This window comes from Rutidosis leptorrhynchoides, chromosome 3 (assembly GCF_046630445.1).
Source record: "Rutidosis leptorrhynchoides isolate AG116_Rl617_1_P2 chromosome 3, CSIRO_AGI_Rlap_v1, whole genome shotgun sequence".
NCBI lineage: Eukaryota > Viridiplantae > Streptophyta > Magnoliopsida > Asterales > Asteraceae > Rutidosis > Rutidosis leptorrhynchoides.
The window spans coordinates 448,836,062-448,908,150 of NC_092335.1; positions in this window are offsets into that span (position 1 = coordinate 448,836,062).

Here is a 72,089-nt window from a genome sequence, read left to right on the forward strand (position 1 = left end):
TCGAACGTCCTCGCGTACAATTTAATATCTTGTACTTTGCGTTTTGAATCTTGTACTCTTGTGATTTCGAGACGTTTCTTATCAATAATTGGAACCTTTTTGATTGTCTTTTGTTCTTTTGAGCTTTTTGGTCGTTTGCGTCTTCAGATCGTCGAATCTGTCTTTTGTCTTCACCTTTTATTATTTAAACGAATATCACTTGTAAATAGAACAATTGCAACTAAAAGCTTGTCTTTCTTGAGGAATAATGCTATGAAATATATGTTCGTTTTTAGCATTATCAGCGAACGTGGTGGCCGATGCTTTAAGCAGAAAGGAACGAGAACCAATTCGAGTACGAGCGATGAACATAAAAATTCGCATGAATCTCAACTCACAAATCAAAGAAGTTCAACGAGAAGCACTTACTAAAGAAAATATAGGAAATGAAATAATGAAGAAGTATGAGAAGCAACTCGTTATGCGGGAAGATGGAATTCGATATTTTGCAAATCGTATTTGGGTACCGAAGTTGGGTGGATTAAGGAAGCTGATATTAAATGAGGCACATAAGACAAGATACTCGATACATCCTGGAGTTGGAAAGATGTACCAAGATCTTAAGACACATTATTGGTGGCCTAATTTAAAGACAGACGTTGCAACATATGTTGGGGAATGTTTAACTTGTTCCAAAGTCAAAGTTGAACACCAGAAGCCGTCAGGGTTACTTCAACAACCAGAAATCCCAGAATGGAAATGGGATGGTATTACCATGGATTTCATCACGAAGTTACCAAAGACTGCCTGGGGATACGACACCATTTGGGTGATTGTTGATCGTCTCACCAAGTCTGCACACTTCTTGCCTATAAAGGAAACGGATAGAATGGAGAAACTATTACGATTGTATATAAAGGAAGTTGTTTCAAGGCATGGAATACCTATTTCCATTATATCCGATCGTGATAGTAGATTTACATCAAAGTTCTGGCAATCACTACAGGAGGCCCTAGGAACTCGTTTGGATATGAGTACCGCGTATCATCCGCAAACCGACGGGCAGAGTGAAAGAACGATTCAGACTCTTGAAGACATGCTCAGGGCATGTGTGATCGATTTTGGAAACGGATGGGATAAATATCTACCATTAGCAGAATTCTCGTATAATAATAGTTATCATGCGAGCATTAAAGCTGCGCCATTCGAAGCATTGTACGGAAGGAAGTGTAGATCTCCTATTTGTTGGAATGAAGTAGGAGATCGACAATTAACTGGTCCCGAGATCATACACGAAACGACTGAGAAGATAGTACAAATCAAGGAGAGATTGAAAACAGCCCGTAGTCGCCAAAAGAGCTACGCCGATGTTCGAAGGAAACCATTAGAGTTTCAGATCGGTGACATGGTTATGTTAAAGGTGTCACCTTGGAAAGGTGTAATACGTTTTGGAAAAAGGGGTAAACTAAACCCAAGGTATGTAGGCCCGTTCAAGATCATCGAACGCATTGGACCGGTAGCTTATCGACTCGAGTTACCGCAACAACTCGCCGGAGTACATAATACCTTTCACGTCTCAAACCTTAAGAAGTGTCTTGCAAAGGAAGACCTCACCATTCCTCTTGAAGAAATCCATGTCGACGAGAAACTACAATTCATCGAAGAACCAATCGAAATCATGGATCGTGAAGTTAAACGGCTCAAGCAGAGCAACATACCGATCGTTAAGGTTCGTTGGAATGCTCGAAGGGGTCCCGAGTTTACTTGGGAACGAGAGGATCAAATGAAACAAAAATATCCACACTTGTTTTCCGATGACGCAAAATAGGTACAATTTTAAAATTTCGGGACGAAATTTATTTAACGGGTAGGTACTGTAATGACCCGCACTTTTTTCGATCGTTCTATACTTATAAGATTAATATTTATATAAATTAAACCTTACCAACATGATAAGCAATCCAAATTGTTAAGATTTATGTTTTTGAAAAGAGTTTTACACAACGTTTGACCGTCTAGTTTGACCGATGATATCACGAACTATACAATATATGATAATTATACATACATATTTAACATGATCTAAGGATGTTTTAATATCTCATTTTGTATTAATAACAAAAAGTCATAAGTATATTTTGAAACTACTAACTTAAGTTTTCAAAACAATAACCATACGTAACGTTATTTGACATAAATACTGATGATTTATAATGTTTATACATATATCGTATAAGTAATGTATTTAATCATTTTTAAAGGGCTTTTATACATAAAACAATATAAGTATATTTACAAAAGATAGTTGTATTTGAATTCTCGTTCCGTTTCCTCAATAATCCTATACGTATATCTAGGGTACTATACACAGCTTCTAGAAGTATTTACTATTGGTATATACCAATAGAAATCTTCAATTATTGGAATAATATGTCATTCATGACATAATAAATTTTAACTTATCTTAGATATTTTCACTAAAAACCAAATTTTCAAGCCTATAAATAAGCACCATTTCTAACTCATTTTTACACATTCATTTTCCAAATTTTACTTCCAATTTTCACACACACTTGCAAGAACTCTCTCAACTTTTATTTTACTACTTCTTTCCAGCAACTTTACATTTTAAACTTGAGGTAAAAACTCTACTTCAACTCTTTTTCAATTCATATATTTATAGCTATATATATAAGAGTTTATAAACTAGAACATAGTTTGAATGATTTCAAACTTGTTCGCAAACTAAATAGATCCTTCTAACTTAACTTTTAAAATACTTCAAGACCCGTAATATAACTTAAAAATATGCTAATTTAACAAGGTATAACTTGGTTTTTCAAAGAACACCTTAAAAACTGTTTTTATGACGTCGGGGTGCAACCGGGGGCTGTTTTGGGTTGGATAATTAAAAACCATCTTAAACTTTGAATTGGAGGTTTATTTTCTGGAAAAATGATTTTTACTATGAATATGATAACACATAAAAATTTCATGATTTAATTCAAAGTATAAGTATTTTTAGAAAAATAATCATTTAAGGTTGCCTACATAAAGGAAAAGGTTTAACTTCATAAGTTTCACTAAAGTTTTACCTATGCCGTGTGATTTTGAATACAAACTAAGATATTTACAGTTCATAGTCTTAAAGAGGAACTCGATCCAAGGAGATGGCAAGTTGAATCAACGAAAACGGAGTTGTAACGAAGAAACTATGACCGAAACAAAATTGGCTATCCAAGACTAGTTTAACTTCGGGATTAATTGGAGAAAATTAAAATAAATCACATCTTTTTAAGATAACATGATATTTTATATATATGTACTCATAATTCAATTTTATATGGTTCAGGATCACCCGTAAACAACACGAGAAGATTAATCATAAGATCCCATGTTTGTACGCAACACGTCATTTGACAACACCGGTACTTTATGTACGCAACACGTCATTTGACAACACCGGTACCGTGGGTCAAGATTAATCTCGACCAATACATATACGTTGGGGGTTTTATTTATTTCGTTGGGGGTTTATTAAACATCTAAATATGAACCATTAAAATTGAATTACTAACAACGAACTGCTAACTACGGACTAAGGAATTATAAAAAGTATTAAAAGTATAACAAGTATATATATGTGACGTTGTTTAAAAAGAAAAGGTATTGATATATTATATATGGATAGGTTCGTGATATCAACCGGGAGACCAAGTCAAAATATATATATCTTCAAGACGAAAGTGAGTATATAGTCCCACTTTTAAACTCTAAATATTTCGGGATGAGAATACATGTATTTTATGTTTTACGATATGGACACAAGTAACTGAAAAATATATTCTACGTTGAGTTGTACCACTGGCATACTTCCCTGTAGCTTGGTAACTGTTATTTACAGCGGTATTGTAAACGCGAATCCTGTTGATAGATCTATCGGGCCTGACAACCCCAACCGGACTGGACGACCAGTATTCAACGGTTGCACAGTACTTCGTTTCGTGACTACACTTGGTACAGTGTAGTAAGATTTCATATTAAAGGGAATATGCGACGTGATTAATTGTTAAGTATGGTTACCAAGTGCTCAACCACTTAGAATATTTTTATTAAACTGTTTATATATGAAATCTTGTGGTCTATATATATATTGCTGCCGGCACTAAACCTATATCTCACCAACTTTATGTTGACGTTTTAAACATGTTTATTCTCAGGTGATAATTAGAAGTTTCCGCTGCATTATGTTGAATTTGAGCAGGATCTTGCGTACGCATATTTGTGTCAAAAATAAAACTGCATACCCGAGGATTTGTGTTGTAAAATATACTAGAAATCGTGTTGTTATCATTATTTGTAAAGTTTGTAAGTCGAAGATTATCGCTAAACGATAATCATCTTTCTATCGTCTAAAGCTTGTATCAAAAATAAGATTTGTGGTTTGTAATGTAAAATATATGCAGTTTTCTTTTAAAAATGTCTCATATAGAGGTCAATACCTCGCAATGAAATCATACGTTATCTAACTCGTTCTTAGGGTTAAGGACGGGTTATGACACATACGCACTCGCCAAGTGTACTTTCAGGGGGTATTTTTTAAACGTTAAGTTAGTTACCAAGTGCCCACGGTTAACATATACTTTATCATACTATTTTGAAACGCTCTTTGTAGCACTGAAATCTCGTGGCCTACCTTACATACTGTTATACTTAAACTATAGCTCACCAACTGTTGTGTTGACATTTTTAAGCATGTATTTCTCAGGTGCTTGAGGTTGCTTCTGCTGTGTACTAGTCGTGCTGTAGAACCCGCTGCTTAGAGTTGTCCACACATGAACTACTTTACTTTGCATTCAAACATTCGTACTTTTGAACTATGACTTGTAACGACCATTGTGGTCACGTACACTTATTATTTGCTTCTACTTAGTGAAGCATGCTTTTGAAATGTAAAACATTTGATGTCGGTTATAACATCACCTTTTTATCATGAATGCAATTTATTTAATTACAGCATATAGTACTTAACCTTGTAATGATCCTGTTGTTGATGATTCGTACACGATGGTTTTGTACGGGGCATCACAATTTGTAACGACCTATGGGTCACGTACTATTATTAATGCCTTCTATTCGTAGAAGCACACTTTCGTATGTTAAACATTTGACGTTGGTTAAGACGTCACCTATATTCATGAATGCAAACTTATTTTGAAACAACATATAGTATTTGACCTTGTGATGATCTTGTTGTTGATGATTCGTACATGATAGTTTTGTACGGGGCATCACATTTGGTATCCGAGCATTGGTTGTAGGGAATTAGGTTGCATTAGTGAGTCTGGACCGACCCGAATAGGATTCACTAATAGGACTAATCTACAACTTGCTAGTTTACTTGTTTATGCGGAACTTACTGCATGCTGCTGCTTACTTTTACTGCTATATGTCGTATAATGCTACTTGTTTTCACTACTACATGATATTATCTGCTTTCGATTGCATGCTACTTCTGTAGGATTCGTTATTATTGCCATGCTATTTATTTCTATACATGATCTAGACTGTCGTAGTTACTTTGCCTAATACGTGCTTGCTTTATGACTTACTAACATGGAAAAAGTTATTTTTCCTTGTTCAGATGTCGGATGTCCCGCCTGTTATCATTTTGGAGAGCGACCCAGACTCATCCGCCACCTCGTCTGCCATTGTTTCCGATTCTCAGATCCCGTCATCGACACCCTCCAGTGACTCTGGCGCTTCGTCCTCTAGAGCCAGTAGCCATGCACCCGACCCAGTGATCACCTCAGACGGAGCCGAGGACCTACAAGAGATTTTAGCTCCACTTGCCTTAGGACCCTCGAAGCCACATCACCATTCCGGTGGTGCTGTGATTCCCGGGGAAAATGGGGAGGGTCCGTTCCATAATGAGCATAACCATTGGTGCAGACGCCTTCATGATAGATGTGTCGTGCCGATCCCACCTTTCAGATACCGACTGATGATAGCTGGCCGAGCAGAGCCACCCGTGCAGCCACCCCCAGATGATTCCGACGACTCGTCATCTGAAGACTTATCCTTCGACGACTCCAGCGATGAGGATTTCGATGAGGACCCTGATGAGGCACCCGTGCAACCACCCTCCACCCCGCCGAAGAAGCGGTATTGTTTCGATGGTACCGTTATTCCAGGGATTAACGGATGTCGACCATTCGTTAACGCACATGGACTGAGGACTAGGGTCACCGCCTGTAAGCGGGTTGTGCCTTACCCTGCTGATCCTTTCGTGCATAAGGCTTACCGTTATGCACCATCTACTTCTAGTGCTGGACCATCTGCACCACCGGCACCACCTGCACCATCAGCACCGACCTGCTCCACCAGCACCGACCTGCTCCACCAGCCTCTCCCTCTGTCGAGGAACTGACGAGGGAGGTGGAGATCCTCCGTGCTCGGGTGACTGAGCTCGAGGACCAGATGTCCCACGTAATGGACATCCTACACCCACCGTCACCTTAGAGTTATTGTAGTAGATTTCATTATGTAATCTCGTTTGTACTTTCATGTATTACTTATGTACTATACGAACCTATGCGGATGTATGCAACTTATTATTAATGAATGGAACTTTGTGTTGTTTAATTCTTGCACGGTGTTCTATTTACGTTACTGTATGATGATTTCGTGGTATCTGTATCTAGTTGCATTACTTAATTAACATGTGTTGTGTTGATTCCATGTTGGTTACCGTATACTGTATTATTATTATTATTTGAATACTGTATTTTGACTTGAGTCAAAATTTTTGTTTAGAACATCAATGGCCAACGGAAGATCAATGCCCACAGCAGCACAGATCGAAGAAATGATCACTGAATAAGTAGCCGCAGCTTTAGCGGAAATGAACCCCCAAGCCCCACCAGTTAACCAGCCCATTCGTAATGGGTGTACTTATAAGGAATTCCAAAGCTGCAAGCCCCACAAATTTAGTGGTACTGAGGGACCAGTTGGTCTCACTAGGTGGTTTGAGAAATTAGAATAGGTGTTTCGTGTAAGCAACTGCTCAGAGACGAACAAAACCAAGTATGCCACATGTACGCTGTCAAACGGCGTACTAACCTGTTGGAACACACTTGCTCCAGCCAAGGGTATTGTTGAGGCATATGCTACCCCGTGGGAGGAATTTAAGGGGGCTATGATCGAAGAGTACTGCCCCAGAACGGAGATACAGAAGATGAAAACTGAGTTTTGGGGACTAAAAGTGGTAGGAAACGATCTTGATGGTTACAACCGTAGGTATCTGGAATTAGCTCTGATGTGTCCCACGATGGTTACCCCGGAGTTTAAGCGAATGGAAAGGTACTTGTGGGGACTTCCTAAGACCATTAAGGGAAATGTCACCTCTTCAAAGCTGGCTGATGTCCCGGAAGCAATGCGCATGGTGCACACCTTAATGAACCAAATTATCAGTGATGAACCGGAAAAGGAAAAATCCGAATCTGGGGTTAGCAGTGAGAAGCGTAAGTGGGACAACAACAAGGGAAGAGCCTATGATCAAACCCCCGCTAAGAGGCACAACGATGGGAGGAACCCCAACCCGAAAACTAGCTCGAACTCTAACTACAAGGGTAGTCTGCCCAGTGCAAGAGATGCTACAAGCATCACACCGGGTACTGCAACGTGGTCTGCGAAAAATGTAAAACGACTGGGCATATTGGCAAAGACTGCAAGATCACCACCCTGAATGTGAAGACAAACCCTACTGGACCGAGAAAGTGCTATGAATGCGGACAGACGGGCCACTTCAGAAATGAGTGTCCCAACAAGCGAAAGGACGACGGACCACCGCGTGTCAGAGCTTTCAACGTAAACGCAAGGGATGCCCGTGAGAACCCCGACTTGGTGACAGGTATATTCACTATCAACAATCTATTAGCTTCTGTCCTATTTGATACTGGTGCCGATAGAAGTTATGTATGTAGACACTTTTGCTCTAAGATAAATTGGTCGTTAGTTCCTTTAAAGGAGAGTATGCTTGTAGAGGTAGCCAATGGAAAACTTGAGAAAGTTGACCAAATTAGCCGAGGAGCTATTATCAACATAGCTGGTGTGGATTTTGAGATTGACTTGATACCCATTAAGTTGGGAAGCTTTGATGTTATTGTCGGTATGGACTGGTTGACCAAGATAAGGGCTGACATTATCTGTGGAGATAAAGCTCTTCGTATACCACACAGAGACGGTGAGCCACTGATTATTTACGGAGAGAGATGTAGCTCGAAACTAAATCTCATTAGTTACATGAAAGCGCAAAAGATCATGAAGAAAGGACGTCTTGCTGTTTTGGCACATGTGAAAACCTTAGAAACCGAAGTGAAGAGCGTGGATGACGTACGAATTGTGAACGAATTTTCCGATGTCTTTCCGGAAGAATTGCCTGGATTACCACCACCGAGAGCAGTGGAGTTTCAGATCGATTTAGTGCCAGGAGCTGCACCTGTAGCTCGCGCACCTTATCGACTCGCACCTTCCGAAATGCAAGAGTTGCAGAGCTAACTACAAGAACTGCTAGACCGTGGATTTATCCAACCAAGTTTCTCTCCTTAGGGCGCACCTGTTTTATTTGTGAAGAAGAAGGACGGATCATTCCGCATGTGTATCGACTACTGTGAACTCAACAAATTGACGATCAAGAATCGGTATCCTCTTCCCCGAATTGACGATCTTTTTGATCAACTACAAGGATCGAGCGTTTACTCTAAGATCGATTTGCGATCCAGTTATCACCAGTTGAGGGTGAAAGAGAGCGACGTGATGAAGACTGCATTTAGAACTCGTTATGGTCATTATGAGTTTCTCGTGATGCCATTCGGTTTAACCAACGCACCTGCTGTATTTATGGATCTCATGAATCGTGTCAGCAAGCCATACCTGGATAAGTTCATTATCGTCTTCATAGATGATATCCTCATCTACTCCAAAAGCGAAGAAGAACATGAATAACATCTTCGTCTAGTGTTGGAACTCTTGAGACAAGAGCAACTTTATGCCAAATTCTTCAAGTGTGAGTTTTGGTTGAAGAAAGTCCAATTTCTGGGTCATGTTGTGAGTGATCAAGGTATCAAAGTTGACACCGCAAAGATCGAAGCTATCAGCAAGTGGGAAATCCCCACTACTCCGACTCATATCCGCCAATTTTTAGGCCTCGCCGGTTACTACCGAAGGTTTATTGAAGGTTTTTCTCTGATTGCGCGCCCTTTGACCGCGCTGACTCACAAAGGGAAGAAGTTCATTTGGGAACCCGAACATGAATCAGCATTTCAAACCTTGAAAAAGAAGTTAACCACCCCACCTATCTTATCACTTCCTGAAGGCAGTGACGATTTCATCGTTTATTGCAATGCTTCGAAAAGTGGTTTTGGTTGTGTACTGATGCAACGAACAAAGGTTATCGCTTACGCCTCCCGACAACTGAAGATTCACGAGCGAAACTACACAACGCACGATCTCGAGCTTGGAGCCGTTGTCTTTGCATTAAAACTGTGGAGACATTATCTTTATGGAACTAAGAGCACTATTTTCACCGATCATAAAAGTCTCCAACACATCTTTAATCAGAAGCAACTGAATATGAGACAGCGTCGATGGATCGAGACGCTGAACGACTATGATTGTGAACTTCGTTATCACCCTGGCAAGGCAAATGTTGTAGCTGACGCTTTGAACCGAAAAGAGAGGATGGCACCTCTTCGTGTTCGGGCACTGAACATCACCATTCATTCGAACCTCAATAGCCAGATCCGAGCAGCCCAAGATGAGGCTCTCAAGGAGGAGAATATATCTCATGAATACTTGAACATTCTCGTTTCTCAATTCGAAGTTAAGGAGACTGAACTCCGATGCTATGCCAGAAGAATTTGGGTACCCCATTATGGAGATTTACAGAGCCTTATATTAGATGAAGCCCACAAGTCGAGATATTCGATTCACCCAGGAGCCGGTAAAATGTACCACGATCTTAAGGAACAGTATTGGTGGCCTAATCTTAAGAAGGATGTTGCAACTTATGTTGGGAAATGTTTGACTTGCTCGAAAGTTAAGGCCGAACATCAGAAGCCTTCTGGGTTACTTCAATAACCGGAAATCCCGCAATGGAAGTGGGAAAGGATAATAATGGATTTCATTACTAAGTTACTGAAGACGGTGGGCGGATACGATACCATCTGGGTTATCGTTGACCGTCTTACCAAATCTGCACACTTTTTAGCCATGAAGGAAACGGATACGATGGAAAGACTCGCTCAACTATACATAAAAGATGTTGTATCTCGTCATGGTGTGCCCTTATCGATCATCTCAGATCACGATCCCCGTTTTGCTTCCAGATTTTGGCGTTCTTTGCAAGAAGCCTTGGGGACTCGTCTCGACATGAGTACTGCGTATCACCCGCAGACCAACGGACAAAGCGAACGCACGATTCAGACTTTAGAAGACATGTTGCGTGCTTGTGTTATTGATTTTGGAAAGGCTTGGGAAAGGCATTTGCCGCTAGCCGAATTCTCTTACAACAACAGTTATCATTCGAGTATTAATGCCGCACCTTTTGAAGCATTGTATGGCCGCAAGTGCCGATCTCCTATCTGTTGGCCCGAGGTAGGCGAAACGCAAATCACCGAACCCGAGATAGTCCATGAAACAACTGAGAAGATTGTCCAAATTCAAGCGAGACTCAAGACTGCCCGTGATCGCCAAAAGAGTTATGCCGAACTTAAATGTAAGGACTTCGAATTCAACGTGGGTGACCGTGTAATGTTGAAGGTCGCGCCTTGGAAAGGTGTGATCCGTTTTGGAAAACGTGGGAAGCTCAACCCGCGATACATTGGTCCTTTTGAAATCTTGGAGCGTGTTGGACCCGTTGCTTACCGTTTGGATCTTCCAACTCAATTGAGCTCAGTTCATCCTACCTTTCATGTATCAAATTTGAAGAAGTGTCTTGCTCCACCAGAACTTGTCATACCATTGGAAGAACTTACGATTGATGACAAACTCCACTTCGTGGAAGAGCCTGTCAAAATTATGGACCGTGAGGTCAAAACTTTGAAACGCAACAAGATTCCGATCGTCCGAGTACGATGGAATGCCAAACGAGGACCCGAGTTTACCTGGGAGCGAGAGGATCAAATGATGCAAAAGTATCCTCACCTTTTCCCAACTCCTCCATCTACCTCAGCTTAAAATTTCGGGACGAAATTTTGTTTAACAGGTGGGTGATGTAACTACCCTGGATTTTCCAACTTTTAATTATTAATATTTATTATTAATACTTGCGTTTTAGTAAATGTATTGTTATACATTTACTTGTTACCGTATTTGACTTTCCAATGCCCGACTTGCTTTTGAGACACACGTACGTTTCACGAATAATATTTTCGAATATTATTTACCTTCATGATTAACTAATATTAATCATTTTTAATTAACTAATGTTAGTAGATAATTACTTGGGCCTTTTATTTATTTGTTGGTTACTTGGGCTTGGACTTTTATTTCATGGACTAGTAAGCCCACCCTACACACTTAATGGACTAGTGAGCCCATCTTTCATGCTAGTATTACATTAAGAATAATCATGGGTTAATTAGCTTAATGAGGAGACAAAGTTACTCAAGCATGCTAGCATCTTTATCCATACACTTTAACTTATACCTCATTCTAGCTAACACCATTATCCCACACTAGAAAGCAAGTTTTTGACTTCCTCTTTTGGTCCCAATACCGTCGGTATTAGGGAAGTCACAAGAGAGATCCATTTTCATTTTTTGTTACATATTTACAAGTATTACTTCCTCATTTCACACACACATTTACTTACTACTCTTTTTCTCTCTTTTTCTCTCAAAATATTGTAAGTAACAAACCTTGTTTCTCCTTCTTTTCTCCTCTAAAAAACCGAACCATATATCTATCATCATCATTACTTCTTGTTTAATTACTAGATTGTTGGTTGTTGATGTTGTTAAAGATCAAGTTTTCTAACTTGTTGATGTGGTAGCGTGGGGGTACGTGATAGTACTATATTTTACTACGAAATACGTTACAAATTACACAAGTTTTAATTATTTATTTACAAAATGGATATACCTAAACCTTGCTACAACACTATAGGCAGTGTACCTAATCGTAGAGTAGTATAGTTTTTAGTAAGTCCGGTTCGTTCCACAGGGAGCGGGCTTATTGCACAATATATTTTTAAACAACTATATTTGTACAAAATATATAAATATATATATATATAATAATATATAAAAGGGGGGTTTACCGTTTAATGACCGGTTTGTCGATTTTATATTTTAAGCGAAGCGTATAGTAAATGACGATATTTAAATAACGATAAAATAAATAACAATAATTAAAATGACAATAAATAAAAGTACGAGGAAATATGAAATAAAATATATTATGCTTATTTAAACTTCCGTAATCATGATGTTTGACGTGTTGATTTTAGTTTATTGCCCATGGGTTAATTGTCCTTTGTCCTGGATTATTTAATATGTCCGTCTGGTTTTTGTCCATAACAGTCCATCGGTCATAAATTTAAAGTGCGAGTGTCCTCGTCAAATTATCCTTATACCCGAAGTCAAATATTCCAACTAATTGGGGATTCGAATTGTAACAAGGTTTTAATACTTTGTTTAATGAATACACCAGGTTATCAACTGCGTGTAAATCAAGGTTTTACTACTTTGTTAGCAATTACACCAATTACCCTTGAATGTAATTTCACCCCTGTTTTAATTATTCTAGTGGCTATTAATCCATTCCCGTGTCCGGTTAAATGAACGATTATTCGTACATATAAATACTCCGCCCATCGTGTCCGATCGAGTGTATATGGTAATTTATAGGGACGCCCAATTGTAAATCTTTATATTAAAATTAACAAACTATCATTTAGTTAAACAAATATAAAGCCCATTAATAGCCCATAGTCTAATTTCCACAAGTGTCGTTCTTTTATCCAAACCCCAATTATGGTACAAAGCCCAATTACCTCGTCTTTAATATTTAGTCCAACATCATGATTACTTTGGCTCAAATAAGCATAATAATAACTTAAGTACGAGACATTAATTTAAAAAGGAGAACATAACTTACATTGAGTATTTATCGCGTAGTGTTACACGGACAGAGCTCCGACTTTAAAAACCCGTAAAAATAACTTTTACATAACCCAAACTAATCTAATATAACACTAATCTATACTATATATATATATATATATATATATATATATATATATATATATATATATATATTTATTTATATTATACGGAGTATTATTATTATTTTTATTATATATTTTACATGCAGAACTCGAGAGCTTTTATAGCCAGAACTGAAATTCACTGCTCCGCGAGTTGCGGCCATTTTGGCCTTCCAGCTCCGCAAGTCGCGGAGGTTCCAAAACCAGCCCACAAGTTCAAGATCCAAGGCTGCCGACGGTTTTTATTTAAATATATATAATATATAAATAATTTTTATAATTATTTATATATTATATTATATTTATATACATAGTAGACTCGTAATTTTTTTTTCCGTTGCGTCGAGCGTTGAGAGTTGGTTCATGTACCGGTTCCGGATTTTCGAACGTCCTTGCGTACGCTGAGATATTTTGTACTTTGCGTTTCGTAACTTGTACTCTTGTCATTTTTAGACGTTCCTTATCAATAAATTGAACCTTTTTAATTGTATCTTGTACTTTTGAGCTTTTTGGACCTTTGCGTCTTCAATTCGTTGTTTTCGCCTTTTGTCTTCACACTTATTTAATATAAATGAATATTACATGAAAATGGAGCAATTGCAACTGAAATCTTTACATATCGGAGGGATATTGATACTAAATATATGTTCATTTGGAGCACTATCACTTGTATCTTGTACATGAACTTAATACACTTGAACGTTGCTTGTCCTCAAGCAATACAGTCTTGAAATAAAACACACTAGAATCACTTCTTTATTCTTCACACTTTGTACATCAGTGATTTTGATACGGCGGTATAAACAATGATAGTAGCATTTGTGGTTTACAGTCCCACATGACTATGAAAATTTAGATCCGTTAGGAAATTGGATCTTTATAAAAACATTTGATCTTTTGAAAATTCATGCTAGATTTTACCCTAGACAGGTTTTCCGGAATAACCCTTCACCGGTGTTTGCAAAATATTTTTGTGGGTTGGTGGGTTTCAGATTTGAAAATTTTAGCTCAAAACTTATGGTTTTGTATCACCCACTTGCTAACCTTGTATTAGGAAAGCAACACGTCTAGTTTACTTGTCCCGTATATTACCTTTCGGTAAACTACCGTCCGGTTGTAAAGGAAAGCGATGAACAAGCAACTGTTAAGGCAATGTCCCGTGACATGCTTTTGATTATGGTCTTTAACGTGTCGGATGCAATACTATCCTTTGTAGGAGCAATAGTAAAGATCACCCTATAGTTTTTCGGTCTTGGCAAAAGGTCCTGTCTTCGACCAATATGCAACCACCGTTCTTACGGTTGACACCCGATTTGGTTCAGGTGACCTAATGAATTCCAGGTGAATTCCTAGGATTTTGCGTTCAATGAACGCATTGAAAATGGTTTTTCAGAAAACAAATCGGTTTGTATTTTTGATCAAAATATTTTCTCGTTCAAGCTCGAGTTTAGATATCATCGAATTCCATGAGTTTGTAATTCTCAATCTTTAAGGTCAATCTCAAGGATTGAGTAATATCAGGCTTAAAAGCTGATTTTTAATCTTTTAAGGAGATTATCCTTTCTGGGGATCTGATTCATTAGTCTTATCAAGCTAATTTGCACGGTGCCCCCCCATTGTGCGAGATAAATCCTTCTCATGGTTAGGATAAATCTGACCACATGGCGACCCTGTTTGATGCTGAGGTCCGTGGATTTCCTGCTGATTTTAGTGATGACTTTTCTAGATTTTTCGTCAACCTACAGCTGGTCTGGACGACAACTTCTCGACCTAAATCAAGAAGCGCGTGTCTTTTTCGGAAGACTTTACTTCCTTTTAATGATGGAATTGATTCATCGTGTAGATCCATCTTTCTTTCATCTTTATTACAATTTACCGGGTAAAATAGTTAATTTAGTCCAAAACAAAAGCACCTGCAATAACTTTACAGAAACATGTGATAGACAGTTTTTAATTGAATAACTTGGTATATTCTCCCCACACTTAGTTTTTTTCTTTGCCTTTTTATTCTCTTCTATTCCATTTTAAATGAATTCAAGCGTTTTAAGTTGTTTCTCAATTTATGTCCTTTTCGAGGTAACGATAATTTCGGTATTAACACCTAGTTTTCACTGTTCATAAATATGTATAAACATGATTTTGACTTCATTTAATTGAAAATTTTTCAAATTTTCACAAAATTTGGCAAATAAACTAAGTGTAAACCCGAGAGAATTTATAACCCTTCCCCACACTTGAGATCATGCAATGCCCTCATTTGCATGAAATCAGACTATAATTATAAATTCATGAGGGTGATTAGTGTAGAAAAGTGATTAAGAATACCTAGTTTGTACTTACAAAGCTCGTCGAATGATAGATGGCGCGCCTCATCGTTCATTTCTTAATGTTGTTTTATCACACATATTTTTTTTCAAAAAAGGTTGCTTTTCTGAACTGTTTGCTAATTTTGAAAATGCGTCTTTTACCCTAACTTATCATGCATTTTTGTTAACGAGTTATGCACTAACCCGAACCCCTAATTTAACGTTAAGTGGGGTTAGACTTCCCTACACTTTAGCTGACGATATGTGAAGTCGGTGGAATAAGTTCCTCGAATTAAAATAGTGAGCCAGTTATTTATATCTCGGGTGGTGTATAATATATCAATGGGTTTAAAGTTTAGACTCACCCGTTGATCGTCACTACTTAATTCTTTTTTAAGTGTAGCTTTTAGTAAATGGATATGTCTCTTTTCTGGTTCTTGGTCAAATGGATCGATATACACCGACATACTTATTTCTATAGGGTGGACAATTCCTAATATTTCCTTCCTTTTATTCTCAGGATCAAAGTTTTCACCTCTATTACCCAATTGGGTGAAATTCGAGGTGTCATTATCTATTACAGCTCGTAGTTCATTTCCGATGGATGACTCGTCTATTGAGAATATTGGGTTGGAAGGTTGTGGAATGGTGAAGTTCTGTTTGGCCTCGGGGGTAAAATTTTTAACGTTATCGTATTCCCAAGAGTACCAATTTGTCACCCTTACTTCTTCTTTATCCATTGATGGATCGATGATTTCGTCGGTAGAGGCTAATGTGTCGATATGTTGTGAAATTGGTAAGACTGAATAAAAAGTATCATCGGGATAATTGGTGATTTCGGAGCTCTCGAATTCATCAAAATTCGATGATATGAGATTTTCTTGCACAATACTCCTCAGATCAACAGGTGTGTAGTCTGATAGAGTTTCAGCTTGCCGGTTTACAAACTCTCTCATTTGTTCATTTTGAGCATTGAGTTCTTCGAGTTTGATTTTTATATAATCTAAAGAATTTTCAGGCACATAATTTTCCTCGTCTTCTGGTTTTTGAGTTTGGATATATTCTTGGGAATAATCCCAATTTGAATTGTATTCTTCGTAATCGTTCCATTCAGGTTCCGTGGGTGCGTAATTTTCCATAGGAACGTAATAGTAACATTCCCATGTTGAGTGATAATCTCCACAGATTTCACAACCAGTTATTGTTTCGTCATTCGTGATCCAAGATTGACCGAACGAATTGTAATCAACACTCGTTTGAGAGTATTGATTTAATTGATTTTGGATATCAAAAAGGGTTTCCATAGCCTTGTTTTCAAAATTTTCCATTTTATTGCGATGGCCAAATTTTAGCTACAATGTGGTGCATTTACTAATTATCCTATTAGTTATAAAAATAGAAAAACTTATATAAGTTGTCCAATTAATAGACTTTTCTGCTTTTGCCCACGTTTCGAATAGCCAAAAGATGCAGCAGGGAGCCAGAACCCTTTAAATCGGAAGTTCACAACTCAGCCACTAACAAATCCAACTATTACTACGAAGCAGAAAATTGTCAACGTCCATTAATTTAACCACTTAAATAATTTTTCTTTCCGTTTGAGATATTAGATAAGAAATAGAGAAAATTTCTAAGTCCTAAAAACTAAAGCGTCGAGAAATAAGAAAGAAAAAGAATGCGCGTCGAAAAACGTTGAAAAATAAAAATAAGAAAATAGCGCGTCGTAACTTAAAAAAAAGAATTAAAAACTAAGAATTAAAAGTTGCGTCTAAAAATATTAAAGCTTAAAAGAAAAACTATATCACAAATGGTAATAACTTAAAAAGGTACTAAAATATAAAAACGGCGTCGCAAAATTCTAAAGCACCTAAATCTTAGTCTAAAGAAAAAGCACTTAAGAAATTTTACGGCAAAGCCTAAAAATCTAGAAATAAAAATAACTACGGCAAAAACTATATCTTAAAACTAAATTCGAGCGAAAAATACAAAAATTACGCTAAAACAAATAAAAAGGTACAAAATATAAAATTAATCTTAAAGTTGTAAAAAGTACAATTTTTATAAAAATACTATTTTTATATTATTTATTTTATAAAACTATTAAGTTTATAAATTAATTAAACTAAATTAACTAAAAATATAAAATAATAAATAAACTAAACTAAATTATATAAAAATATAACCCTAATTAGGGTTTAATTTAAATAATAATAATAAAAACCCGTAATTAATGCGAATTCAGTGTGACCTGTCCGGGCTGCTCCGCGAGTTGCGAGGTTCCCAGTTCAAAACCTCCGCGAGTCGCGGGGGTTCAAAATTCAAACGTGACAGGTCAGTTTTACAGGTTCAACGTATTTATTTTATTTTTATTTTATTTATTTTTCTGTTTTGTATTTTTACAAAATATTTTTATATAGTAAATAAACACTTATATTTAAAAAAAAACCAAAATAGAAATGAAAATATTTTATAAAAACAGATTTATATATATATATATATATATATATATATATATATATATATATATATATATATATTTTTCGGTGTTTAAATTTTTTTTTTTTTTTTTAGATTTTATATTGTTTTTCTAAAAATAAAATATAAATATACAAAAATAAATTAAAAATATAAAGTTTCGCCGAGTCCCCGGCAGCGGCGCCAAAAACTTGATGTGGTAGCGTGGGGGTACGTGATAGTACTATATTTTACTACGAAATACGTTACAAATTACACAAGTTTTAATTATTTATTTACAAAATGGATATACCTAAACCTTGCTACAACACTATAGGCAGTGTACCTAATCGTAGAGTAGTATAGTTTTTAGTAAGTCCGGTTCGTTCCACAGGGAGCAGGCTTATTGCACAATATATTTTTAAACAACTATATTTGTACAAAATATATAAATATATATATATATAATAATATATAAAAGGGGGGTTTACCGTTTAATGACCGGTTTGTCGATTTTATATTTTAAGCGAAGCGTATAGTAAATGACGATATTTAAATAACGATAAAATAAATAACAAAAATTAAAATGACAATAAATAAAAGTACGAGGAAATATGAAATAAAATATATTATGCTTATTTAAACTTCCGTAATCATGATGTTTGACGTGTTGATTTTAGTTTATTGCCCATGGGTTAATTGTCCTTTGTCCTGGATTATTTAATATGTCCGTCTGGTTTTTGTCCATAACAGTCCATCGGTCATAAATTTAAAGTGCGAGTGTCCTCGTCAAATTATCCTTATACCCGAAGTCAAATATTCCAACTAATTGGGGATTCGAATTGTAACAAGGTTTTAATACTTTGTTTAATGAATATACCAGGTTATCAACTGCGTGTAAATCAAGGTTTTACTACTTTGTTAGCAATTACACCAATTACCCTTGAATGTAATTTCACCCCTGTTTTAATTATTCTAGTGGCTATTAATCCATTCCCGTGTCCGGTTAAATGAACGATTATTCGTACATATAAATACTCCGCCCATCGTGTCCGATCGAGTGTATATGGTAATTTATAGGGACGCCCAATTGTAAATCTTTATATTAAAATTAACAAACTATCATTTAGTTAAACAAATATAAAGCCCATTAATAGCCCATAGTCTAATTTCCACAAGTGTCGTTCTTTTATCCAAACCCCAATTATGGTACAAAGCCCAATTACCTCGTCTTTAATATTTAGTCCAACATCATGATTACTTTGGCTCAAATAAGCATAATAATAACTTAAGTACGAGACATTAATTTAAAAAGGAGAACATAACTTACATTGAGTATTTATCGCGTAGTGTTACACGGACAGAACTCCGACTTTAAAAACCCGTAAAAATAACTTTTACATAACCCAAACTAATCTAATATAACACTAATCTATACTATATATATATATATATATATATATATATATATATATATATATATATATATATATATATATATATATATATTTATATTATACGGAGTATTATTATTATTTTTATTATATATTTTACATGCAGAACTCGAGAGCTTTTATAGCCAGAACTGAAATTCACTGCTCCGCGAGTTGCGGCCATTTTGGCCTTCCAGCTCCGCAAGTCGCGGAGGTTCCAAAACCAGCCCACAAGTTCAAGATCCAAGGCTGCCGACAGTTTTTATTTAAATATATATAATATATACATAATTTTTATAATTATTTATATATTATATTATATTTATATACATAGTAGACTCGTAATTTTTTTTTCCGTTGCGTCGAGCGTTGAGAGTTGGTTCATGTACCGGTTCCGGATTTTCGAACGTCCTTGCGTACGCTGAGATATTTTGTACTTTGCGTTTCGTAACTTGTACTCTTGTCATTTTTAGACGTTCCTTATCAATAAATTGAACCTTTTTAATTGTATCTTGTACTTTTGAGCTTTTTGGACCTTTGCGTCTTCAATTCGTTGTTTTCGCCTTTTGTCTTCGCACTTATTTAATATAAATGAATATTACATGAAAATGGAACAATTGCAACTGAAATCTTTACATATCGGAGGGATATTGATACTAAATATATGTTCATTTGGAGCACTATCACTTGTATCTTCATGTAATCTTGGTTACTTCCATCCTTGTTTGATGAAGAACCAAGAACAAGAGCCTAAACTTGTTAGTTTATGGTTCCATACTTAAATGTTTTTAAGATCTAAAGTTCATAAACTTGATGATCTTCTTTGTGTTCATGTTTTGTAGACTTAAATCCTAAGATTCAAACTTTGATCTGAATCTTCTTAAGTATGAAACAAACATGAACTTAATACTTGTAGATCTAGTTTATTTCTTCATTTTATTTACTTTAAATTCGTGATTGGTTATTCATGGTCAAGTATTACTAGTTAAAACTTGATCTCATACTTCTTGAAACTAAAGTTAAATTTGTAAGTTCAAGAACATGGAAGTGTAACTTTCTAGTTATAACTTCATATACTTATGATAGATCTAAGTTTCTATAGCTTATGGTCTTCTAATTTTGTTGTAAATAAGAGCTTACAAGCTTACATACACTTTACAAGTTGAAAATCTAAGTTTCATAACTTATGGTTTCATTAAAGTGTAAATTCAAGTTTTATAACTTAGGATCTAACTTAAGAACACTAGATCTAGACTTTCTAGTCTAGGATATTTAAGATATAGCTAAGATATAAGTTCTACAACTTAAGAACTTGTTTAATTAGTTTACTTTCAAGTTTGTAGCTTAATATTAGTATTAGAACTCATATATGTGTCGGATCTAAGATCTTAATGTAACTTTGGTTCATCAAACTACTTACAACCCTTAATTGAGTTGTTCTACTTATCTTAGACTCACACTAGTATTATGATGGTCAAACCTTGGTTAAGATGATGTAAACCCATCAACGAGTTGTACACTTGAAGCTATACGCATCAAGGATGAGAACCGTGATGAGCATCAAGCACCAAGAACCCACCGGAACACCTTTCTTACTGTTTTCTGGAACTGATCAGACTACCTAGACTACTGGAAATTTGATTTTCAGTTATTTCGGTTCGAGTAAATGATTTTCCATTTAGACCTCGTCTTAATCCGAGTTACGGTTTAGGATCTATGGCCTCCCGAAGGTCACTACACCATATTAACATTGTGCTGAAATTTCTGACCTACTCGCACTTAAACCGTCACCACGGTCAAATGAAGACGAGTTTGGTTCTGTAAATTGGTCAGTACCTAGGGGACTCATATACGGAGCCATGGCCGCTAGTCTCACCTCATTTCAGTTTGTATAGAGGTCGTGGCGACTGAACGAAGTCAGCCCTTGTTCCAAACCCTAGTCTTGACTTAAAACTTACTTTACCCTTTTGAATTATGATGAATGATGATGATACTTAAGACCTAATTTATATACATTTAAACTTTTAGAAATGATGTACTGACTTAGTAACTTTTGACTTAGGTTGAGGACTTTTCGGACCAACCACTTGCTTACTTTTCCCGCGTATCGACTTTTACTACTTTCCACTGTGAGTTATAACATCCCTTTTTACTTTAACTATTTTGAGAACTGAGAATACATGCGCATTTTACGTTTTACATACTAGGCACGAGTACTTAAACTTTATATATTTGTGGGTTATACAACGACATAAACTTTCCCCTTAGCTCGGTAATGTTTAGTCATTGGTCTTTGAACCGGTGAACGCGAATCTTAGATATGGATCCATAGGATTTGACATCCCCATTCGGGCTAGTAGTGCTAGCATTTAACGGGTGTTTAATACTTCGTAAACTTACGCACTCGCCAAGTGTACTTTTAGGGGGTGTTATTTACGTTAAGTTAGTTACCAAGTGCCCACGTTTATACATATACTTTTCATACTGTTTTGAAACACTGAAATCTCGTGGCCTACCTTACATTACTGTTATACTTAAACTATAGCTCACCAACCTTTGTGTTGACGTTTTTAAGCATGTTTTTCTTAGGTGCTTAAGGTTTGATTTCTTCCGCTGTAGTTGCCATGCTTTGTAGACTTCCGCTGCGCTTATTAGAGATGTCTTCGCATGAAACGTTTATTTTGCATTCAAACTATGTTACTTTTGAAACAATGATTTGTAACGACCTATGGGTCACGTACTATTATTAATGCCTTCTATTCGTAGAAGCACACTTTCGTATGTTAAACATTTGACGTTGGTTAAGACGTCACCTATATTCATGAATGCAAGCTTATTTTGAAACAACATATAGTATTTGACCTTGTGATGATCCTGTTGTTGATGATTCGTACACGATGATTTTGTACGGGGCATTACAAATAATAATAATAATAATAATAATAATAATAATAGTAATAATAATGATAATATTTCTACTACATACTATTAGCCACGCGAGGTTTGGTCGTTTCAACCCAAACCCGGCCAAAAAATGCCCAAAACGACAAACAAGGAAAAAAAACAAACACCCCCTCCAAGTTTAGCCAAGTTTCAAATTCAACCCCCAAATCAGGGGTTCAAAATGTAGATTTCCTATTTTAATAAAAAATCTTAAATAAACTTCACCCATATTTTTAACAGGACATATCTTTCCGCTCGCCCCGCGTTAAATTTTTTCGAACCCACCGTTCAACTCAGAAAAATCTTACGAACTCAACGAGACTAACTATACGCGAAACGGAAACTTCTAAAAAACGCTCAATACCTCGGACTATATTCAATACATATACACACCTATAATATGCTCCATTAACTATGAATACGCACCCCAAAGACCCCACGGCATCGCGCGGGCCCGTTTTCTAGTTAATAATAATAATGAATAGTTAGTAGATAGGAAAAAATTATGTGGTCGATTTATAATGAATAAGAAGTTTAATGGTTAAATTATAAAATGAGAAAAGTTTGTGGTAAGTTAATAACTATAAAGTTAACTATTATAAAGAGTGTGCGTGAATTATAAAAAAAATAAAAAGTTTTGGATAGATTTGTGAAGGTTATAAAAGTTACTATTCATTTGTCCTATGTCTTTTAGATATATAGATATAACTAGTTGTTGAACCCTCGCTTCACGCCGGAGGTTTGGTTTTCAATGTATTTTATTGCGATTATTTTGTAACATTATTTCGTGGCTAACGATGATGTCGTTGAAGCGCAACTCGAGTCGAACTAAAAGGTATAACCCATCAAAGATTTAAATGTTATTTTAAATTAACAATATACGTGTATCTCCGCGTTTCGCTATGAAATTATTGACTTTTAAAAAATTTTAACTCAATTAAGTCGTTATTTTGTGAAGAAAAATATAAAGGAAACCCAAAAAGAAAAAAAAAATTGTTATAACGGATAGAGAAAAATATAAAGGAAAAAAAATTAAAATTACTACTGTACCATTGCTAAAGTGATTCTGTTGCTATAGTGTCAACGGCTACAGTGATTCCGTTACTACGGTAAAGTATGTAAAAAGACAAAACTGCCCCTGGTACTATTCATCATTTTTGTCTAATAGTTAATATGATAATACGGAGTACACCATTTATATTTATAATTATTAATTATTATAATTTTCTTTATAAAAAGTTGAGAATTAAAGTAAAGAGACAAAACTATTTATAGAAACGAAGAGAAGCTTCCAATAAAATTCATATATTTTATTTTTTACAGCGATTGGGAACAACCGAGGGGACTAAACCACCCGTTGCGATCATCTCCTTTTTCGACTATGCCGATGCAACGATAAACCCGCCCCCATCGCTGTGCGGGAGAAAACCTTGAAACCGATCCAACGGCAAGTAAACCCCCCACCCCCCACCCCCAGCTTCATGGCAACATCAAACCACATTATACATATATACTTATCATTAGTGACGGAAACGAATTTTTTTTTCACTGAGTAAAAAAAAAAATTAAAAGCTTAAGATTTATTTTTGGGCAAAATATGGACGCTTTTAGGTAAAATATGGAGATTTTTGAATATAATATGGAAGTTTTTGGACAAAATACTGATACTTTTGAGCAAAATATGGAGACTTTGGGAGCAAAATATGAAGATTTTTGAACCAAAAAAAAATTCACTAGAAGCAAAATCAAAAAAACTAAAATTTTTGTACTAAAAATATCGAATTCACTAGAATCGGGTGCCCCGCTTATCGCTTACTACTTCTGCCCTGCTCATTATGAAGAGGTTAAATTACCTTTATACTCCATAGATAGTAACTTTCATGTTTTGTTTATAAAGATATATTGGTAATTATGCTTTTATTTTTCATTTTTTACAATATTTCATTTTGACAATATTTTTCACTTCATTTTTTGTGTTTATAATCTTTAATTTCTTTAAACCCTTTCTTCCTTTATACCGAGTATTTTTTTTGTTTAATTTGTTTCTTCTTTACTCCCTTCAAGGAGTCAGTAAGAAATCCTCGGTGATAGAACAAACGAAAAAACTATTGAACATGTCTACTATTATGCATCTACACAATATAATGTTTGAAACCGTTGAGATAAGATTGAGTATGCTTAGAATACATTAAACGCAACATTATGAGATTTTTGTCCATCACTCTTGTGAAACCATCACACTTCCATTCACGCCACTTTTAACCAATAATATTATTTTAATAATATTTTACAACAATTTTCACTACCTTTTATTTCCAAATTTCAATCCTAATTTGACACATCACCCGCTCCCTTCAGCTCCTCCACACTATTCCTCTTTTTCCATGTAACATTTTTCACGTCACCAACATTACCTAAAAAAACACATCACATTAATTGTCACCTTAATGACACCACTAAAAATATTCTTAAGAAAACCTGGAATTTTTAAACTTAGAAAAGAAACTTAGAAATAAATCATTCAACGAGACCCATCATGAAAATCTCCAACCAAATAGAAACCATAATCCTTGCAACCATATCGAAAATGTAATCGACGAAATCAAGCCAAAACATTACAACCTCTACACGTTTATAGATGCGCCATAACCTCCACTCATACACATTGGCTTTAACCATATCCATGAACTCTCAATGAAGTCTACCGTGCATTTGAACCCATGCACTAGCGATTAATATGTACCATGCAAACTTTTATAACTTTATCGTTCAAAAACTATCAAATTTGCAACCCTCCTTTTTATGTTGATATGGCTCATCAAATCTCACCAAACTTCAACAAAGTACTCAAATGTCCAAGTTTAATTTCTAAGGTTCTTCGAATTTATTAACTTAGCCTCTACCATTTAATTGATATACTAACATTTAAGGAATGACTTCGTTTCTCCATCTAGAAATATTTCATTTGCCTTCTTTACGTATCTCTCGTCAGAACTCCTTTCACTTCTTCCATTCTTTGCCTCCCTATTTCTCGCTTGAACCTACTTTTTTGGTGACGTTCCGGCCTCCAGCATCTTGTCGTAGGTCCACTGATCTCTTTTCTTTTGCTTCCTCCCTCTTTTTACGGCACCCATGAGCTTTTTCCTTGTTAAGGTGGTCAGAGGTTTAGATCCGACGACCATAGCTCTCTCTATCGTCGTTCTCGCGGTGGGTTGTCTATGGTTGTTTAGATCTTCTATAGCCGCCTGTTGCTAGGCCCTTTTCCCGTACCGGACCTCCTCAGAGCTTCCTGTTACTGTGGTGGGTGGTGGTAGCCACCGGCGGCCGTGGTTGTTTGGCAACCTCATGATGCATGTTTCTTTGCGTTCTTGGTTTGTTGTTGAAGTCGGTGATTGAAACGACCCAACCCGTCTTTATACCCGAATTTTTTTTTTTTATAATAGTAAACCATTATCACGCCACTTAAATGGTTACATGATGTAGACCGATTCATACAAAACATTTAAACGTTCAACAAGTTAAAGTTTAAATAATTGGCACGAAGGCCCTTAATCAAATGTATTACAAGTTCGACCTTAAAATGATAGTTTTAAACCAAACGACAAAAGAGCATGGTTTGGGGCTAAACTGCCCAAAACAAAAGGCCGTCTTCCAAAAGCTATGCCTACACAATCATCAAGGAAATATCTAATTCCCGGCAACCTCTTTCCCTTTCTCCACACTTGTACCTAAAAAGTAAACAACGAGAGGGGTAAGCAAACGCTTAGTGAATGCAATAATTATACATATACATATATAACCTACTTACTTGCAATCACTTACACAATTACCGCATACATGCTAGCCATATAATTAGCATACCATCGCAAGTATAACGCTAAATCCCGATAACACAAGCTAGCACAACAATAGCATATAACAAGAACACTATAATATGCTACACTACAACACACAACCATGGTTAACCAATCGTACAAGGGAATGGCGCTCGCGAATGGCCATCAGAGTTCACAACATCCATTAGTGTACTTAACACCGCATATCACTAACCCCCCGGTGGCATCTTAACACCTCGATACTTCACCCCCGAGTGGCATCTTAACACCTCGATGCTTCACCCATCAAACATTCCGGAGTGGTGTCTTAACACCTCGACACTTCACTCCCGAGTGGCATCTTAACACCTCGATGCTTCACCCATCAAACATTCCGGAGTGGTGTCTTAACACTTCGACACTTCACTCGTCACGTGAAATGTGACGTCTTAACACTTCGACACTACACATCTCACGCTACACAAATAAATACATCATATACATACACATATAATTATTCCACTCACCTTATCATTTCGGTGATGATTAAACAATTTTGCAAGCTTCAAAGCAAAGTACCTAATACATTAAGTACCCAATCAACATACAAACTAGTTGGACTAGCCACCAACACTTTACTCTTGTGCATTTAATGACTTAATTGCATTAAATGACCCATTTGCACTAAACCGCCCATTCAAAGTCAAGACTATCATTAATCACTAAAAGCTAGTGATTAAAGTCCAATAACACCAACTAACACAAATTTAGGGTATTTTCATACCCATCTTGCCCACTAGGTCAACCATTACCCATTTTGTAACGACCCTGGATTTTCCAACGTTTATTTATTAATAATTATTATTATTAATACGTGTGTTTAAACGAATGTATGTTATTACATTTACATGTTGCCATGATTGCCCGTACTTGACTTTAATTGCCCGAAACGTCTTTGTGACACCCGAAACTTACACGAATAATATTTTCAGATATTATTTACATTCATGATTAGTTTATTAATCATTTTAATTAACTAAGGTTATTAGTTAGTTACATGGGCTTTAAATGGATTAATTTGTTAATTAATTGAACTTGGGCCTTGTTAATGTTAATGGACTCTTGAATGAGGACTTATAAGCCCAACCTACTTCTTAATGGACCTTTTAGCCCAACCTACCATGTGTAAGTATTACTTGTAAATGGAAACTAGTTAGTTAAGAACATTGGAATCTAGTTAACATATAATCCCCATGCATACACCTCCATTAACCACCTTTTATGACTTTAACATGCAAGAACACCATGGACAACTCTCTTCCCTCTTTTTTTTTGCTGCAGAACCGTGGCTTTTAGGCCTTGGGATGGAGTTTTTGGTTTCAAATTTTCATTACTTCCTTCATTCATACTCTCTCATTTACACACTCACAAATTACTTGCATTTTTCTCTCATCTTTTTCCTCTCTTTTTGCTCTCATACTTGTAAGTATTATGAACATATTTCTTCTCTTCTTTCTTGCCTAAAACCGAACCTATACACCCCTTAATCATCATCATTGTTTGTTGTTGTTTACTTGTTCTTGCTTAATGTTTAAATACATGTAGTTACTAGTTGTTATTGTTATTTACTTATGATCTTCTAAGAAGCAAACTTGTTAGTTTGATTCTTCATCTATCTTGTTATAACAAGAACATACAAGACATAAACTCTCTAGTTTATGATCTCCATTTAATACTTGTTTAAAAATTTAGAGTTCATGTGTTGCAAATCATACTTGTAAGTCATGTTAGTAAACTTTAAAGTTTACTTTCTTAAAGATCAAACTTTGGTTTGAATCTTTAAAGTATGAACAAACCATGAACTAATTACTTGTTTACTTAGTTTATTTCTTTGTATTATGTACTTTAATTTCATGTTTGTTGGTTGTTATTGGTCAAATGTTACTAGTTAACTTTGATCTCATTAATCTTGAACTAAAGTTAACTTTAAAAGTTCAAGAACATGTAAGTAAACTTTCTATTATTATAACTTAGTACACTTATGTTAGATCTAGACTTTTGAGTCTTGGATCTTCAAGATCAAACTAAGAACTATGTTCTACAACTTAATATCTTGATTTCATGAGTTTACTTTCAAGTTTGTAACTTATTATTAGTTTTAAAGTTCATGTATGTGTTAGATCTAAGACTTTGATGTAACCTTGGTTCATCAAAACACTTGCAACACTTAAGTGAGTTGTGCTTCATGTCTTAGACTTGCACTTGGGTTATGATGGTCAAACCTTGGTGAAAATGATATAAACACATCAACGAGTTGTACACTTGAAGCTACATGCATCAAGGATGAGAACCGTGATCAGCATCGAACACCAAGAACCACAGGAACCTACTGACCTGTCTGTTTTCTGTATTCTGGGTCTGATCAGTAAGACCTGGGCTGTTGTGATTATGATTTTAAAATATCTCTGTTCGATTAGATAACTTTTCATATAGGACTCATCTTAATCCGAGTTACGGTTTAGGATTTATGGCCCTCCGATCGTCACTATGTCCTTTTAACGTTGTGCAGAAATTTCTGACCTACTCGCACTTAGACCGTCGCCACGGTCAAACGAAGACGAGTTTGCTTCTGTAAATTTTAACACACTTAAAGGACTCATATACAGAGCCATGGACACTGGTCTCATCTTAATTCAGTAAGGATAGAGGCCGTGGTGTCTGATCGAAGTCAGCCTTTGTTTTAAACTACTTTCATAAACGAAACTTACTTTACGCCTTTTGTTTGATGATGAATGATGATGAACCTTAAGACCTTATTTACATACTTTTAAACCTATTTGGACGATTACTGACTTAGTACTATTTGACTTAGGTTGAGGACCCGTTTGGACAACCTTCATTACTTGCTTACTTTCCGAGTCATACTTTACCGCTACATTATCATTGTGAGTTATAGCATTCCCTTTTTACTTTAACTTATTTTGGGAACTGAGAATACATGCGGATTTTATGTTTTACATACTAGGCACGAGTACTTAAACTTATATATGTGTGGGTTATATAACAGCAGAAACATTCCCTTTAGCTCGGTAACATTTAGTCATTGGTTTTTGAACCGGTGAACGCGAATCTTAGATATGGATCCATAGGGTTTGACATCCCCACTCGGGCTAGTAGCGCTAGCATTTAACGAGTGTTTAATACTTCGTAAACATACACACTTGCCAAGTGTACTTTCAGGGGGTATAAACGTTAAGTTAGTTACCAAGTGCACACGGTTAACATATACTTTATCATACTGTTTTGAAACGCTCTTTGTAGCACTGAAATCTCGTGGCCTACCTTACATACTGTTATACTTAAACTATAGCTCACCAACCTTTGTGTTGACGTTTTTAAGCATGTTTTTCTCAGGTGCTTGAGGTTAGCTTCCGCTGTGTACTAGTCGTGCTGTAGACACCCGCTGCTTAGGGTTGTTATCACATGAACTACTTTATTTTGCATTCAAACATTAGTACTTTTGAACTATGACTTGTAACGACCATTGTGGTCACATACACTTATTATTTGCTTCTACTTAGTGATGCATGCTTTTGGATTGTAAAACATTCGATGTTGCTTTAGACATCACTTTATTAATGAATGCAAACTCTTTTTGAAATCGCATATAGTACTTAACCTTGTAATGATCCTGTTGTTGATGATTCGTACACGATGGTTTTGTACGGGGCATCACATTTGGTATCAGAGCATTGGTTGTAGGGAATTAGGTTGCATTAGTGAGTCTAAGACCGACCCGAGTAGGATTCACTAATAGGACTAATCTACAACTTGCTAGTTTACTTGTTTCCGCTGAACTTACTGCAAGCTGCTGCTTACTTTTACTGCTACATGTCGTATGCTACTACATGATTTCACTACTGTATGATATTACTTGCTTTCGATTGCATGCTACTTCTGTACGATTCGTTATTATTGCCATGCTACTTGTTGTTATACATGATTTAAACTGTTAGCCTAATACGTGCTTGCTTTATGACTTACTGACATGGAAAATTTATTTTTCCTTGTTCAGATGTCGGATGTTCCACCTGCTATCGTTTTGGGCAGTTTAGACTCTTCAGCTACCCCACCTACCACCGCTGCCGACACACCGATCCCGTTACCCACGAGTGACCCCGGCGCTTCATATTCCGGGACTAGCAGCCAGGCGCCTGCACCAGTGGCTACTATTGACGGACACGTGGACCCTACGAAGATTCCAGCTCCATCTGCTCCCGGACCCTCGGAGCCACAGCCCCGCATCAGTGGTGTTGTGATTCCCCCGGATTTCAGGGAAGGGCCATTCCGTAACCATATGCGCATGCCGTGCCGACGCGCTGCTAATGGACGTTTAGTGCCGATTCTGCCAGGCAGACACAGAGAGATGTTGGCTGCCTTCGGACTGCCAGTTCAGCCACCCGTGCCACCACCACATGATTCAGATGACTCATCATCCGCCGATTCTTCATCAGATGATTCTTCATCAGACTCCAGTGACGACGAGGACCCTGCTGATATACCTATTCATCCACCCTCCACCCCGCCGAAGAAGCGGTATCGCTTCGACGGTACCATCATTCCGGGGATCAACGGAGGCCGTGCTTTCACTGACGCATTTGGTCGGCGTCGTAGGGTTACCACCCGTAAACGGCTTGTGCCGTACCCTACCTACCCACAGATACGTAAGGTTCCCCGTTACGTACTGACTATTTCTGGAGCCGGAACGTCTGCACCCCGTTTCGTGTGGTCCGCACCACCGACACCACCCGCACCACCTGCACCGCCTGACCTACCATCTCCCTCTAACGAGGAACTGAGGAGGGAGGTGGGAATCCTCCGAGCTCAGGTTACTGAGCTCGAGGAGCAGTTGGCTCAGGTTTTAGACATCCTACACCCACCTTCACCGTAGGACCTTTTGTATTAGATTTCATGATGTAATTTAGTTGTAGTTTCATATTTCACTTATGTATTGTACGAATCTATCATGATGTATGAAACTTATTATTAATGAATGGAAACTTTGTGATGTTACTTTTTGCACAAGTGTTCTATTTACGTTACTGTATGGTGTTTTGCGGTACTTGTATCAACTGGCGTTACTAAATTAACATGTGTTGTGCTGTTTACATGTTGGTTGTTATATACTATATTATTATATATTGAATGCTGGATTTTGACTTGAGTCAAAATGTTTGTATAGAACACCATGGCTAACGGTCGATCCACACCTACTGCTGCTCAAATTGAAGAGATGATCCAAGAACGTGTAGCCGCAGCCATTGCGGAAACGCAACCCCAAGCTCCACCGCCACCGCCACCACCACCGGTTATTCAACCCGTTCGAAATGGGTGTACTTACAAGGAATTCCAGAGCTGTAAGCCACATAACTTCAGCGGCACTGAGGGACCGGTTGGTCTCACCAGATGGTTCAAGAAACTTGAATCAGTATTCCGAGTTAGCAACTGTTCGGAGGACAACAAAACCAAATTTGCTTCTTGCACGCTATCTGACGGCGCGCTCACGTGGTGGAACACAATGGCACAGGCACAAGGCATTGATGAGGCGTATGCTACGCCATGGGAAGAATTTAAATGTGCCATGATTGAAGAGTATTGTCCGAGAACTGAAATCCAAAAGATGGAAATGGAGTTCATGCAGTTAAAGGCCGTTGGGAACGACCTTGATGGTTACAACAGGAGATTTTTGGAACTAGCCCTGATGTGTCCGACAATTGTCACCCCAGAATTCAAGCGAATGGAGAGATACTTCTGGGGACTCCCTAAGAGCATTAAGGGAAACGTCACCTCATCCAAACCACCAAATGTCCTAGAAGCGATGCACATAGTGCATAATTTAATGAATCAGATAACCATCGATGAACCGGAGAAAACTAAGTCTGAAGCAGGTACTAGTGAGAAGCGCAAATGGGATAACCACAACAACAACAACAACAACAACAGGGGAAGAAACTATGAACAGAACCCTGCGAAACGACATGAGGGTTTCAGAGGAAACAGCAACGGTGGAAACCCCAACCCCAACAACAACACCAACTCCAACCCGAACTATAAGGGAACCCTACCTCAATGCAAGAGGTGTTACAAACACCACACTGGGTATTGCAATGTTGTCTGTGAGAAGTGCCAACGGTCTGGGCATGTTGGAAAGGACTGAAAGGTCACCACTTTGAATGGGAAGCCGAACCCCACAGGGCCAAGGAAGTGTTATGAATGCGGGTAGATGGGCCATTTCAGAAATGCGTGTCCAAATAAGCAAAAAGACGACGGACCACCGCGCGCTAGAGCTTTCAATGTTAATGCAAGGGACGCACGCGAAAACCCTGACTTGGTGACAGGTATATTCAAAATCAACAATCTTTTAGCTTCTGTCTTGTTTGATACTGGTGCGGATAGAAGTTATGTATGTAGACATTTTTGCGATAAGATTAATTGGTCGTTAGTCCCGTTAAAAGAGAGTATGCTTGTCGAGGTCGCCAACGGTAAAGTTGAGAAAGTTAACCATATTAGTCGAGGAGCTATTATCAACATAGCTGGTGCAGATTTCGAAATTGACTTGATACCTATCAAACTGGGAAGTTTTGACGTGATAGTCGGTATGGATTGGTTGAGCAAGATAAGGGCCGATATTATCTGTGGAGATAAAGCTCTTCGTATACCACAAGGAGACGGTGAGCCACTGGTTATCTACAGAGAGAGATATACCTCGAAGTTGAACCTCATTAGTTGCGTGAAAGCGCAAAAGATCATGAAGAAGGGACGTTTTGCTGTCCTAGCACATGTGAAAGCGGTAGTGTAATGACCCGGATTTTTTCGATTGTTCTATACTTATAAGATTAATATTTACATAAATTAAACCTTACCAACATGATAAGCAATTTAAATTGTTGAGACTTATGTTTTTGAAAAGAGTTTTACACAACGTTTGACCGTCCAATTTGACCGATGATATCACGAACTATATAACATACGATAATTATACGTTTGTGTATATATATGTATTTATATATATTTAACATGATCTAAGGATGGTTTAACATCTCATTGTGTGCTTATAACAATGAGTTATAAGTATACTTTGAAACTACTAACTTAAATTTTCAAAACGATAACTATACGTAACGTTCTTTGACATAAATACTTATAACTTATAATGCTTATACAAGTATCATATAGATATGTATTTAATCACTTTTAAAGGGCTTTTATACATAAAACAATATAAATATATTTACAAAAGATAGTTATATTTTAATTCTCATTCCGTTTTCTCAAGATTTCTATACGCATATCAAGGGTATATGTACCCGTATCATACCCAGCTTCTATACGTATTTACTATTGGTATATACACATCAAATCAACATATAAATCAGCCATATTACTGCCCTAGGTATGAGGTAATTAGAAATTGGAAGTAAGCATGACTAATTACATAAAATAACAAACTAAAATTTTGTTTTGGTCTCCCCCATTCACGTTTTTTAAAGGACTCCCCCATCTCATTTTAGTTCACCATTTTTACTTCCAAATTACTCTCTAACTCACCTACTTGAAAGCCATAAGAAACCCCCATCAATTCAGCAAATAACCATGAAGATCTAGCTTCAAAAACAAGCCTTAATCATCATAATAAATTCCTTACAAGAACACTTCAATAATCCTTTCAAGAATACAAGTTTACTTCCAACTTTTCAATCCAACTCCACCACTCTTTTGGTTCTAGGATTTTTCTTATCTCTTACAGTAACTTTGTCCAAGTAACTTAAGGTAGTAACCTTGTTCATAATTTTATTCAATTCATATTTATATAGCTATCTTATTTTGTGTTGTAAAATTTTAACAACAAGAACATAGTTTGAATGATTTCAAATTTGTTCGCAAACTAAATAGATCCTTCTAACTTAACTTTTAAAACACTTCAAGACCTGTAATATGTCATAAGGATATGCTAACTTAACAAGATACAACTTGTTATTACAAAGAACACCTTAAAACTGAATCTACGTCGTCGGAGTGCAACCGGGGGCTGTTTTGGGTTGGATAATTAAAGACCATTTTAAACTTTGAATTGGAAGTTAATATCTTGGAAAAATTATATTTCTTATGAATATGCTAACACATAAAAATTTCATGGTTTAACTCAAAGTGTAAATATTTTTACAAAAATAAACATTTAGTTGTTGTTTTGATCATTTTCATAAGATTCACCTAAAGTTTGAACTATAACTTGTGATTCCGAATGTAAACCAAAGTATTTACAGTTCATATTCTTAAAATTTGACTCAATCCAAGGAAGTGGCAAGTTGAACCAACAAAAACGGAGTTGTAATGAAGAAACTACGGCTAAAACAAAATTGGGTATCCGAAGCTAGTTTAGCTACGAAATTAATTGGAGTAAAACTAAACTAATCATATCTTTGCTAATTAATATGATATTTTATATATATTTACTTATGATTTGATTTTATATATTTCAGGACCACCCGTAAACAACACGAGAAGATTAATCATAAGACCTCATGATTGTACGCAACACGTCATTTGACAACACGGTACTTTATGTACGCAACACATCATTTGACAACATGGTACCATGGGCCGAGATTAATTCTGATCAATACGAATACGATGGGGTCTTTATTTATTTTATTAATCAACTATTGTGGACCATTAACAACAGACTGCTAACTACGGACTAAGAAAATATTAAAAGTATTATAAGTATATATATATATATATATGTAACGATTACTTGAAAAGAAAATATGTTGATATATTATATATATGGTTAGGTTCGTGATATCTATCGGAGACCAAGTCGTGTTAAATACCTTCAAGGCAAAAGTGAGTATATAGTCCCACTTTTAAACTCTAAATATTTCGGGATGAGAATACATGCATTTTATGATTTACGTTATGGACACAAGTGATTAAAAATATATATTCTACTTTGAGTTGTACCACTGGCATACTTCCCTGTAACTTGGTAACTACTATTTACATGCGGTATTGTAAACGCGAATCCTGTTGATAGATCTATCGGGCCTGACAACCCCAACCGGACTGGACGACCAGTATTCAACGGTTGCACAGTACTTCGTTTCGGTGACTACACTTGGTACGGTGTAGTAAGATTTCATAATAAAGGGAATATGCGACGTTGATTAAATGTTAAGTATGGTTATCAAGTGCTCAACAACTTAGAATATTTTTATTAAAACGTTTATATATGAAATCTTGTGGTCTATATTTATAACGCTGCCGGCATTAAACCTATATCTCACCAACTTTATGTTGACGTTTTAAGCATGTTTATTCTCAGGTGATAACTAAAAGCTTCCGCTGCATCATGTTGAATTTAAGCAAGATCTGGAGTATGCATATTTGTGTCAAAAATAAAACTGCATATCGGAGGATTTGTAATGTAAAATATGTTGGAAATTGTATTGTTATCATCACATGTAAAGTTTGTAAGGCTAATATTATCGCTAAACGATAATCATTATTATGTTGTTTAAACCTTGTATTCTAAATAAAAGTTGTGGTTTGTATTGTAAAAACGAATGCAGTTTTCTTTGAAAAATGTCGCATATAGAGGTCAATACCTTGCGATGAAATCATATGTTATTATATTTATCCTTATGGTTTTGGATGGGTTATGACAGGTAGAAACCGAGGTGAAGAGCGTGAACGACGTTCGAATTGTGAACGAATTTTCCGATGTCTTCCCAGAGGAATTGCCTGGATTACCGCTGCCGAGAGCCGTAGAGTTTCAGATTGACTTAGTGCCAGGAGCTGCACCTGTAGCTCGCGCACCTTATAGACTCGCACCTTCCGAGATGCAAGAATTACAAAGTCAACTACAAGAACTACTTGATCGAGGATTTATCCAACCAAGCTTCTCGCCTTGGGGCGTACCTGTTCTGTTTGTGAAGAAGAAGGATGGATCCTTCCGTATGTGTATCGACTACCGTGAACTCAACAAATTGACTATCAAGAATCGGTATCCTCATCCCAGAATTGACGATCTTTTTGACAAACTACAAGGATCGAGTGTTTACTCTAAGATCGATTTGCGATCCGGATATCACCAGCTGAGGGTAAAGGAAAGTGACGTGATGAAAACTGCATTTAGAACTCGTTATGGTCATTATGAGTTTCTCGTGATGCCATTCGGATTAACCAATGCACCTGCCATGTTAATGGATCTCATGAATCGTGTCTGCAAGCCGTACTTGGATAAGTTTGTTATCGTCTTCATAGATGATATCCTCATCTACTCTAAGAGCGAAGAAGAGCATGAACAACACCTCCGACTAGTACTTGAACTCTTGAGACAAGAGCAACTCTATGCCAAATTCTCCAAGTGTGAATTTTGGTTGAAGGAAGTTCAATTTCTGGGTCATGTTGTGAGCGACCAGGGTATCAAAGTTGATCCCGCCAAGATTGAAGCCATCAGCAAGTGGGAGACCCCCACTACTCCGATGCATATTCGCCAATTCCTAGGTTTCGCTGGTTATTACCGAAGGTTTATCGAAGGTTTCTCTCTGATTGCGCGTCCTTTGACCGCGCTGACTCACAACAGCAAGAAGTTCATTTGGGAACCCGCACACGAATCAGCATTCCAAACTTTGAAGAAGAAGTTAACCACCGCACCTATCCTATCACTTCTTGAGGGCAGTGATGACTTTGTTGTTTATTGTGATGCATCGAAAAGTGGTTTTGGTTATGTACTGATGCAACGCTCAAAGGTTATCGCCTATGCCTCCCGCCAATTGAAGATTCACGAACGGAACTACACTACTCACGATCTTGAACTTGGAGTCGTTGTCTTTGCACTCAAATTGTGGAGACACTATTTGTATGGAACTAAGAGAACTATCTTCACCGATCACAAGAGTCTCCAGCACATCTTCGATTAGAAGCAACTAAATATGAGACAGCGTCGATGGATCGAGACACTCAATGACTACGATTGTGAACTCCGTTATCATCCTGGCAAGGCCAATGTTGTAGCTGACGCTTTAAGCCGAAAGGAAAGGACGACACCTCTTCGTATTAGGGCTCTGAACATCACCATCCATTCGAACCTCAACAGCCAGATCAGAGTAGCCCAAGATGAGGCTCTCAAGAAGGAGAACATATCTCACGAACATTTGAACATACTTGTCTCTCGATTCGAGGTTAGGGAGTCTGGACTCCGATGTTATGCTGGAAGAATTTGGGTACCTCTTTATGGAGATCTACGAAACCTGATACTTGATGAAGCACACAAATCGAGATATTCGATTCACCCTGGAGCGGGCAAGATGTACCACGATCTTAAAGAACAGTATTGGTGGCCGAATCTTAAGAAGGACGTTGCGACTTATGTTGGTAAGTGTTTGACTTGCTTGAAGGTTAAAGCCGAGCATCAGAGACCTTCTGGGTTACTTCAGCAATCGAAAATCCCACAATGGAAGTGGGAAAGGATCACAATGGATTTCATTACTAAGCTGCCGAAGACGGTGGGCGGATACGATACTATTTGGGTTATCGTTGACCGCCTTACCAAATCTGCACACTTTCTAGCAATGAAGGAGATGGATACAATGGAGAGACTTGCTCAACTATACATCAAGGAGGTTGTATCTCGTCATGGTGTACCTTTATCGATCATCTCTGATCGCGATCCCCATTTTGCTTCTAGATTTTGGCGTTCTTTGCAAGAAGCCATGGGAACTCGTCTTGACATGAGTACTGCTTATCACCCTCAGACTGACGGGCAAAGTGAACGAACGATTCAGACCTTGGAAGACATGTTGCGTGCATGTGTTATCGATTTCGGAAAGGCCTGGGAAAGGCATTTGCCACTCGCCGAATTTTCTTACAACAACAGTTATCACTCGAGCATTAATGCTGCACCTTTTGAAGCATTGTATGGCCGTAAGTGCCGATCTCCTATTTGTTGGGCCGAAGTAGGCGAAAAGCAAATCACCGGACCCGAGGTAGTCCATGAAACAACGGAGAAGATTGCTCAGATTCAAGCTAGACTTAAGACTGCCCGTGATCGCCAAAAGAGTTATGCCGATCTTAAACGTAAAGACTTTGAATTCAACGTTGGTGACCGTGTAATGTTGAAGGTTGCACCTTGGAAGGGTGTGATTCGCTTTGGAAAACGTGGAAAGTTAAACCCACGATACATTGGTCCTTTTGAGATCTTGGAACGTGTTGGACCCGTTGCTTACCGTTTGGATCTACCAGCACAATTGAGCTCAGTTCATCCTACCTTCCACGTGTCAAACTTGAAGAAGTGTCTTGCTGCGCCAGAACTTATCATACCACTTGAGGAACTTACAATTGACGACAAACTCCACTTCGTGGAGGAGCCTGTTGAGATTATGGATCGTGAGATCAAAACTTTGAAACACAACAAGATTCTGATCATCCGAGTACGATGGAATGCCAAACGAGGACCTGAGTTTACTTGGGAGTGAGAGGATCAAATGATGCGGAAGTATCCTCACCTTTTCCCGACTCCTCCATCTACCTCAACTTAAATTTCGGGACGAAATTTTCTTTAACAGGTGGGTAATGTAACGACCCTGGATTTTCCAATGTTTATTTATTAATAATTATTATTATTAATACGTGTGTTTAAATGAATGTATGTTATTACATTTACATGTTGCCATGATTGCCCGTACTTGACTTTAATTGCCCGAAACGTCTTTGTGACACCCGAAACTTACACGAATAATATTTTCTGATATTATTTACATTCATGATTAGTTTATTAATCATTTTAATTAACTAAGGTTATTAGTTAGTTACATGGGATTTAAATGGATTAATTTGTTAATTAATTGAACTTGGGCCTTGTTAATGTTAATGGACTCTTGAATGAGGACTTATAAGCCCAACCTACTTCTTAATGGACCTTTTAGCCCAACCTACCATGTGTAAGTATTACTTGTAAATGGAAACTAGTTAGTTAAGAACATTGGAATCTAGTTAACATATAATCCCCATGCATACACCTCCATTAACCACCTTTTATGACTTTAACATGCAAGAACACCATGGACAACTCTCTTCCCTCTTTTTTTTTGCTGCAGAACCGTGGCTTTTAGGCCTTGGGATGGAGTTTTTGGTTTCAAATTTTCATTACTTCCTTCATTCATACTCTCTCATTTACACACTCACAAATTACTTGCATTTTTCTCTCATCTTTTTCCTCTCTTTTTGCTCTCATACTTGTAAGTATTATGAACATATTTCTTCTCTTCTTTCTTTCCTAAAACCGAACCTATACACCCCTTAATCATCATCATTGTTTGTTGTTGTTTACTTGGTCTTGCTTAATGTTTAAATACATGTAGTTACTAGTTGTTATTGTTATTTACTTATGATCTTCTAAGAAGCAAACTTGTTAGTTTGATTCTTCATCTATCTTGTTATAACAAGAACATACAAGACATAAACTCTCTAGTTTATGATCTCCATTTAATACTTGTTTAAAAATTTAGAGTTCATGTGTTGCAAATCATACTTGTAAGTCATGTTAGTAAACTTTAAAGTTTACTTTCTTAAAGATCAAACTTTAGTTTGAATCTTTAAAGTATGAACAAACCATGAACTAATTACTTGTTTACTTAGTTTATTTCTTTGTATTATGTACTTTAATTTCATGTTTGTTGGTTGTTATTGGTCAAATGTTACTAGTTAACTTTGATCTCATTAATCTTGAACTAAAGTTAACTTTAAAAGTTCAAGAACATGTAAGTAAACTTTCTATTATTATAACTTGGTACACTTATGTTAGATCTAGACTTTTGAGTCTTGGATCTTCAAGATCAAACTAAGAACTATGTTCTACAACTTAATATCTTGATTTCATGAGTTTACTTTCAAGTTTGTAACTTATTATTAGTTTTAAAGTTCATGTATGTGTTAGATCTAAGACTTTGATGTAACCTTGGTTCATCAAAACACTTGCAACACTTAAGTGAGTTGTGCTTCATGTCTTAGACTTGCACTTGGGTTATGATGGTCAAACCTTGGTGAAAATGATGCAAACACATCAACGAGTTGTACACTTGAAGCTACATGCATCAAGGATGAGAACCGTGATAAGCATCGAACACCAAGAACTACCGGAACCTACTGACCTGTCTCTTTTCTGTATTCTGGGTCTGATTAGTAAGACCTGGACTGTTGTGATTATGATTTTCAAATAGCTATGTTTGAGTAGATAACTTTTCATATAGGACTCGTCTTAATCCGAGTTACGGTTTAGGATTTATGGCCCTCCGATCGTCACTATGTCCTTTTAACGTTGCGCAAAAATTTCTGACCTACTCGCACTTAGACCGTCGCCACGGTCAAACGAAGATGAGTTTGCTTCTATAAATTTTACCAAAATTAAAGGACTCATATACAGATCCATGGCCACTGGTATCACCTTAATTCAGTAAGGGTAGAGGCCGTGGTGACTGATCGAATTCAGCCTTTGTTTTAAACTACTTTCATAAACGAAACTTACTTTACGCCTTTTGTTTGATGATGAATGATGATGATCCTTAAGACCTTATTTACATACTTTTAAACCTATTTGGATGATTACTGACTTAGTACTATTTGACTTATGTTGAGGACCCGTTTGGACAACCTTCATTACTTGCTTACTTTCCGAGTCATACTTTACCGCTACATTATCATTGTGAGTTATAGCATTCCCTTTTTACTTTAACTATTTTGGGAACTGAGAATACATGCGGATTTTATGTTTTACATACTAGGAATGAGTACTTAAACTTATATATGTGTGGGTTATATAACGGCAGAAACATTCCCTTTAGCTCGGTAACGTTTAGTCATTGGTTTTTGAACCGGTGAACGCGAATCTTAGATATGGATCCATAGGGTTTGACATCCCCACTCGGGCTAGTAGCGCTAGTATTTAACGAGTGTTTAATACTTCGTAAACATACGCACTTGCCAAGTGTACTTTCAGGGGGTATAAACGTTAAGTTAGTTACCAAGTGCCCACGGTTAACATATACTTTATCATACTGTTTTGAAACGCTCTTTGTAGCACTGAAATCTCGTGGCCTACCTTACATAATGTTATACTTAAACTATAGCTCACCAACCTTTGTGTTGACGTTTTTAAGCATGTTTTTCTTAGGTGCTTGAGGTTAGCTTCCGCTGTGTACTAGTCGTGCTGTAGACACCCGCTGCTTAGAGTTGTTATCGCATGAACTACTTTATTTTGCATTCAAACATTAGTACTTTTGAACTATGACTTGTAACGACCATTGTGGTCACATACACTTATTATTTACTTCTACTTAGTGAAGCATGCTTTTGGATTATAAAACATTCGATGTTGGTTTAGACATCACTTTATTAATGAATGCAAACTCTTTTTGAAATCGCATATAGTACTTAACCTTGTAATGATCCTGTTGTTGATGATTCGTACACGATGGTTTTGTACGGGGCATTACACATTTGACTCATTTTAAAGTCAAAACTCACAATTTGGTCAAACTTGAACCCATTTGTAATCTTTCACTAACACATAAGTGTGTTCGAGATTCAACAACACAATTAACTCTACAAACAACAAATCACATGACTAAACCCTAGATTACAAACCTTAGGGTTTCTGGTGTTAAAGCGAAGGCGTACAAAATACTATTAATTTTTACAAGGAAATACTATTAAATATGATACAATTTTACACAAGATATTTATTTATTTTTAGAATGGATATACCTAAACCTTGCTACAACACTTATAGGCAGTGTACCTAATCGTACAGTAGTGTAGTTTTTAGTAAGTCCGGTTCGTTCCACAGGGATCTTAGCCAAGTTTAACGCTATATTTTTAAAACTATATTTGTAAATATATAAATATATATAAGTAGTATTATTATTATAAAAGGGGTTTTTACCGTTTAATGACCGGTTTGTCGATTTAAAACTTTAGTCGCAGTTAAAACCTAATGTAAAATATTAAAAATAAAAATAACTTAATTTAAAGCGTAAAGTAAATAACGATAATGGAATTGCGATAAAATAAAATTGTGATAATTAAAAAGTACGATAATTAAAAGTGCAATTAAATAAAATGACAGTAAATAAAATGCGATAATTAAAAGTGCAATTAAATATGAAATAAAGGAATTATGTGAAATGACCCGTCCTAATCCATCCGGACTAAGTCCATATCGATTATAAATGATTCACAACAGTTGATTACATCGCGAGGTACTTGACCTCTATATGATACATTTTACAAACATTGCATTCGTTTTTGAAAAGACAATCTTTCATTACATCTAAAGTTGACAGACATGCATACCATTTCATAATATATCCAACTATAATTGACTTAATAATGATCTTGATAAACTCAATGACTCGAATGCAACGTCTTTTGAAATATGTCATGAATGACTCCAAGTAATATCTTTAAAATGATCAAATGCACAGCGGAAGATTTCTTTCGTACCTGAGAATAAACATGCTTTCAAGTGTCAACCAAAAGGTTGGTGAGTTCATTAGTTTAGCATAAATAATCATTTCATAATTTTAATAGACCACAAGATTTCATATTTCCATTTCTCATAAACATACGTCCCATGCATAGAGACAAAAATATCATTCATATGGAATGAACACCTGGTAACCGACATTCACAATATACATATAAGAATATCCCCATCATTCCGGGATCCTCCTTCGGACATGATATAAATTTTGAAGTACTAAAGCATCCGATACTTTGGATGGGGCTTGTTGGGCCCGATAGATCTATCTTTAGAGTTCGCGTCAATTAGGGTTTCTGTTCCCTAATTCTTAGATTACCAGACTATATAAAAAGGGACATATTCGATTTTGATCATTCAACCATATAATGTAGTTTCAATCACTTGTGTCCATTTCGTAAAACATTTATAAAAAAAAAAAAACAGCGCATGCATTCTCAGTCCCAAAAATATATATTGCAAAAGCATTTAAAAAGGGATTAATGAAACTCACGCATATAAATATTGTAAAACAGTTAAATAAGCATTTGCATGTATTCGCAGTTCAAAATATTTTAAAAAAAAAAACATTTAATAAAGCAGTTGTAAAAATAGCGCATGTATTCTCAGTCCCAAAAATGTAAAGAGTAAAAGGGAATCAAATGAACTCACGCATATAAATATTGTAAAACAGTTATTAAAACAGTGCATGTATTCTCAGCCCAAAAATGTAATAAGTAAAAGGGAGCAAATAAAACTCACCTAATGTATTTTGTAGTAAAAATACATATGACGTCATTGAACAATTATAGGGTTGGCCTCGGATTCACGAACCTATATCATTTGTATATTCATTAATACATATAATCGTAATCTAACAATTTTGTATATTATAACCAAATTTATATATTATACATATATTTAATTTGTATATGTATTCAAAATGATTAATATTGATATAGTTACATTAATATATCCACATTTATATATATAATTGTTTAGTGTTGTATTAAAAAAAATCATTAGTTTGTTATATGTAAATATCTATATAAATAATATTAATAGGTTTAATATATATAGTTATGTGAAAATATTAATATAATTATGTAATAAGTATATTTTATGTACATTATAATTATTTGTTTAAAAAGATAGTTTTGATAATAATATTAGTAATTCTATTAATGATATTAATAATGATATTAATAATTATAATTGTAAAATAGTAGTTTTATTGTTTATGATAGTTGTGCTATTGGTTTTTAGTAATTACATAATAATAATACTTGTGATAATACAAATAATAATACTTATGTTAATATTAACAATTCTGTTATTTATAATATGGTGTTAATACTAATGTTTATGAAAGTACTACTAAATTGTATCACTTGTAGTAAAATTAATAATCATAATCATAATAACAATAACTAATATTAGTAATAAAGACATTAATAATTTTAATTACTACTTATAGTAATAATAATAATGTTAATGGTAATAATAATACTACTAGTAACAATAACAATAATAATTATAATTATAAATAATAACAATAATAACAAACAATAATAATAATAATAATAATAATAATAATAATAATAATAATAATAATAATAATAATAATAATAATAATAATGAAATAATAATAGCAAGGATATAACTACCTTAAGAAGGTAGGCTAAAAAGAATAACACCAGAGCAGGGATCGAACCCCCGACCTCTTATTACACACAAACGCCCAAGACCACTCCACCAAATACGTTTTTCTGAAATAATACTAAACTCATAATTATTTAACCCGAAACTAACTGTTTCCATTTCCTCTTCTTCTTCTCAGTTTCAGCTCGATCCATAATCAAAATTTCAGAATCATAACAGCAAACCAGATAAACGTGTTTTTGGATTTTCAACCCAATCAAAACAATTCAAACTTATTGCTTTTAAATCGTTAAACACAAGAAGAAAAAAATAAAAAAAATAAAAAATAAAACAGTGGGGATAACCCGTTCATGATCTCAAACATTGATTCAACGATTAGGACCATTTCAGACCACGATCTATGAATGAAATATGTTATAAATCAACCCTATAAACTTTCTGAATCCTTAATTGGATCAGAAACATTAAAACAAAAGTGAATTTCGCGAAGAACAAATTCATTGACTTTTGAAAACGTGACTTTGACTCCAAAATTCAAACACGATTGAAAAAATTGGGTCCTGAAGCTTTGCAGATAGTTTAAACGAAACATTTATGACTTAACTGCATTTAAAGATTTTTAAATTTTGTTGAGGAATCGAGTTTTCACAGAATGAAAGCAGAACATAGTTCCGGGACTGTTTTACTTAAATTTTAGATTTAATTTTGACAAATTAAAAGAGGTTATTGGTACTTGAAATTGTGGTTTGCTAATGTGGGTCGAAAGATATCACTTACACTGAAATTGGTCTGGTTTTCATAGCTTTTATCATCGACAGAAGGCATTTATTCAGAGTAAAAGAAAGAAAAGAAAAAAATAAATAAAGAAAAAAAAACAAGAATTTTATAATGGTAATAGATAATGAATGCCTTTTAACATTACATTGATCTACTAGATCTTTTTATGGGATGTCGAATCCTTCTTTAGCAGACAGCAAGGACAGGGATGATTAATAAAGAAAAAATAAAGTCCTAATTGATTGTTAACAATTTCGTTTGTATTAGTTGGGCTGAGTTAGACATCTAACAGAACCACATACATGAATCCAAATCAAGGAGAAAAAGGGATAAAGCAGATGGTGATGGTTAATTGTTTTCTACTAGTATTATATCAAATTTATATAAATTATGTCCACTATAAATAATTGTTAAATATATACATTGTAATAATAATAATAATAAATAAAAACACTGATTTCCTAATGTATTTATCTATATACATTGCATATGTTTATATATATTTGTATTTATCTATTTATTTTTATATATATTTCTATATTTATATATCTCTTATATTTATTTATTTTTATAGATTATAACTAATCTTAATATTAAATATAACTTTAATAATAATACACTTAATATTAAATAAGAAAAATTTATAATGATAATAATAATATTACTAATGATAACATTATTAATTATCATAAAATGTATGGCAATGATATTGTTAATAACAATAGTATTAATAATACTAATATTATTAACAAATATATTTATAATAATAATACATTATCAATCTATTTAAGTTCATATCTATAGATTATTCATAACACTCATATTGATATTAATATTAGAAGTAGTAACAATATTATTATATAAACTATATTTATATTTGTATTACATATCTGTATCATTACTTACATAATATATTATATATATTAACTTCCATTACATATATTTATTATTTATACATTGTATATATGTTACAATTAATAATAATTATACATAGACCATATTTGTTTATATACAGTTTTATTAATGTCAACAATTTATCTGGTGTAATAATTTAAATAAATAACTCAATCGATTAAATTGTATTTTATTATTTCGATTTATATATATACATATATATATATATATATTTAACTTATAATTATACATATATATTTATTTACTACTATGGTTCGTGAATCGTCGAAAATAGTCAAAGGTCAATTGAATTTATGTAAACTGTTCCAAAAATTTTGAGACTTAACATTACAGACTTTGCTTAACATGTCGGAAACATATAAAAATTAAGTTTAAATTTGGTCGAAAATTCCCGGGTCGTCACAGTACCTACCCGTTAAAGAAACTTCGTCCCGAAATTTGAGCGAGGTGGGCATGGCTAACAATAAAAATGTTTTCATGACGAATATGAGTTGATAAATTGAGTTTTATCATTATTGAGTAATATGGATAAAAATAATTTGGTTATTCGAAGAGTATGAATGAAGCTATCACCAAAGAGTGAAATAGGAAAGTAAAGATTAATCTTAACTTTTGACAGAGCCAGAGTTGAATTCCGGAATTTAAGGAATTTAGAGAAAATTTTCGTAATAAGATTTGATTCTCCGATAAATAAAGAAATTAGAATCTTCTTTGATTAAACGCGATAATCTGTTTTGATTGTTCTGTCGGATATTTTACTATAAATCCACCCTCTTCATTTCCTTCATATTTTGGAGTTCCATACTGTTGTTTTCTTTTCCCAAATTTAAGTCAAGAGAATAATGATCCAGAATTCGTAGGTATGAAGTTTCTAGTGAACATAACTAATGTTCTAAGAGAGAGATTGTAATAGCACGATCTTGATTGGTTAAATTACTAGAATTCAAAGGAAAAGATGGGACTATCAAGAAAATATATTCTTGATGTGTTTATAGTTTAGATAGAATGTAAGAGTCGTGTAACATGGCACATGATGACGTTATAATCTGTGAATCATCATGTTTCATTTAGAAACTCAGCATGACTTACTGTAATATAATCACGTTGATCAAGTGTCATTATATTATACTAACTCATGCATCAGTTTCCAACATTACTTCAATAACATTCATATTTTAAGCTCGAAAGTTTACAAAATATAGAAACTAACAGTTTCTATATGACGTAATACTGATAGCACGAAGAGATTAATGATTTCATATAAGAATAGTTATAAAAAATATCTCCAGAAATATGGAGGATATTTATAATAAAAGATATGATAATATCTCGGAATATCTAAGATCAGAGGATGATAGAAACTATTATCTGCAAGGGTTTAGAGTAAGGAGAAAGATATTCACTAAAGACTTTAGCAGACATTGAATCATTTGGATTCTTTGAAGTCAAACTTATTCTTTGTGATTTGTCCACGACTTTCTTCATAGTTTCGCATAATCTGCTTTTCGGTATTAAATTTTCTATTGAATGTTTCCAATATAATGATACACAGGAAGCACAAAGAGGTATATAATTTTGGACGAGAATATTTATGAAAATATCCTCAGAAATATCGAAGATATTGATGATGATATTTTGGAATTTCTAAGTTCGATGGTTGATGGAGAAAGATTTTCCGCAAGATTTTTAACATGACTTCAGAGCAAGATATTCTCTAAAGATTTCGACAGATCCAGAATTACCTGAATCCTTTGAATATAGGGTTTGGTCCTTGTATTTGTCCTTGGTCTCCTTCATGGGTAGCTCAATCTGTTTTTCAATATCCAATTTTCTATCGAGCGTTCCTAACACACCTTTTCTTTATCATCAAACTTTTGGCCGTTTAGACCGTCTACCATTTTTCTGTTTCCTCTGCATTTAATGCTATGATATCTGAATCATCGGTTATTAATCCGAGGTGGTTTCAGGAGAATTGTGTTTTTAGATGATTAAACGCTGATGGGAATATGGTGGAATATTAAAGGTTACCTGGTAACAATAAAAGACCACGCGTATATATCAATGTTATAATAAGGTTGTTTCGTACGAAAAGTTGAAGTTGTCTTGGTGGAGCTGTGACAAAATTGGCTATTTTGAAGAAGAAATGCAAAGTTATTTTGCGTAATAATAACACTAAAGAAATTAGCACAGTTATGTGTTAAACGTTTACTCAGTTTCCGAGAGTTTTTCAAGTGCATAACATACATCAATCTTTTCTTCCGTAGATGAAGTGCGGTTGGTTCATCCTATCGATTGAGGTGTTTTCAAGAATCATGAAAGGTTTGAACGCAGAATGTAATCGTGAAGATACAATTGAGGTTTAAGATGAAATCAAGTGGCAGACTTGAAGAATTGTTTAGTTTCATATGTTTTAATCAATATTTTAGTTCATTTTAATTGTTCAATGTTGGTAGTCATCAGTTGATAGTCCACAGTTGACAGCCCAATAATTCATATATAGTTTAATATATAAAATTCGAATTAATTAATACGTGTCGTGACCCGTATACGTCTCAGACTCGATCACAACTCAAAGTATATATATACTTTGAAATCAACCTCAACCCTGTATAGCTAACTCCAACATTTGCATATAGAGTGCCTATGGTTGTTCCGAAATATATATATAGATGGGTCGATATGATATGTCAAAACATTATATACGTGTCCCGATATTTAAAGTGCGTAAAATAAATAACAGAAATTAAATGACGATAAATAAAATTGCGATAAATTAAAATGTGATCAGTTAGCTAGGAACAGTTAGCTAGGATTTTGTTAGCGTGGATTCTTAACAAAATTTCATATTGTTAATTAGTCTGTTTCTAATCAATTTTTATTGTGTCCATTTTTTCTTCATTATGCCACTTGTTGGATTCTGATAGGTCAAAATCCAAATTTAAAATTTACTGAAAATGGTTACTCTGCGGTGAACGGATGCGAATACCGGTGGATGTAAGTAGGATAGTGAATAACTGTGGAATCAGATTCGAAGAATATACAGTGTAACTTATTAATGTGAAATTTAAATATTCCTCGGGTATTACCTACCCGTTAAAATATTCTCACTATTAACAGTTTGTACAAAAGAATTTTTAATTACAATCTTTATGAAAACATATATACATATATATTTTCTTCAGATGTATTCATGGATTTAATGAGTTAATATAATATTAAACTCATTTGCTTTTCGGTTGGAACTAGAATAAATAATCTTTAAAACTTTAGAGATTACATATTCGACATGTCGAACGAAGATCATACTCAAAGTACAGATGATGATATTGAAGTATGGATTGTTGATGGTACTGGTGCTGTTATTGATGGTACTGTTGGTGCCGATGATGTTGCTGAAGCTGGTACATTTTGCACCATATCCTCCAAATTGACTATTCGAGCGTGAAGTTCGTTGACTTAATACTCCAGGATGATTGTCGATCGGAACGAGCGGATGAATAAGGTTCAGAATTGTGGATAGAATATAATCTTGTCGAGTTACCCTGGAAATGAGACTGAATATGGTGTCTCGAACAGGTTCGCCGGTAAACGCTTCAGGTTCATTGTCAAGAGGTGAATTCGGTTGGTGGAAGGGATTGCCTTCTGCGCATTTTCATTAATTAAGTCGACTACGAACCCATCAGATGAATTGATAATGACTGATTGGTTGATTCATGCCGATGACACTGTTTTCGGAGCTTAGGTGAACATCTTTGTCGGAATAGCTGTCGGAATAACTATCGGAATAGCTATCGGAATCTGAGAGACTCGAACTGGTTGCAGGATTCATCTCGTACGATCAGATGAAGGATTTTCGATAAGAAATAGATTATAGGATGTAGATTAGTACCCTGCAATACATAATTTACACATGCATATATAGTACTAAAATCCCATAAATTACGGAGGAATCTACGGGAGTTGTCAGGCAAAGTTACAGTAACAGATATGCTAAGATATGAATTAGCAGATACACTAAGATACGAATTTTGTCTATACACTATTCATGCAATCATTGCAGTAATATGTGTCTAGACTAAAAATGATAAGCAGGTAATTTCCTAAGGATGATAAACAGATGATTTCCGACAAAAATGATAAGCAAAACTTTTGACATGCAGACACGGTCGAAGTCCAGACTTACTAAAGCATCCTAATGACTATCAGTTAAGCATACTAATGCAAGACCTGGTTCACTAAGACCACCGCTCTGATACCAACTGAAATGACCCGTCCTAATCCATCCGGACTAAGTCCATATCGATTATAAATGATTCACAACAGTTGATTACATCGCGAGGTACTTGACCTCTATATGATACATTTTACAAACATTGCATTCGTTTTTGAAAAGACAATCTTTCATTACATCTAAAGTTGACAGACATGCATACCATTTCATAATATATCCAACTATAATTGACTTAATAATGATCTTGATAAACTCAATGACTCGAATGCAACGTCTTTTGAAATATGTCATGAATGACTCCAAGTAATATCTTTAAAATGATCAAATGCACAGCGGAAGATTTCTTTCGTACCTGAGAATAAACATGCTTTCAAGTGTCAACCAAAAGGTTGGTGAGTTCATTAGTTTAGCATAAATAATCATTTCATAATTTTAATAGACCACAAGATTTCATATTTCCATTTCTCATAAACATACGTCCCATACATAGAGACAAAAATATCATTCATATGGATTGAACACCTGGTAACCGACATTCACAATATACATATAAGAATATCCCCATCATTTCGGGATCCTCCTTCGGACATGATATAAATTTCGAAGTACTAAAGCATCCGATACTTTGGATGGGGCTTGTTGGGCCCGATAGATCTATCTTTAGAGTTCGCGTCAATTAGGGTTTCTGTTCCCTAATTCTTAGATTACCAGACTATATAAAAAGGGGCATATTCGATTTTGATCATTCAACCATATAATGTAGTTTCAATCACTTGTGTCCATTTCGTAAAACATTTATAAAAAAAAAAACAGCGCATGCATTCTCAGTCCCAAAAATATATATTGCAAAAGCATTTAAAAAGGGATTAATGAACCTCACGCATATAAATATTGTAAAACAGTTAAATAAGCATTTGCATGTATTCGCAGTTCAAAATATTTAAAAAAAAAAAAAAACATTTAATAAAGCAGTTGTAAAAACAGCGCATGTATTCTCAGTCCCAAAAATGTAAAGAGTAAAAGGGAATCAAATGAACTCACGCATATAAATATTGTAAAACAGTTATTAAAACAGTGCATGTATTCTCAGCCCAAAAATGTAATAAGTAAAAGGGAGCAAATAAAACTCACCTAATGTATTTTGTAGTAAAAATACATATGACGTCATTGAACAATTATAGGGTTGGCCTCGGATTCACGAACCTATATCATTTGTATATTCATTAATACATATAATCGTAATCTAATAATTTTATATATTATAACTGAATTTATATATTATACATATATTTAATTTGTATATGTATTCAAAATGATTAATATTGATATAGTTACATTAATATATCCACATTTATATATATAATTGTTTAGTGTTGTATAAAAAAAAATCATTAGTTTGTTATATGTAAATATCTATATAAATAATATTAATAGGTTTAATATATATAGTTATGTGAAAATATTAATATAATTATGTAATAAGTATATTTTATGTACATTATAATTATTTGTTTAAAAAGATAGTTTTGATAATAATATTAGTAATTCTATTAATGATATTAATAATGATATTAATAATTATAATTGTAAAATAGTAGTTTTATTGTTTATGATAGTTGTGCTATTGGTTTTTAGTAATTACATAATAATAATACTTGTGATAATACAAATAATAATACTTATGTTAATATTAACAATTCTGTTATTTATAATATGGTGTTAATACTAATGTTTATGAAAGTGCTACTAAATTGTATCACTTGTAGTAAAATTAATAATCATAATCATAATAACAATAACTAATATTAGTAATAAAGACATTAATAATTTTAATTACTACTTATAGTAATAATAATAATGTTAATGGTAATAATAATACTACTAGTAACAATAACAATAATAATTATAATTATAAATAATAACAATAATAACAAACAATAATAATAATAATAATAATAATAATAATAATAATAATAATAATAATAATAATAATAATAATAATAATAATAATAATAATAATAATAATAATAATAATAATAATAATAATAATAATAATAATAATAATAATAATAATAATAATAATAATGAAATAATAATAGCAAGGATATAACTACCTTAAGAAGGTAGGCTAAAAAGAATAACACCAGAGCAGGGATCGAACCCCCGACCTCTTATTACACACAAACGCCCAAGACCACTCCACCAAATACGTTTTTCTGAAATAATACTAAACTCATAATTATTTAACCAGAAACTAACTGTTTCCATTTCCTCTTCTTCTTCTCAGTTTCAGCTCGATCCATAATCAAAATTTCAGAATCATAACAGCAAACCAGATAAACGTGTTTTTGGATTTTCAACCCAATCAAAACAATTCAAACTTATTGCTTTTAAATCGTTAAACACAAGAAGAAAAAAAAAATAAAAATAAAAAATAAAACAGTGGGGATAACCCGTTCATGATCTCAAACATTGATTCAACGATTAGGACCATTTCAGACCACGATCTATGAATGAAATATGTTATAAATCAACCCTATAAACTTTCTGAATCCTTAATTGGATCAGAAACATTAAAACAAAAGTGAATTTCGCGAAGAACAAATTCATTGACTTTTGAAAACGTGACTTTGACTCCAAAATTCAAACACGATTGAAAAAATTGGGTCCTGAAGCTTTGCAGATAGTTTAAACGAAACATTTATGACTTAACTCCATTTAAAGATTTTTAAATTTTGTTGAGGAATCGAGTTTTCACAGAATGAAAGCAGAACATAGTTCCGGGACTGTTTTACTTAAATTTTAGATTTAATTTTGACAAATTAAAAGAGGTTATTGGTACTTGAAATTGTGGTTTGCTAATGTGGGTCGAAAGATATCACTTACACTGAAATTGGTCTGGTTTTCGTAGCTTTTATCATCGACAGAAGGCATTTATTCAGAGTAAAAGAAAGAAAAGAAAAAAATAAATAAAGAAAAAAAAACAAGAATTTTATAATGGTAATAGATAATGAATGCCTTTTAACATTACATTGATCTACTGGATCTTTTTATGGGATGTCGAATCCTTCTTTAGCAGACAGCAAGGACAGGGATGATTAATAAAGAAAAAATAAAGTCCTAATTGATTGTTAACAATTTCGTTTGTATTAGTTGGGCTGAGTTAGACATCTAACAGAACCACATACATGAATCCAAATCAAGGAGAAAAAGGGATAAAGCAGATGGTGATGGTTAATTGTTTTCTACTAGTATTATATCAAATTTATATAAATTATGTCCACTATAAATAATTGTTAAATATATACATTGTAATAATAATAATAATAAATAAAAACACTGATTTCCTAATGTATTTATCTATATACATTGCATATGTTTATATATATTTGTATTTATCTATTTATTTTTATATATATTTCTATATTTATATATCTCTTATATTTATTTATTTTTATAGATTATAACTAATCTTAATATTAAATATAACTTTAATAATAATACACTTAATATTAAATAAGAAAAATTTATAATGATAATAATAATATTACTAATGATAACATTATTAATTATCATAAAATGTATGGCAATGATATTGTTAATAACAATAGTATTAATAATACTAATATTATTAACAAATATATTTATAATAATAATACATTATCAATCTATTTAAGTTCATATCTATAGATTATTCATAACACTCATATTGATATTAATATTAGAAGTAGTAACAATATTATTATATAAACTATATTTATATTTGTATTACATATCTGTATCATTACTTACATAATATATTATATATATTAACTTCCATTACATATATTTATTATTTATACATTGTATATATGTTACAATTAAAAATAATTATACATAGACCATATTTGTTTATATACAGTTTTATTAATGTCAACAATTTATCTGGTGTCATAATTTAAATAAATAACTCAATCGATTAAATTGTATTTTATTATTTCGATTTATATATATATATATATATATATATATATATATATATATATATATATATATATATATATATATTTAACTTATAATTATACATATATATTTATTTACTACTATGGTTCGTGAATCGTCGAAAATAGTCAAAGGTCAATTGAATTTATGTAAACTGTTCCAAAAATTTTGAGACTTAACATTACAGACTTTGCTTAACATGTCGGAAACATATAAAAATTAAGTTTAAATTTGGTCGAAAATTCCCGGGTCGTCACATTATGCTTATTTAAACTTCCGTAATCATGATGTTTGACGTGTTGATTTTAGTTTATTCCCATGGGTTAATTGTCCTTTGTCCTGGATTATTCAATATGTCCGTCTGGTTTTTGTCCATAACAGTCCATCAGTCATAAATATAAAGTGCGAGTGTCCTCGTCAAATTATCCTTATATTCGAAGTCAAATATTCCAACTAATTGGGGACTTAAACTATAATTACACCAAGTGTCCTTGTATATAATTCACCCCTGTTTTAATAAGTCCATTGACTATTAATCCATTCCCGTGTCCGGTTAAATGAATAAGTCCATTGACTATTAATCCATTCCCGTGTCCGGTTAAATGAACGATTATTAGTACTTATAAATTTCCCGCCCATCGTGTCCGATCGAGTGTATATGGTTATTTATAGGTACTTCCAATTGTAAATCTTTATATTAAATTAACAAACTATCATTTAATTAAACAAATATAAAGTCCATTAATAGCCCAAAGTCTAATTTCCACAAGTATCGTTCTTTTATCCAAACCCCAATTATGGTTCAAAGCCCAATTACCCCGTCTTAAATATTTAGCCCAACATCACGATTACTTCGGCTTAAATAAGCATAATAATAACTTAGCTACGAGACATTAATTTAAAAAGGTTGAACATAACTTAAAAATGATTAATAATTGCGTAGCGTTACACGGACAGAATTTCGACTTACACCCTTACAACATTCGCTAACATACCTTTATTATTGTTAAAATTAAAATTAAAATTAAAATTAAATATATATATATATATATATATATATATATGTGTGTGTGTGTGTTTGAGAGATGGAGAAAGAAAAAGATGTGTTTTTGTTCGACCAAAACTGCGAAATTTATAGGACCTGACCCTCAATTTGGGGCCATGCGATTGCATGGCCAGCTGGGATAGCTCACATGTTGTTGTTTTCTTCTTGCCGACGGTTTTATTAAATATATATAATATATAAATAATTTTAAGAATTATTTATATATTATATTATATTTATGTGCATAGTTGACTTGTAATTTTCGCTCCGTTGCATTGCGCGTTGAAAATTGACTTTGGTCCCAGTTCCGGATTTTCGAACGTCCTTTCGTACTATTTAATATCTTGTATTTTGCATTTTGCGTCTTGTACACTTGTAATTTTGAGACGTTTCTCATCAATAATTTGAACTACTTTGATTGTACTTTGTACTTTTGAGCTTTTTGGTCGTTTGCGTCTTCAATTCATCGAATCTGTCTTTTGTCTTCACCTTTTATTATTTAAACGAATATCACTTGTAAATAGAACAACTGCAACTAAAAGCTTGTCTTTCTTGAGGGATAATGCTATGAAATATATGTTCGTTTTTAGCATTATCAAATATTCCCACACTTGAGCATTGCTTGTCCTCAAGCAATATAGTCTTGAAAATAAAAATACTAGAATCACTTCTTTATTCTTCACACTTTGTACATAAGTGATTTCTATATGGCGGTATGAACAATGATAATAACGTTGTGGTTTACAGTCCCACATGACTATGAAAATTTAGATCCTTAAGGAAATTGGATCTTTATGAAAACATTTGATCTTTTTGAAAATTCAATCTAGCTTTTTTCTAGATAAGTTTTCCGGAATAACCCTTCACCGGTGTTTGCAAATTGTTTTTGTGGGTTTGGTGGGTTTCATATTTGAAAATTTTCGCTCAAAACTTGCGGTTTTGTGTCACCCACTTGCTAACCTTGTATTGGGAAAACAACACGTCCAGTATACTTGCTCCGTATATTACGTTTCGGTAAACTACCGTCCGGTTGTAAAGGAAATCGTTGAACAAGCAACTGTTAAGGCAATGTCCCCTGACATGCTTTTAATTATGGTCTATATCGTGTCGGATACAATTACTATCCTTTGTAGGAGCAATAGTAAAGATCACCCTATAGTTTTTTCGGTCTGGCACAAGGTCCTGTCTTTGACCATGCTATGCAACCACCGTTCTTACGGTTGACACCCGATTTGGTTCAAGTGACCTAATGAATTCCAGGTGAATTTCTAGGATTTTACGTTCAATGGTAATGAATGCATTAAAAATGGGTTTTCAGAAAACAAATTGGTTTTAATTTGATCAAAATATTTTCTCGTTCAAGCTCGAGTTTAGATATCATTAAGTTCCATGAGTTTGTAATTCTCAATCTTTAAAGTCAATCTCAAGGATTGAGTAATATCAGGCTTAAAAGCTGATTTTTAATCTTTAAGGAGATTATCCTTTCTGGGGGTCTGATTCATTAGTCTTATCAAGCTAATTTCCACGGCGCCCTCTCCATTTTACGAGACAGATCCTCTCATGGTTAGGATAAGTTTGACCACTTGGCGACCCTGTTTGATGCTGAGGTCTGTGGATTTCCAGCTGATTTTCGAGAAAACTTTTCAAGGTTTTTCGTAGACTCTACAACTGGTCTGGACGACAACTTCCTGACCTAAATCAAGAAGCGCGTTTCTTTTTCGGAAGACTTTACTTCCTTTTAATGATGGAATTGATTCATCGTGTAGATCCATCTTTCTTTCAAATATATTATAATTTACCGGGTAAAACGGTTAATTTTGTCCAAAACAAAAGTATCTTCAATTATTTGTACAAAAATATGTGATATATGTTTTAAATAACTTGGTAAATTTTCCCACACTTGGCTTTTATTTTCCTTTCTTTGCCTTTTTATTGTCCTATATTCCATTTTAAATGAATTTTAACATTTTGGGTTGTTTCTCAATTTATGTCCTTTCCGAGGTAACAATAACTTCGGTGTTAACAGCTAGTTTTATCGTTCATAAATATGTATAAATATGATTTTGAATTCATTTATTTGAAAATTTTGAAAAATTTTACTAGAATTGGGTAGTCAGTATATAAGACTAAGGCTGTTCTTTATTATCAGAGAGCACTAGATTCTAATACAACTACTGCGTTACTAGTATTTTTAATGGTAACAAAGTGTATAAGTAAATTTTTTTTTAATAATCCGAAAGAATTTAACCCCTTCCCACACTTAAGATCTTGCAATGTCCTCATTTGCAAGAAATCAGTAACAATTTAAATTATTGAGGGTGATTAGCGTAGAAAAATGATTAAATTTTACTAAAGTTTCAAAACATATTGGCGTTTGTTTGCTGAATGATAAATGGTGCACATCATTTTTTCATTCCGTCTTGTTGTTACATCACATTTGTTTTTCGTTTTATCGTCAAAATTAGTAGCTTTTGCTGAACTTAATGCCAGTCTTTGAAAATACGCTGTTTTACCCTGTTGTGTACAATTGACAATATACATACATACAAATAATAAAATGCATGGTAATTTGAAATGGGACTTAAAATCCCACTTTCAAATCAAATATGAAATATTAGTACAACATAATAAAAAATGTTAAAACTTACATAAAAGTATCACAATATAATATGTTTAAACATAAATAAATAAAAATAATAAAAAGATAAAAATCATAGAAATCACCAACGGAACTATATCAATCTGGATAGGGGTTCCAGTTCATGTCGTCGGGCGGGTTCCATGGTTGGTTATAGGTGTACTGATAGGCCTGGTTAGGGTCATAGAGAGTAAATGGTGGTCGCATATCGGGCTGGTGTGGAGGATAGTAAGCAGGTCAGGTCGGTACGTAGTGATCCTGAGGTGATAGCTGGCTCATGATCTGATGATGATGATAGTGCCATCTATCATGCTGTCGTTGCCTGGAATGCTCGTACTCATTCCGGGCTTGCCACTGCTCGTATCGACTATGTCTATCCTGGTTTGTCATTTCTACCTCATCTATATGCTGGTAGACGTCAGTCATAGCCTCCCTAATGACATCCCTAATGTCATCTGCTTCCTCCATTTCCTCATCTGAACCTCTCTCTACCTGTGGATGACGACCAACATATGGTACTGCCTGATTGCGTCTGATCTTCAATACCTTAGCACCCTGATAGACCTTCAATCCTAAAGTATCATCATGTTCCCTACATACCATAAGTGGACCACCTTGATCCCTATCTACACCCAAATACTCTCCAATGAGAGTAACAAAAATACCTCCTCCTATTATTCCCCCTTCCTGTATTCCTTCCACTATCTTAGACAAATAAAAACCAACACAGTAGGGGATATTAACAAAGCCTCCTGGGTCCCGAATACACTTAAGGTAAAATAAATCATGTAAGGTCATTTTCTCCTTGTTGTGACCTCTCTGTGTAATCAAGTTAGCCAGAAATCTATGAATTATACGAAGCTCGGCTCTGTTAATATGTAAGTAGGAGTGTGTTCCTGCCCACCCAAAAACATTATAATCTGACATACGCCTCCAGACAGCGTTAGCATCAAAATTCCTATCTACCCTTTCACCATGATAAATCAAATTTGTACAATCGGGTAGTACTAATTCACTAGGAGTGTAAATATGTAAAGCCCTGGCCATGTCCAGCATGGAAATCCTGTACATCCTACGACCAAGTATAAATCTAAGAAAACTTCTATCATCTAACCTATCTACATCCGCATTTAACGCTATAGTAGTCATAAGCTCAACACACCATTCCTTACATACAGGCCTACGAATGGTGAATAAACGTTCCCAATCGGGAAAAGAAGAGCTGCCATACCTTTGGATCAGATGCAGTCTAACTGAGTTAGCTAGTTGGACCCTTTCCAAATGCTCCCAATCGATTACCCTTGGCACTTCTACATTTTTCGTTACCAATTTGAATTTGTTACTTTGATATGTTGGGTAATCTCTCCAGCTTCGATCAAATCTCAAATTGGGATGCAACTGTTCTTCATGAATCGTTGGGTGAGCTATTATCGGATGAATCAAAAAAATTACGTAGGCATCAACATATTCTTGTTGTGGATCATAATAAGGTACGTGTTGATCAGGTTGTTGTTGTTGTTCCTCTTGTTGCTCCGGTTCATATTGCATTTCTGGTTCAGGTTCTGGAGCAGGTTGTCTAGATGATAATGATGCACCATCAGTATCGGTAAATCTCTGCAAAATACATTAAACACAAAATTTGTGCATCCAAATATGCATTAGTGTTAGCAAAATAACAAATTAACATAATTACAATAACATGTTCCATCAAAATTAAACTTATACACATTTTCACAATTTTAACAATTCTACATTTTTTCAAATAAGCATTTATGAAAATGTTTACAAAGTTCATAAGCATTCAACTCAAATAACATGTCAAAATAATCATAACTAGCAATTAAACAAGTTTCAAATGGCATTTACATCAATTTAATCAAGTTCATGAATTTTATACCTAAAAAGTCCACTTTAATTCTCAAAAATCATGTTTAGGATCAAAGTTTGGATCATTTAGCTACCTAAACATGTTACACTACTTAATTTAGCAATAATTCATGAAAAAAATTGGCCATAACCTGTTTATATCAAAAAGCCCCAAATTGCTCAAGAACACAAACCATAGATTCCTAAATTTTTTGAAGTTTTTGGCTTCAAATCATGTTAAGTAGCATCAATCTAGGTTATACATGCATAATATACTAACAATTTAACTCTAATTACACTAGAAATTAACAAAATCAAATTAGGTAAATTATAGCTCAAGAACACTAAAAATTAAATTTAAAGAGGTTTAGGGGTGTAATTGTTACCTTTTTTGAAAAGCTTCTGAACAATTTCATGATTAGAGCGACAAATTTGACGAATTATGGTGAAAAATTGCAAATTTTAGAGAGGTTTTTGGGTTATTTTCGTGTGTTTGTGTGTGTGTGTGTTGTGATGAAGATAGAACAGGCGACTGGAGTTTTGTAACCTGCCCAGTTTTTCCTCCCATGCGATCGCATGGATATACAGGCCAAACCCCATGCGATCGCATGGGGTCCTGGAATTTTTTTTTTTTTTGCATACTTTAATTCAATAAGATTAAAAATAATGATAATAAAAATTCTGGTCCCGCCCTCGGGTAAAGCAATTTCGGTTCAACGACCTAGTTTTCAACTCACGACGAATTTTTAAATATCAAATTTTTAACTTAATGAAATAAAGTAAATTTTTGTTTTTAAATTCACACCAAACTTAAATTTAAAATGCATAAAATTAAAAATTCATATAATTAAAATTAAAAATTCACACCAAATTTATATTATTTTTTTTACATACAAACTTATATGAAAAATATTAATTTTTCAAATATTTACAAATTTAAATATATTGATTTTAAAAAGTTTACAATATTAAATTAATATTATTATATTAATTTTAAAAACATGGTAAAAATTAAAATTTAAAATCTTTTTGGTCTTTTATCCCACTTTAATCAATCAAATATTATCAAAAATATACGCTCCTCTTTTCGGTAAAGTAATTTCGGCTATATTACCTAGTTTTACTCCTGACGAATTTCTGAAATATTTTGGGTTGATTGATTAAAGATATTTATACCTTAAGAATAAACGGTAAATTTCGCAGTATTGTGATAAATTTTTGTATGATATCAATAATTTTGGTTACGCATACCTAATTTTATTGAATACCAATTTAATACTTTATAGCGAACGATTCAGCATTTATTATCAAAAGGTTAAAAGCAATAAAAATAAAGATAAAAAACTGTACATACTTACTTGTGAGATAGAATTCTCAAAGACCTGCTTTAGCCGACTCATAGGAGAGTCGTGTGATTTGGTTCTCCATAGCTACGTAAGCGTAACCTCAATTCTTCAATATCTTTTCTTCTAAACATATGAACGGTCCTTCTCTGCATAGAGTAACAAATTCGGTATTTGAATATGTTTGATTATTTGAACATTTACCTTCGTGTGACCATTTTCCGCATTTATAACATCTTTCAAGGTGTCGTGCTCTTCTTTTTGTTGCAGATTTTGATTTTCCTTTACCGAAATGTATCTTATGATGATCTTTTCTGAGTTCTTTTCTTACTCCGTCCATTTTGCCTCTTATGAATGATACCAGTTCACTTGGAAGTGTGTCATTATTACGTTTAGTAATCATAGCGTGTAGCATTAGACCATGGTTCAGATCAAAGGAATTCTTCATCTCGTAAAACCTAAAAAAAAAATAAAAAATTCAGAATGGGGGGAGAAGACTAGTTCTTTAGGGTCTGCTAGGGAAAGACCATTCGGATTCCATTCTCGGAAACTACTCGAAAATAGAATATCTAACTCTAACAGAAATCTATATTACCCTAAAAAGATTCGAACCTTCCCACACTTAGTTAGCTGTGGTGTCGAAATTGTGATTAACTTCATCTTCAACTTCCGTTGGATTATCTATGTAATGTTTAACTCTGTGACCATTAACTTTAAATTCAATCCCATTTGAATTTATTAATTCTACTGTTCCATATGGGAAAACTCTCTTAACTATGAATGGTCCAGACCATCTTGATTTCAATTTTCCAGGAAATAGCTTGAATCGTGAATTGAAAAGAAGAACTCTGTCTCCTTCTTTAAATTCTTTTGAACTTCTGATTCTTTTATCATGCCATTTCTTCATTCTTTCTTTACAGATTAACGAATTTTCATATGCTTCATGTCTTAATTCTTCTAATTCGTTTAATTGACTTAACCGTAGACGCCCAGCTTCATGTAAATCAAGATTACATGTTTTCAAAGCCCAAAATGCTTTATGCTCAATTTCTACTGGAAGATGACATGCTTTTCGGTAAACGAGTTTAAAAGGTGTGGTTCCAATTGGAGTTTTGTAGGCTGTTCTAAAAGCCCAGAGTGCATCCTCCAATTTCATGGACCATTCCTTCGGATTTGATCCTACGGTTTTCTCTAGAATACGTTTTAAAGCTCGGTTGGTATTTTCAACTTGTCCACTTGTTTGTAGATGATAAGCGGTTGAGATTTTATGAGTTATTCCATATCTTTTGAGAACTTTCTCAAGTTGATTATTACAAAAATGAGTACCCCGATCACTTATTAAAGCTTTCGGTGTTTCGAACCTTGCAAAAAGACGTTTTAAAAAGTTGACTACAACTCGTGCATCGTTAGTTGGGAGAGGTTGTGCTTCCGCCCATTTAGATACATAATCAATGGCAACGAGAATGTGGAGATTATTATGAGATTTTGGAAATGGACCCATAAAGTCAATACCCCAAACGTCAAATACTTCACATACTTGAATGACATTTTGTGGCATTTCATCACGTTGACTTATTTTTCCGGCCCTTTGACATGCATCACAGGATTTGCAAAGAAGGTGTGCATCTTTGAAAATTGTAGGCCAATAGAATCCAGCATCGTAAACTTTTCTTGCTGTAAGTTGAGGCCCATAATGCCCTCCTGTTGGTCCTGTGTGACAATGGTTTAAGATTTGACTAGCTTCATCTCCGAATACGCATCGGCATATTATTCCATCGGGACAACTTTTGAATAAATGTGGATCTTCCCAGAAATAGTGTTTTATATCACTAAAAAATTTCTTTCATTTTTGGTACGATAACCCTTTTTCACGGAATTCACATACTAAGTAGTTTGCATAGTCTGCAAACCATGGAATTTCACTATAATTGATCTTCAAAAGATATTCATCAGGAAAGTCATCTTGAATGGCCGATTCATTTAGAACTTCTAATTCAGGATTTTCAAGACGAGAAAGATGATCAGCGGCGAGATTTTCTGCTCCCTTTTTGTCTTGGATTTCAATATCGAACTCTTGTAAGAGTAAGATCCAATGGATTAATCGTGGTTTGGCATCTTGTTTTGAAATTAGGTATCTAAGAGCAGAATGGTCGGTATAGACCACCGTTTTAGCTAGAACGAGATATGAACGAAATTTGTCAAAAGCAAAGACAATGACAAGGAGTTCTTTTTCAGCAGTTGTGTAGTTTGTTTGTGCTCCTTGTAACGTCTTACTAGCATAATAAATAGGTTGAAATCATTTTTCAATCCTTTGTCCTAAAACGGCTCCCATTGCAAAATCACTTGCATCGCATATTAGTTCAAACGGTAGATTCCAATTTGGAGTTATCATGATTGGCTCATTAGTGAGTTTTTCTTTAAGAATATTAAAAAATTTGATGCATTCATCTGAAAAGATGAATGGAGCATCCTTTTCTAGGACTTTATTCATAGGAGTGGCAATTTTAGAAAAATCTTTTATGAAACGTCGGTAAAAACCGGCATGCCCTAGAAAACTCCTAACTCCTCTAACATTGGTGGGATGTGGAAGTTTAGCAATTACATCTACTTTAGCTCTATCCACTTCAATTCCTTCCTTTGAAATTTTATGACCAAGAACGATGCCTTCTTTAACCATGAAATGGCATTTCTCCCAATTAAGTACTAGATTTGATTGTTCGTATCTAATGAGCATTCGTTCAAGATTAACTAGACATGTTTCAAAAGTATCACCGAAGACTGAAAAGTCATCCATGAAAACTTCCATGCATTCTTCTATCATGTCGTGAAAAATCGCCATCATGCACCTTTGAAAGGTTGCAGGGGCGTTGCAAAGTCCAAATGGCATGCGTTTGTAAGCAAAAGTACCATAAGAGCACGTGAATGTGGTTTTTTTGGTCCTCGGGTGCTATTGGAATTTGAAAATATCCCGAAAAACCATCAAGAAAACAATAGTAACTGTTTTCGGCTAATCTTTCCAACATTTGATCAATGAAAGGTAAGGGAAAGTGATCTTTTCTGGTAGCGTCATTTAATTTTCTATAATCAATACAAACACGCCATCCTGTTACAGTCCTAGTAGGAATAAGCTCATTTTTTCATTTGTGATGACAGTCATGCAACCTTTCTTAGGTACGCATTGAACTGAGCTTACCCATGGACTATCAGAGATTGGATAAATTAAACCTGCATCTAGCAGTTTAATAATTTCTTTCTTAACAACATCTTGCATATTAGGATTTAGTCTTCTTTGGCGTTGCACATACGTTTTATGACCTTCTTCCATAAGGATTTTATGTGTGCAATACGAAGGACTTATACCTTTAATATCATGAATCTTCCATGCAATAGCTGGTTTATGAGCTTTTAGCACAGAAATGAGTTAATATTTTTCATTTTCCGTAAGAGAAGACGATATTATTACAGGTAATTCAGATTCACCATGTAAATAAGCGTATTCCAAATGGTTTGGAATTGGCTTTAACTCTAATGTCGGTGGTTCTTATATCGATGATTTGTATCGATATCTATCTTCCTCTTTTAGCATTTGAATTTCTTCTGTTGTTGGTTCATATCCATTAGCCATAAGTGTAGCTAACATTTCAGCTTCATCAATTGGTTCAGTTCCTTCTCCTAAAGAACATTCTCCTGTTCCTTGTAATTCTGGAAATTCTTCTAACAATTCTGCATGTGAATCTATAGTTTGAATATAATAACATGTATCATCTACAGATTGCGGTTGTTGCATGGCTCTATCAACTGAAAAGGTAACACTCTCGTCCTCTATACTTAGGGTTAGTTTCTTACGGAACACGTCTATTATTGCTTTAGCCGTGTTTAAGAATGGTCTTCCTAATATGAGAGGAACTCGAGAATCTTCTTCCATGTCCAGAATAACAAAATCTACTGGGAATACTAAAGTACCAACTTTGACTAGCATGTTCTCCATTATCCCTCTAGGATATTTTACTGATCGATCTGCTAGTTGTATGCTTATTCGTATTGGTTTCAATTCTCCAAGGTCTAGTTTAGCGTATATTGAATACGGCATTAAATTTATACTAGCACCTAAGTCTGCCAATGCTTCTATTGAACTAAGACTACCCATAAAACATGGAATTGTGAAACTTCCTGGATCTGATAATTTTTCTGGTATCTTATTCAACAGCATTGCAGAACAATTAGCATTCATTGTAACAGCAGAGAGTTCTTCCATTTTCTTTCTATTTATGATTAGATCTTTCAAGAATTTAGCATATCTAGGCATTCCTGAAATCACATCAATGAAAGGAAGATTTACATTTATCTGTTTAAACATATCCAAAAATTTGGATTGCTCGGCTTCAAGTCTCTCTTTTCTCATTTTAATCGGATAAGGAAGTGGTGGTTGGTATGGTTTAACATAAGGTTTAACCTTAACTGTGTTATCTTCATTAATCTTTTCAACTACCGGTTCTGTTTCCTTATCTTGCTCAGATTGTGGTTCTTGTGGAGTAGGAATAGAGTCATCAGAAATTACAGGTATTTCAGGTGGTTTAAGTGTAATACCACTTCTTGTGGTAATGGCTTTAGCTGTTTTATTCCGGGGGTTAGCATTTGTATCGCTAGGTAGACTTCCCGGTTTTCTTTCACCTATTAACCTTGCTAGGTTACTTACTTCTTGTTCCAAATTTTGAATAGAAGCTTGTTGATTTCTAAATGCTTGAGCATTTTGTTCATTGGTTTGTTTCTTAGATGTGAAAAACTGTGTTTGAGATTCAACTAGCTTCGACATCATGTCCTCTAAATTTGGCTTTTTATCATCGGTTTGTGGTGGTTTGTTTTGAAAATTAGGTCTTTACTGATTGTAAGTATTATTAGATACTTGTTGATTGCTAGGACCTTGTTAGTTGTTGTATGGAATATTTCGGTTATAATTCTGGTTTTGATTGTAGATTGGTCTTGCCGGTTGATAATTATTCTGATAATTATTTCCAGGCCTTTGGTTCATGTATGAAACATTCTCTCTTTGTTCCATTGTTTGTTCAATACTGAGACAATCTTTTGTCAAATGTGGTTCTCCACACTGCTCACAACTAATTTGTATTGAGTGAATATCTTTAGTCATCTTTTCCATTCGTCTCTCGACAGCATCTATCTTTGCGGAAATGGAATCAAAGTCATGGCTAGAATCGGCTCTAGCTGCTTTAGATGATCTAACGATATCTTTTTCTTGATGCCACTCATGTGAGTGGGAAGCAGTGTTATCAATAATTTTGTAAGCTTCAGTTGCGGTTTTCTTCATAATGGAACCACCAGCTGCTATATCGATATCTTTTCGTGTAGTGATGTCGCATCCTTGGTAGAATATTTGTACTATTTGATAAGTGTCTAAACCATGTTGCGGATATCCTCTTAACAACTTTCCAAATCTTGTCCACGCTTCATATAGAGTTTCATTTGGCTTTTGTGTGAACGTAACAATTTCTCCTTGAAGTCTCACGGCTTTAGATGCCTGAAAGAATTGTTTAAGAAATTTTTCAACTAAAACATCTCATGTATCAATAGCCCCTTCAGGTAATGATTCTAACCAATCTTTGGCTTCTCCCTTTAAAGTGCAGGGAAATAACATGAGATATATCTGTTAATCCTCCACTTCTCGGATTTTAAATAGAGTGCAGATCCTATTAAAGGTTCGAAGATGTTCATTTGGATCTTCCTTCGGCGCACCACTAAATTGGCATTGATTAGTTACCATGTGTAGGATTTGTCCTTTGATTTCATAATCTGGAGCATTAATATCTGGTTGAGTAATTGCGTGACCTTGGCCAGTGCGTTTAGCTCTCATTCGGTCTTCCATACTTAGAGGTTCCAGATTTTCCATGATTGAATTTGTTGAATCTGAATCACTAAGGGATTCTGATTTAATGGTTTGTTCCTCGACAATCTCTGTTTGAATGATTGGTGATTCCGGAGGAAAGATTAGTGGTTCAGGATCTCTGAATTGTCCCTGAATATCCTCCGGATTCTCAATTGTGAGGTCTGGTTCAAAAAAGTGATTATCGGAAATTTGAATTGGAGTACTTGGTCGACTGGATGACGATTCTAAAAAAAATCAACGGCAACAATGTTGGCTAGATGTCTTGATCGAGTTACAGGTGGTGAACGTATAAAAGGTGGTGAACGTTTTGCTCGGTGCATTCACTGAATATCCTATTAGTTATAAAAGATAAAAATTATATAAGTTATCAAATTAATAGACTTTTCTGATTTTGCCCACGTTTCGAATAGCCAATAGATGCAGCAGGTAGCCAGGACCCTTTAAATCGGAAGTCCACAACTCGTCACTAACAAATCCAACTATTACTACGAACCAGAAAATTTTGGATGTCTATAAATTTAACCGCTTAAAATAATTTTTCGTTGAAATTTAAAGAAATTTTTAGAGAAGAAATAGAAAAAATTCTAAGTCCTAAAAACTAGAGCGTGAGAAAATAAGAGAGAAAAAGAGCGCGTCGAAAAACGTCGAAAAATAAAAGGTCGAAAAATAATAAAAAGAACGTAGCGCGTCGAAACTTAAAAGTCTAAAAACTAAGAATTAAAAGTTACGTCTAAAAATATTAAAGCTTAAAAGAAATTCTATATCCAAAACGGTAATAACTTAAAAAGTACTAAAATTTATAAAACGGCGTCACAAAATTCTAAAGCACCTAAATCTTAATCTAAAGAAAAAGCACTTAAGGTATTTTACGGCAAAGCCTATAAATCTAGAAATAAATAAAAAAAAAACTACGGCAAATACTATATTAAAATTAATTACGAGCGAAAAACATACAATTTACGAATAAACGATTAAAAAGATACGAAATATAAAAAGATATAAAAAGTGATAAAATTATTTATTTTTATAAAAATATTATTTTTATATTTATTTTATAAAAGTATTAATTTTTATATATTAATAAAACTTATTAAAACTAAAAAAACAAACTAAATAATAAAACTAAACTAAATAATTAAATAATTATAACCTAATTAGGGTTTTAATATTAATAATTATTATTAATTAAAAACCCTAATCGTACAGACTAAGGTACCAGGCCAGTCAAATCACTCCATGCGATCGCATGGAGTGTATGTTATATATTCATGCGATCGCATGACCTGCGGATCCGGGCCAAATGCTGGGCTACTACATTACCAGGCCCGAATAGTTTTACTTTTACTTTTTTTTCTTCTGTTTTTTACTTTTTACTTTTTATTTAATTTTATGTTTTTATAAAATATTTATATAAATAAATAATAACTTATATTTTAAAAACAAAAATAAAAATAAAGAAACTTTATAATTTTATATTTTGTTTTTCTTTTTATATTTTTTTTAATATTTAAAACGTATTTTTACAAAAGCGTATTTTTACAAAAGCGTATTTTTACAAAAGTAAACTAAGACTTAAAAAATCTTTTTTTTAATATAGCGTTTCGCTTCCGGAATTTAAGTAGTTCCCCGGCAGCGGCGCCAAAAATACTTGGTGTTAAAGCGAAGGGGTACAAAATACTATTAATTTTTACAAGGAAATACTATTAAATACGATACAATTTTACACAAGATATTTATTTATTTATAGAATGGATATACCTAAACCTTGCTACAACACTTATAGGCAGTGTACCTAATCGTGCAGTAGTGTAGTTTTTAGTAAGTCCGGTTCGTTCCACAGGGATCTTAGCCAAGTTTAACGCTATATTTTTAAAACTATATTTGTAAATATATAAATATATATAAGTAGTATTATTATTATAAAAGGGGTTTTTACCGTTTAATAACTGGTTTGTCGATTTAAAACTTTAGTCGCAGTTAAAACCTAATATGTAAAATATTAAAAATAAAAATAACTTAATTTAAAGCGTAAAGTAAATAACGATAATGGAATTGCGATAAATAAAAGTGCGATAAAATAAAATTGTGATAATTAAAAAGTACGATAATTAAAAGTGCAATTAAATAAAATGACAGTAAATAAAATGCGATAATTAAAAGTGCAATTAAATATGAAATAAAGGAATTATGCTTATTTAAACTTCCGTAATCATGATGTTTGACGTGTTGATTTTAGTTTATTCCCATGGGTTAATTGTCCTTTGTCCTGGATTATTCAATATGTCCGTCTGGTTTTTGTCCATAACAGTCCATCAGTCATAAATATAAAGTGCGAGTGTCCTCGTCAAATTATCCTTATATTCGAAGTCAAATATTCCAACTAATTGGGGACTTAAACTATAATTACACCAAGTGTCCTTGTATATAATTCACCCCTGTTTTAATAAGTCCATTGACTATTAATCCATTCCCGTGTCCGGTTAAATGAACGATTATTAGTACTTATAAATATCCCGCCCATCGTGTCCGATCGAGTGTATATGGTTATTTATAGGTACGTCCAATTGTAAATCTTTATATTAAATTAACAAACTATCATTTAATTAAACAAATATAAATCTCATTAATAGCCCAAAGTCTAATTTCCACAAGTGTCGTTCTTTTGTCCAAACCCCAATTATGGTTCAAAGCCCAATTACCCCGTCTTAAATATTTAGCCCAACATCATGATTACTTCGGCTTAAATAAGCATAATAATAACTTAGCTACGAGACATTAATTTAAAAAGGTTGAACATAACTTACAATGATTAATAATAGCGTAGCGTTACACGGACAGAATTTCGACTTACACCCTTACAACATTCGCTAATATACCCTTATTATTGTTAAAATTAAAATTAAAATTAAAATTATAATATATATATATATATATATATATATATATATATATATATATATATATATATATATATATATATATATACACGTTTGAGAGATGGAGAAAGAAAAAAATGTGTTTTTATTCGACCAAAACTGCGAAATTTATAGGACCTGACCCTCAATTTGGGGCCATGCGATCGCATGGATTTTCTTCTTCCTGGCCATGCGATCGCATGGCCAGCTGGGATAGCTCACATGTTGTTGTTTTCTTCTTGCCGACAGTTTTATTAAATATATATAATATATAAATAATTTTAAGAATTATTTATATATTATATTATATTTATGTGCATAGTTGACTTGTAATTTTCACTCCGTTGCGTCGCGCGTTGAAAGTTGACTTTGGTCCCGGTTCCGAATTTTCGAACGTCCTTTCGTACTATTTAATAACTTGTATTTTGCATTTTGCGTCTTGTACTCTTGTAATTTTGAGACGTTTCTCATCAATAATTTGAACCACTTTGATTGTACTTTGTACTTTTGAGCTTTTTGGTCGTTTGCGTCTTCAATTCGTCGAATCTGTCTTTTGTCTGCACCTTTTATTATTTAAACGAATATCACTTGTAAATAGAACAACTGCAACTAAAAGCTTGTCTTTCTTGAGGGATAATGCTATAAAATATATGTTCGTTTTTAGCATTATCAGTTTCCATTCAACAAGTTTACCCAAATTCACCCCTTTAACACTAAAATGGGTCTTACAAACTGAAACAACCCGTCCATATTACTATAAATGTAGTACGTTATTCATTGTTCCCATAGCGAGTTATTTTACCTCTATATGATACGTTTTAGAAAATATTGCATTCGTTTCATAAAAAGCACACCATTATTATATATAATGCATGTTTTAAACAATTGGGTGATTATTTAAGAATTAATTCCCATAATACATCGGTTTCTAAATACTACACATGTGACATAACAGTCGAATATAATACATGACAAAGGTTTTATTGAATACAACACTTTATTTAAACAAAAGCATGAGACTCCATGCACATCTTGCTCAAGTAATGCAATAGCGGAAGACTTTCTTAAGGACCTGAGAATAAACATGCTTAAACAGTCAACACAAAGGTTGGTGAGATATATAGGTTTAAAGCTAACATCGATATAGATATAGACCACAAGATTTCATAGTTATAAATATTTCAATAAAGATATTCTATAAGTTGTTGAGCGCTTCAGTAACCATACTTAACCATTAATGTGGCATATTCCCTTTATTATGAAATCTCCCTACACTGTACCAAGTGTGGGAAAAATGAAGTACTATGCAACCGTTTATGATACTAGAGCGACTAGCCCGGTTGGGGTTGTCAAACCCGATTGATCTATCAATAGGATTCGCGCTTACATGTTCTTACAACATGTAAATATTAGTTACCAAGCTATTAGGGAAGATATGCAATGTGGTACAACTCAACGTAGAATATATTTTAAGTACTTGTGTCCATGGCGTAAAACATAAAATGCATGTATTCTCATCCCAAAATATTTTTAGAGTTTAAAAATGGGACTATATACTCACGGTAGTAAAAGTATATTAATAATAAGTTTTTAACTTATTAAAAATATGGTCGTCGTCCTTGGATTCACGAACCTGTAACAAATATATATGTATGTCAAAATGTAATACAGCTATTATTCATTCATATCTTCAATCACATGTGATTGTTTAAGTTCATACTTTCAATCACGTGTGATTGTTTAAGTTCATAATTTCAATCACGTGTGATTGTTTAAGTTTATATTTTCAATCACGTGTGATTGTTTAAGTTATCAAGTTAGCAGTCCAACATTAGTAGTCCACAATTAGTAGTCCACAGTTAGTAGTCCACAGTTAGTAATCCACAATTAGTAGTACATAGTATACACGTATTGTATAAGACTCAATCATGACCCACAATACCGTTATTGTAGTTACACATATTGTGTATGTGGTGTCTTTTGATTTATCCGACGTATTGTGTAACCATGGCATGTTAGAGTACATGTATAATATAAG